The sequence below is a fragment of the Impatiens glandulifera genome, chromosome 4 (genome assembly GCF_907164915.1).
Source record: "Impatiens glandulifera chromosome 4, dImpGla2.1, whole genome shotgun sequence".
Lineage (NCBI taxonomy): Eukaryota > Viridiplantae > Streptophyta > Magnoliopsida > Ericales > Balsaminaceae > Impatiens > Impatiens glandulifera.
In genome coordinates, this window is record NC_061865.1 from 94,104 (window position 1) to 166,192 (window position 72,089).

Below are 72,089 nucleotides of genomic sequence, written 5' to 3' on the forward strand. Positions count from 1 at the left end.
GAGAACTATCGGTTGTAGATGTGGCACCTTCATTTGACCCCCAAATCCCTGGATGTTTCATCTCCTCGTCAAAGTTGCGGAAAGGAACTACTGAATGAGATTCATGTGATGAATATCTCGCTCTTGATCTATTGAGAATGGAAAGGAAACAAAGCACATCTATGAGCAATAATAAATAAGTCAATGATTTGCTGTACTAATTTTTGCAGACGAGATCTTTGTGTTTACTGCAGATTTTAATGAAATTTTCTTTTTCAGAATAAAAATTAAATAGGTCAAGATTGCATGCATTCAGATGCTCCCACAACTTCCATATGAAGATACAACCGTCTCTATAATTGTTCTAGATGTACTCATTTCCACCTAAAAGCAAGACCCAAAAGGATGGAAAAGGTTTTAAAATAGCAAGAAATAAGGAAATCATGAAGTCTTCTACTTAAGCTCTCAGAGAAAACTAGATATCGCCTAATGTTGACAGGATATGCATAAAAATAAGGATGTCATGTAAGTGTAATCGACCTTATTCAATTACATCTCCCATCTGCCTCTAATTCCCTTGCCAATAGCAATAAAAGATATGGTGGCTGATGTAATAGAAAGAAGCTCTTATTACATACTACATATTGATTTCCTAAAGACCAGCCACTAGTATTGGATGACAGAAATTTTTGGCAGATAACACCATCTTGGCATGCCAACAGTACAATTAAAATTATAGCACAAATAATAGACACGAGAAAAAAACAAAAAAAGTGAGTAACAACATGATAAGACAGAACATGCATACCCATGCATATTGTCATAAAGAGCTTCTCTTTTTACAGGTATAGGTGCCCTCACTTCATATTCTCCATCAGGCCTAAAACTTCCATTTCCAAAGTCCTTAGATCCACTGAGACAAAGCATAAAACCATTAGTGTGAAGTTTTAAATTTAGATATCTCCTCCCTCTCTCTCTCCAACATACCCTGAAATTCGATCATTTGGAATATTTCCTAAAGGGGGAGATGATGTAACCATGCCACTCTCGTTTCCAAGATAAAATAGTTGAATAGCTTCATCAAGCTTCCAACTCGTAGCCTGCAACAAAAAGATGGGCAGTCTACTTTTGATGAAAATGAACCCAAGAAGAAATTATAACTTCGAAAAAAAATTATAAATATTTAAGCTTAGTACAAGTGAGAGACATAAGCTGAAAAAATAGATACTATATCACTTCAGAGTAAAGATAACTCCTTCAACTTTAAAGAAAAACAAATAAAAGACCATATACTGAAAGGGCAGACACATCCTGAAGCTATGAAACTCCAGCCACTGCTGTCCATTAAGGAACGTGAATGTATAATCAAATCTTCAGGAACTTCCTAGTATAACTGTGGTCAAGCAGAATGAATGGCATCTCATTGTACTCCGGATAGGTTTGACCACACCTGGCCACCAATCGACCTATGGGCCTTTTTTTCTTATTCTTTATTCCTGGAGTGAATTTATTCAAGTTCTGGCATGTAATTTGAAATGTTAAAGATAATAGGCTGAGGACAATATTTTGAGGATACTGTGGGTCAAATAGATTTTCTTATTAAATTACACTTTTTTCTGAGCCCCTACTTAACATTTTTGGATTTTATACGTCAAGATCAAACTAAAATGTTAAGTCTTGTCTACACAACGGAGTTACTTATATTGTATTAAAATCCACATTCCAGTGGTCTTAAGATGTACTCTAGCTAAATGTTAGGACACTTAGGTTATTATATAGTTGCACCCAAAGACAACCTTTATTCAAAACAGAGAAGCTAGGAAGGAGGGCGCACATCCAACTTCCACTACTTCACACACATCCATACCAGAGTTCCTAGAAAAATTGACATCCGGGATATAGACATATTTAATCTCTATCAGTAAGAAGAAATATGCAGTTGCAGGGACCAAGATCAGATTCTAGAGAAAACTAGTACCACATGTTGGTTACTGCATGTGAAATTATATGAAGAATATATAATATAGTAATGTATCTTGATACTTCTGCATTATGCAGAGTACTTCAATAATCATTAAGCTTGCCAGACACCATGAATTTTATGAGTTGAGATTTCAGAAAGAGTTTATAGAACGAAAAACATGTAAATGAACATATGCGGCTTAACCTTTAAGCCTATTTTACACGTTTGTCATGTTCTTAGAAGTCCAGGACTATGAACCATATACTTCAGTAATACACATGCACTCCGGCAGCCTGAAGTTTTCTTTTATCTATAATGGGAATGGATTGATCTTGGCAATGATTTGATGGTTGCTCAAACACAAATTTGGAGTCATGCAGGAATTTGATTAGTATGCTGATTATGTGCATGATTTGGAAGGAAGATAAGATTGTAATATTCAAGGAGATGGATCTCAATGTAAATTTAATACAAAAAGATAAGATTGGATTTATGATGGCATTTGCTGGTATATTTATTTTTGTTAGCGAAATGGCATTGGTATTATGCTCATATTCCCCATGCTGAAATGGCTCAGACCTTCATGTTTCTACTTTGTATTGGTCTTGTCTATTTTATGTCTATCTTAGCATTTTATTTTTTTTGAACAAATTCATTTCATTAAAAGAATAAAGAATAACAAAAGTTTGTCATCATGCCCAACACAAGAGAGCACCAGCAAAACAAGATCAGTCAATCCGATGATGCCAAAAACGAAAATCCCAAGGGGACAAGCCCCAAACCCTACCCACCCATGGAACATGCTCGTGGCCGACTCTCACGCCAAAAAACAGCAAGTCATCCAGTGAGCCGGAACAAAACCAGCTAGAAACTAAAACAACAAAAACCAAAACTCCGGGACAACCCGGTTAAACACGTGTTTCAAAAGACAGAAGGGGCAGACAAAAGCAACCTCAAAACATTACTTTCTTCCAATCTCGTCAAGATGATCCACGATGCATTCAGCAGAATCGATGGTGTTGCCCATCCTAATCTCCGCGAGAGTGGTCATCTTAGCATCCTTTATATGCTTAATGTGCTTTACAGAGAAAATAAATGATATCACACTAGTTGTTGCATCTCAATTTGTAACATATCTTAGGGTTAGGTATAATAGACTCTAATTCTCTCCCTTAACGATCTTGAATCATAACACAAGCCAATCAAAGGATGGAAAAACAACATATTAATTCGATTTTAAACTAAATAAGCTAAGACTGCCAGAGGAAAGATGGATTTCTTACCAATGTTACTGATTTCACATTCTGACAAGCCTAATCAAACCAAGTAACTCAAATGTATTGCCAAAGAACTGATATGTATACAGATGCAGCAGTTGCAGACATTCAAAGTGTACTTAATCCAACATATACCTACACAGTCTTCCAATTTCAGGAGAGCCATTTGGTTTATGTCAAGCAATTTTTTATTATTCTTTGGTCAACAAACAGTAGTCATAAGGTAAAGATAACCAAATCCAGCATTATATAGGCATCAAACTAACGAATAAGTTGCATATATCTGCAGAAACATGGACTGGAAGCATTTACGTCGAAGGAATAGAGAGAGAGAGGGAGAGGGAGAGAGAGAGAGGAAGAGCAGGAGGGACCTGTAGAAATTGTCTGGCGGTATCGGCAGTCTGGCCAACGGCGATCTCTAGGAATGAAGAAACCAAATTCTGCTTGTCGGCCGTAGTTAGAGCCCCGTCCATCTCCAATGATAGAGGTAAGGAGAGGGCGAGCAAAAGCAGAAGCTGAAAGCGAAAGAGACAACTCTTGAAGCTCAAGATCTTCTCGCTTTCCTAGAGAGGATTAGGAGATTATTTATACCCAGCCACGATTGAATTGGGTATTTACCTAGCTAAACAAGGTATAGATTAGAGAATACAGCAAGGCCTGTACAAGTGCACAGCGGAGAAAAACTCCTTTGCTTCCTTGTAAAATAAACTTAGATCTATATTCTCGACCCAAAGCTTAATTTTAGAAAATATCTCAATTTATTTTTGGTGGTATGTTAACTCTATTAGTTAATCTGTATTTAAAAAATAAAAAGCTAAATAAATTATTAATTTAAGTATTAATTATCATTTAATTAGATAAAAAAAATAATAATAATTTATTATTTAAATATAAAATTATATTAACCATTTATAAAAATAAATTTTTTATTTTATTTGAATTTATAAACTATGAGGTTAAGTAAAAGTAAAAATAAATATGATATAATCAAATAAATATAATTTTAAAATTAAGTTAATAAGATTTTATATTTTAAATTTAACATAAATTTTGATAATATCTAATATTGTTATAAATTTAACCTTTTATAATTTATATAATTATATTATATATATATATATATATATAAATAAAAATAAATTAATCTTTTTAATTATTTGTCTCTTTTTAATATTTGACACGAAAACGATGAGAGCTATAATTGATAGTTTTTAGTATAAAAAATAATTTTAACTTATTAATAAAAAAAATATTATTTATGAACTTTATAAAAAAAATTAAAATATTATTATTCTATTAATTTATCAAATATATATATAAATGAAATTATAAAATAAATTTCAACAATCTCAATTGGTCTAATAGTTAAAGTGATCACATTTCACACTCTATAGTAGAGTTCGAATTTTTACAATTATAAATTTGAGTGAATTATATGTTTGAGGGGATAGTATGACGTTGATATATGTACAAGTTTGAATGAATTATATATGTTTGAAAGATAGTTAAATTATATATGTATGAAAGGATTATGTGATTGTAGTATATATGTGAGTGCAAATTTGAATGAATTATATGAGTTTGAGGGGATAATTTAATGGTGGAATATGTAGGGTGTGGTGCAAATTTGAAGGAGTTTTTTTTTTATAAATATTTTAAATTGGTAGTGAGTTAATGTAAAATTTGAATAAATTATATGTGTAATTTTATAAAATAAATCAAAATTTTGATGTTTATCATGTATACACAAAGTTATAAATAAATCTTAACAATAACAATTGGTCTAATGATTAAAATGATTTCAGTTCACACTCGAGAATTGAGTTAATTATATATTTTTGAGAGGATAGCGTGATGATGATATATGTGGATGAAAAATTGAATGAATTATATGTGAATGAGAAGATAGTGTGATGGTAGTATATGTTAGTGCAAATGTGTGCAAATTTGAATGAATCATGTGTGTTTAAGTGATGTTTCCATTTGATTTTCTCAATTTTTCAACATTATGTAAAATGTCATTGAAAAAATTATTAGATGCGATATGGAAAAGTGTTTGCCCCTAGAAATACTTTTGATCTCGAAAAAAAAGTATATCATCTCATATTCAAAACTAAAAAATATATGTTTTTTTATTTTCTAAGATAGGTGTATAGGTGTATGAATAAGTTTTATACAAAATATAAATATTTTATTATTATTTTTTAAAATTATAACTTTTGTTTTGAAAAATATAATAGAGAAAAAAATGGTAAAATATTTATAAGCTATGAATATTTTTTATATACATAGTTTATTTTATTTAAAATTTAAATTTAATGATAAAATGTTGAAACAATCGAACCTCGAGTCACCCTGGGTTCTCCGTATTGCCACGTGTCTGTTAAGCTACGTAAGTGATTTCTCAGAGTTACAATATTAATAATATTAATCATTTGTGAGCGATTATTAATAAACAATATTAATATTTTCTTAAAGTTATTGTCATCACTTAATATCAAACCCTCTAAAAGATGTTATTAAATAATATCAACCGTTATAAAAAAAATTTAACTTATTCACAACTTTGTAAAAGTTATTGAAATTGTTTATTCCGAATTTATAAAAAAAATAAACATTTCAACTATTTGTAATTAAAAATCATCTCAAATTTTTTAACAAAAAATTTTAAATTACAAGATGAAAATTGGAGGTCCAAATTTAATTCTAAAGTTTGGTACATTTTTTAATATTAAGAATTGGATTGGAATTCAATATAGTGCAATTTATAGTTTTTAATTTCATTTTTTTAGTTTGGAATTATATTTCTAATTTTTTTTTATGTTTTTTTAAACAAAATAATTTATTATTTTATCATTTAAAACACGATTAAAGTTTTTAATTGATATTTTTTTTTGAATTTAGGATTTTAATATATTGAACCGGTGTCATATTTATTATTTATTTATTTAGTAAGTTAATATTTTGAGCAAATATTATATATATATTTTAATTTAAGAAGTTAAAATGTTGAATTAATATTTTGTTTTTAAATTTTGAAAATTAAAATTAAGAAAAGAAATATCTTGTTTTTTAAATATATAAAGTTAACACCAATATCTTATTTAATAAAAATCATATATTTTGTTTTTTAAAATATATAAAGTTAACACCAATATTTTTTTCAATAAAAATTGAAACTTAAAAATTATTTTAACACTTGTTTTATTTTAATTGATTGTGTCAAATCAATATTTTAATGAAATAAATAATATCTATTAAAATTATTTTTATTATATATTTTTTTCAAACTTAAAAATTAAAATTATTTACAATTCTATAATTTTCCAAACATAGGAATTGGATTGTAACGCCAATTCTCATTAAATTGAAATTAGAATTCCTTAATTTTAATTTCACACATCCAAACAAACTCTTATATTTTCTCTCTTTTATTATATTCAACTTTATAAAATTATAATTTAAAATATTAAACTTTATTAGTTAAAAGGATATATAATTAAATAAACGAGAGTCAAACCCTAAAATTTTATAACCATTCATTTAAATTAGGTTATATATATATATATATATATATATATTATAATTGATCATAATATTAATATATATTTATTTGATATTCTTTTATGTTTTTATTGTTTATTCATTTTGTGGTGGGCTAAATTCCAATCAAATAAAATTTTATTTTATTTTTAATAGAATATGGTTAAATTACTGCATAAAATTTTATTTCATTTTTCAATTTAATTCACATGAAATATATACTTAATTTTTTTTATTTTACAAGTCCATCTCAATTTTATTTTTAAGTTCATCAGAATTTTTTAAAGTCTATCCAGATTCCTCAATATAAACTATGAATATTGACATATTATGATTTTATGATTTGATTGAACTTAAAGACTGATTTATATTATATTAAAACTTCATATTCATTATTCAAATTAGGATGCATTTTTTTTATTATTATAAATGATCACCACTCTTTATTTAGTAGTAAAGCAGGTGCATGCAGCCTACTGCTTGTTTTAGAAAATTGAAAAAATATTTTTGAATAACTAATATATAGAATTAATCATTAGAAAAAATATAAACAGAGATTGACTCATTGTAAACAAAATAATAATTTGAGATTGAAAACAAATATATGCAAATTCAATGTTAAATAATATATTTAAATCAAATTTAGAGAAAAGAAGGTGTTCTTGTTGCTTCAGAACAAACAGCTAAGAATGATTCCAAACATAAGAATTAAATTATATTATAATTCTCGTTAAATTGGAATTAGAATTCCCCAATTTTAATTTCAATTTTACACGTCCAAACAAATTTTTATATTTTTTCTCTTTTATTATATTCAACTTTATAAAATTATAATTTAAAATATTAAACTTTATTAGTTAAAAGATATATAATTAAATAAACGTTAGTTAAAATCTAAATGAACCAATTTTATAACCATTCATTTAAATTAGGTTATATATATATTTTTTTTATATATAATTGATCATAATGTTAATATATATTTATTTGATATTCTTTTATATTTTTATTGTTTACTTAAATGACTATGAGGTTCATTTTGTGGTGGACTAAATTCTAATCTAATAAAATTTATTTTATTTTTAATAAAATATGGTTAAATTATTGCATTTCTCATTTTATTTTTCAATTTAATTCACATGAAATATATACTTAATTTTTCTTTTTATTTTCTAAGTCCATCTCAATTTTATTTTTAAGTTCATCATAATTTTTTTTTTGTAAATCTACCCGATTCCTCAATATAAACTATGAATATAGACATATTATGATTTGATTGAACTTAACTCTTTATTTAATAGTAAAGCAGGTGCATGCAACCTCTTAACGGCTTGTTTTAGAAAATTGGAAAAATATTTTTGAATAACTAATATTGAGAATTAATCATTAGAAAAAATATAAATTGAGATTGACTCATTGAAAAAATAATAATTTGAGATTGAAAACAAATATATGTTGAAAAGAAGGTCTTCTTACTCCTTCAGAACAAGCAGTTAAGAATGATATTGTAATCTTCTTCCATTTCCGACTGTTTTTGAATTCCAATTTTGGGTAATTCTCATCCATCATCATATTTGATTTACAAAATATAAGGAGTACCATCGAGCTGTCATGATTATAATATAATATAATGTATTTGTAAGATATTTATCAAAATATTATAAATTGTGATAATATCAATATTATATTATTTAGTTTTCTTATATGTCAATTTTTTTTTTTTTTTGGAAAATGGTTAAAATCATTTCATTAAAATCCTAAAAATGGGAGGGTCAAAAATCAAAGATAGACAAGTTTTAGCTAGGATTGTAAGATGACAATCAAACGACCCTAAAGAACCTGATTAGTAGCAATCAAACATACAAGAAATAAAGATTACAGACAAAGATTACAAACTGTATTAAATCCTATTTATTCCAATCAGGATTTTTATTTCCATACCAACCTGATGTTTCAACATATTGTCTTCCTCTTCCCCTTCCCCTTCCTCTTGCAATGAACGGAGGATGAACTGAAGAGGTTGATGAATACTGCATATTCTCATCTTGATTTCTTTCTTTATATAAACTTGTTCTTATTTGATAGAAAGAATTATTCTTTAGAATTTCTGAGCTCTTCACCTTGTTGTTCTCAACTTGAATTTCGAGATCATTGTCTTTAATTCCTTCTACTTCATCTTTGGAATCCTCAACAACTTTAGATTCCTCTGTATCAACATTGTCATTCTCTTCTTCCTCTTGATTAACTTGAGTATTTTCCTCTTTGTTTTCATCAACAACCACTTCAACTTGATTTGATTGAGAATCATCAACTATCTCTTCAACATGATTAGGTTGAGGATCCACCTCTTTCTTCGTATTGCTTTCTTCTTGTACATAATTTTCTTTATCTTCTGTTTCCTGTTCTTTAACCACATTTTGCTCTTTAAAAATAGACACATTTGTATCGTTTTCCTACATCTTTACTTTCTGACCATTATGAATTTTCTGATCTTCTTCCTTAGCCAAATCAAATTTTGGGCTTGCATGTTGGAAAGTATTGCAGAAAGAGCATGTGTTTGGCCTCCATTCATAAGTGATTTTCATGACAGTAGGTTTTCCTTTTCTATCTACCACTGTCATACTTTTCGGCAGTGTGCTTCTAGGATGCACCTCAATGCTAATTTTAACAAATGTTAGGTGTTCTCCTCCTTCAATAATTGGATACATGTATAATGGTCTACCGAATAAACTTGCAAAATGACTAAGGGCTTCAGAATTGTACATATGTGCAGGTATATTCCAGAGCTTGAACCATATCTGTGTAGTTTCTTTTGGCTTACTCAATAGGTTCAAGTCTTCGGACCATTTTTCTAACTTCATACAATTGGATCCTATATATGTATGCCCATTTTTTAGAATTTCCTTTAGATTAGATCCCTTCTTGAATTTAAGGAAATATAAATCATGGACATTTTCTGAAATCTTCTCCAGCCCTTTCTCTTCCCATTACTTCAACAATGCATCTTTAGTAATTGGGAAGGATACTTTATTTTTTCCTATGTAGTTTCCCACAACTACATTTTCCCATTCCATTATACAGTTTTCATCTATTTTAGTAGGCAATTTAAATTCAAATGGAGAATTCAGTACCTCCACTTTTGTCTGTGTATTGCCCAAGTAGATTTTCCCTTTATAAGAATGATCTTCTGACTTTTTTGCATTGTTGTTCTTCCAGACTTCATTAGTTTTCCATGTCGAGTTGCTCCTGATAGTATATGACTTAGATTTGGGAGCCTTCATTAGTTCCTTCATTGTAGCAACTGACCATTGAACAATTTCTTCATATTCTTCTTTTTTCAACAGATTTTAGTCTTAAAGATAGTGGGTGTTGAGCTGAATTGTAATCTATTGTGCTTTCTCCTTATTGATGATAATTTCTCCCCTTTTGGCATGCATAAAGAGCTTTGTAATGTGATTCTTGAGCCCAAACAGATTAGCTCTTTCATTATAGCGTATCTTCCAAACTCTTTCATTATCCCCTTGTTTTCCTGCATTATTTTTAATAGGAATTTCTCAGCAGTAGTTGGAGCATATTGCTTAATTGTGTTGGTGATAACTTCTTCAGAAATTCTTTCAAATTCTTTGACTGTGTTTCCTTAATTCCTTCCAGCACAAAATCTCTAACTTCTTTTGATTTATTACTTTTGTTCTTCCCTTTCCCCATAATGGAAGATACAAAGTAATAGAACAAATTAATTGCAGAAACCCTAAGAGATGATCAAAATTAAACCGCAATCGAGGGAAAAATCTAACGGCGCTTACAAATGTACAATAAACCCTAGACTAGCAACATTTAATGAACGACGCAAGACAATACCGGGATGCCCGTGTCGATCGTCCTGTACCGCCTGTGTCTATTGTGTCGTCTGTGCCGATCGTGTCGTGCCGCTTGTGCTGATGACGCTTCATTTGATTAATGGTAATTCCGATGTCGATTTGATGACTTACGGTGCAAGAAAATATCGTGTCGTCCGTGCCTTTTTGCCTATGCCTATTGTGTCGTTGTACCAATCGTGCCGACTGTGCCAATCGTGCCGCTTGTGCCGATCGCGAATCAAATCTCCAAAGCTTTTCTTTAATATCCCTGCTTATATGTCAATTATAATATCTATATAATAGACATAATTTATGTAACCATGAATAACAATTCAATACAATCTTTCTTTCTTCATTTGCAAGATCAGAAAACGAAAGCGCGAACAATAAGAAATTACGCATTATTCTTAATCGTCTTCTTTTCCTTCTCTTCTCTCTTCTGCCCAATACATTGACCATCCACCAAAAAACAACTCTTCTTCAATTAACAACCAAATCAAAACTAACCATACCAAGTTTCACAAACTCTTCCAAAAAACAAATTGAAATCAACAACCCACAACAACCAAACCAAACCAAAATTAATCAATCCAAACTTTACAAACTTAGGAAAAACCCAAACCAAATTAAACTCCATATTCTCAACAATAATCAAAACCAAAACCAAACTAAAACCAAAACTAATCAAACAAACTTTCACAACATAGAGAAACACCAAATCAAATTCAACTCCCTATTCTCAACAAAACAACCAAAACCAAAACCAATCAAACAAAGACTAATCAAACCAAACTTCAAAACTCACTTCCGATTTCCTCTTCTCCAAAACTAATAATAAAACCAACATTCTTCTAAACCAGCTAATTCAACCAAATCAACCTTAGATCCGTCCAAGTTATCCTCATCTCTTAAGAACAAAACAACCAAACTCATTTCCATCAAGCTACCGAAATCCCCAATTCAACTAGACGAAAACAAATCCACTCAAATGAAATCCAAAACCCATATAAGCTACTTAAGACCACTAGCAAAAATAATATTAATAATAAATAATTAGAGCCCTCCATCAATGGTTAAAGTAACCATTGATAAAGACAAAAAAAGACTATCACTTGATTGACTCAAGAACAATAACAAGGTTCTGATACCATGTTAAACTATAAAAGAGAAAGATTGTTTTGAATTGTTATTCATGGTTACATAGATTATGTCTATTATATAGACATTATATTTGACAAATAAGGAAACTAAATAATATAATATTGATATTATCACAATTTATAATATTGTGATAATATCTTACAAATATAATATATTATACTCTAACATCCCACACAAACTCACGATGCAAGAACAATAAGCATTGAGAGTTTGACAGTCAGAAAATGAAAGCGCGAATAATAAGAAGTTACGCATCATTCTTAATCTTCTTCTCTTCTCTCTTATTGACCATCCACCAAAAAAACAGCTTTTCTTCGATTCAGACCAACCAAAGTTAACAACCAAACCAAAACCAATCAAACCAACTTTCACAATCTCTTAAAAATAACTAAAATCAAAAGCCCACAACAACCAAACCAAATAAAACCAAACCAAAACCAATCAAACCAAACTTTACAAACTTAGGGAAAACTCAAACCAAATTTAACTCTCTATACTCAACAAACAACCAAAACCAATCAAACAAAGACCATCAAACCAAACTTCAAAACTTTCTCATGGTTAGAATGAACACTGTCTACCTTGGTTCGGAAGTGATCTTCTTTATCATTCTCTGTTCCTATAGAAAAACTTTGATTTGTCGGATTATCTTTCTCATCATCTCGTCAGTAATTCTGAACTCCAGAGATGGCGGGATGGTGATGACGTCCTTGGATATGACATCTTTCGCCCTCAAGGAAGACTCTAATTGGTGGGACCTTATTAACGAATCCCGACTCTAGCAAGATCGTATATTCCATATCTTATCGGCTCTTTACGACATTGTTGTCGTGGTCGCTTTGGTAGCTATTCTGACTTTTATCCTGAAGGGTCTTCTAGTTTCTCTTTTGCAATATAATTTGGTGGCCAGTTGTTGTTAGCTCGTTGGAACAAATTACATATGCATGATTTATTTGCATCTTTAGGGTTTTGATTGAATTTATTGCACTTCGTTGTCGAGAGGAAGTTTAAAAAGGAATATAAAGTTGGTTGTTTCATGTTTTCATTCTTTTCGACTCGATCTATACCTCTTCCTCCCCCCCTTAGCTGTAATGGAGTGTAACTAGCTTTTAGAAACTATACAGTGTTTCTATTGAAGTGGTTATTAGTCATTTTAATCTAGTATATCCTTTTTAGAATTAGTTATATTTAATTAGTTTTTTTTATATAAACACCACTAGGTTAGTGTTAGTAGTGGTTCCTAATTTTTTTCTTTGGTAAGTAACACCACTAAGTTAGTGTTAGTAGTTTTCCTATTTTCTTGCTTTTGTAAGGCTATAAATAGCCATATGTTTTCAGTTATTATTTATTAAAGGAATTCAGGCATTCCTTATATACTATTGTCTCTAGATTTGGTATCAAAGCCAACTAGAACTGAACTTTGTGAGTGATTTGAGTGAAGAATGGTAATAGAAAGCAGTTTTGTTCAACCATCAATTCCAAAGTTTGATGGATTCTATGATCATTGGTCCATGTTGATGGAGAATTTTCTTAGAGCAAAAGAGTATTGGGGAGTTGTAGAAGAAGAAATTCCAGCTGAACCAAAAGAGAAAACTGTTGAAGCTAAAGTGAAGGCATACAACAATGCAAAATTAAAGAATTTGAAGGCAAAAAACTATATATTTCAGGTTATTGATAGAACAGTTCTTCAAACTATTCTAGATACTAGATCAGCAAAAAAAATTTGGGATTCCATGAAGAAGAAGCATCAAGGAACGAATCGTGTTCAACGATCACAATTGCAAGCTCTCAAAAATGATTTTGAGGTGTTACAGATGAAGACAAGAAAGTCTGTGAATGCATACTTTTCGCGTACCTTAACCATTGTCAACAAGATGAGGCAGCACAAGGGCAATGTAAGTGATGAAGATGTGGTTGAAAAGATACTAAGATCGATGACCCCCTAATTTTGCATATGTAGTCTGTTCAACTAAAGAGTTAAAAGATCCCAGTAGAGTTTCAATTGATAAACTGCAAAGTAATTTATTAGTTCATGAGTAACGGATGACTGCACATGTTGACGAGGAGCAGGCTTTGATGGTTACATATGAGGAGTCTTCTAGAGGACGGAGACATGGTAACTTTCGAAGTAGAGGCAGAAGTAGTGAGAGACATAACTATGACAAATCAAGTATTGAATGTTTTGGCTGTCATAAGCTTGGGCATTTTCAGTATGAATGTCCAAGAAAATCACAAGAGAGGGCACACTATGTGGAAACAGAAGAAGAAATGTTGCTGATGTCGTATACAAATGAAAGAAAGAGAAATCAAGATGAAATATGTATGTGGTACCTTGATTCAGGCTGCAACAACCACATAAGTGGAAAGAAAGAATTGTTTTCAGCTTTTGATGAAAATTTTAGAGAAAAAATAAAACTAGGCAACAACTCAAGGGTAAAAGTGATGGGAAAATGAACTGTTGTGATGATTGTGAATGAAATTACTCAGGTTATCACTAGTGTGTTCTATGTTCCAGATTTAACAAACAATCTACTAAGCATTGGGCAGCTAGCTAATAAGGGTCTGAAAATTGTCATTAAACAAGGGAAGTGTACAATTTATCATGCTCATAGGAGACTTATTGTAGAAATTATAATGTCTTCAAATCGAATGTTCAAGCTCTTTGCAAATATAAAGAAGAAAGAGGAGATGTGTTTCTCTGTTGCTGAAGATGTGGTTCAATTGTGGCATCATCGATATGGTCACTTGAATCACAAAGGACGAAGACTTCTTCAGCAAAAGGAAATGGTAAATGGCTTACCTTCACTTGGAGTAATGTCTAAAATATGTGAAGTGTGTTTACAAGGCAATCAACACAGACTTCCTTTCCCACAGGAGACTACATGGAGAGTTACTCAAGTTCTTCAACTGGTGCATGCTGACATATGTGGACCTATCAAGCCTATGTCCAATAGTGGAAAGAGGTACATAATCACTTTCATTGATGATTATAGTTGCAAAATATGGATATATTTACTTGCACAAAAATCAGAAGCTTTTAATACTTTTAAATTGTTTAAAAGTCGTGTTGAGAAGGAGAATGGTGTATTTATCAAAGTTCTTCGTACTGATCGTGGAGGGGAGTTCACCCTAAATGAGTTTAACAACTTTTGCAGCGACAATGGTATAAAAAGACAACTGATATCTTCGTATACTCCACAACAAAATGGAGTTATAGAGAGGAAAAATTGAACTCTCATTAATATGGCAACAACCTCGGTTTTCATCTATCTTAACCTTTGTTTAACGGGTTTGGCCTCTAGATAAAGGAGAATTTGATGTCGAACGATAATAGTATCCACTTCGGGCATATCTTTGTAAGACTAGGCAAATACATCTTTGTTGGTCTTTAGCAACTCAATCATCTCATGACATTCGTCGTCACTTAGACTTTGTCCAATCAAGACGATTTGAGGATCGTCTTGAGTATTGAGGTTTACTTCGATCGTTGTTTCAGCTGTGGAAACGATTTTGTCCTTGTGTTCCAAGAAGTTTTTAATTTTAAAATTAAATTCATACTAGAATGAAACATCATTATTGTTACATCCCTAACTCATATTTCCTAGACCGAGTGAGTGATGTTTGAAACGTGAACATACTTAACAAAAAACAGTAACATACACGGAAGCGTTTTATCATTTATAAATTCGGTCTTTTAAAAACAAGATACGATCCTTTACTACAAAAATACGGACTACAAAAATACGGTCTTTAGTAGTGGTCCCTCCTTTCACACACATTCCCTACACCTTGCCCCACTTCAAGCCTCCCTTCATTTGTCATATAAAGACTATTGATGTGTATCTACACTACACAAGCATAATGAGTCTAAAGACCCAACAAGTATTTAATAAGATGATAAAAAAATATTTAAAAGTTTCTTTGTATCGATATGTTGGTTTATAAGACAGTTTATCATAGTGATAGTACAATTACATCTCGAGCACATATTTTGACCATTGACCTTGAGAGATGATCCTCAAGGTGAGGAATCCTTATGAGCACATATTTAGAAGGGCACTCTTCGGAGTCTATCTCTAAAGTTCACAACCTGGTTAGACCATTCTGTGTGGGTAGATATTCTGATAGCTCATGTTCAAAAGTCAATCCCATAATATGCAGCCAGTATTTTAGAATCGGACTACCAAAGCTCATGTTGGTTAGCCTTCCTCCCACATCCGTCAATCCTTTATCGGTATTCACTTTGATTCCATAAAAACATTTCATACTTTGGAAAACAGATTATTCTTTAGAAAATAGACCATTCTTTAAAAAACATATCCTTCTTTAGAAAATAGATCATCCTTTAGAAAACAGATCATACTTTGTTCATCATTAAAATATGGATATGCAATGAAATCATGCTTTAAAATAGTATGCACCATTTATATAATATACATGAATTATATAGACTTGTGTGGGTTTCTAAAGAGTATTATAGAAATGTTTACTTGCCTTATACTTTGAAGTTGCTAAAGATAGTTGTTCTTCAATGGCTTCTAAAGGTTGGTTGTTCTTCAAGGGCTTTGAGAGTGTAGACACTCATTTTTCACACCTAATTTTATAGTTTATACTTTTCATAAATCTGAGTCTATAAAATTTTCTCGAATTCATTCACGGACTCATTACACGATTTATATTAAAGACGATTATTTTTAGAACAATTGAGTTTTTGAAAATAATTGATTTTGGATTCTTAATAAAGTTAAGGTAGTAATTTGTCTATGTTACAACACTTAGAGAAGTTATTATATTTAGAATATTCAAGGTTTTATTTAATTAATTACCTTGGGTATTTATAAAAAAAATTAAAAATTAAAAAAATATATATATATATTTTACAAAATATATATTAGCGTTTTTATAAAATTTCGTTAGTTATATTTTGTTTGTTAGATTAGTTAGATTAAACTTTGAAATTTGATTTCTTGAATTGAATAAGTTAGTTTGCATTTTATTTATTTAATTAGAATTGTTCCTTATAAATAGGAATAATTAAAAATAAAATTGTTTATTTTTGTTTTTAACAAAATCTTTTTTTTGTAGGATGAAGGGTGTGTAAAGGGATAACGTGCAAAAATAAAAAGATAACGGTGTCTACACAATAATGAGAAGCATCCTAGGTCAAAGAAGGAAAAAAGAGATTGCTAAAATAAAGGAAGAAGTTGTCAAAGGAAGAATAATTCAGTCGTTGTAGAAACATGAAAGCTTGGTCATTTTTAATTAAAAATTAAAATGACCAAGTATTACATCATTTATTAAATAAAGATTAAATCCCATTGGATTGAAAACTTGATTTAGTGACATGTCAAGTGGAGATTGCTCCATTATTTTAAACATTTGTAAATGTTTAAAATAGTTTTCTTTCCAACGGTCAAGTTTGTTAAATGGGCCTTTGGGCCCTAGGGTTTCATAGCTTGGCCTATAAATACCCCTCTTAACACCTAGCAAAAGGGACTTCAACTTTCGACCTTCAATCTTCACCTTCTTCTCTCTCTTTACACATTAGGCTGCCGAATTAGACCCTACTTTTCTAAGAAACCTAAGCAAGAGCACCAACTAGATTTGTTGAGTCACAAGTCTCTTGATTAGGGTTTTCATTTTTTTGCAAGGATATAAAGAGTAACCCTTTGTCAAAGCTCTTTTTCCTTTCTTTTGTTTATTTAAATTTGAATTTGAATTTTACTTTCATTTGATTTTTATTTTCTTTATACTTTATATTATGCATGATTTCCTTTAAATTTATTGTTTTGATAGGCGTGTAGGTTTTATTTATGTACCTTAATCATGTAAATAAGTAGAATAGAAATAACATGTAAATAAATAAATAAAAAAGCAGAAAAAGTTTTCAAAAACACTACCAAAAAAAAAAAATGTAAAATTTGCCTTATTTTGTATAGTTGATTTTTTTATTCTTTTAAGTAACTAGATCTAAGGTTTTTTTTTATTTATATAAATGTTTAATTGTATTATTATAATTTTTCTGCAAAGTTTCATGTTAATTGGGATCCATTTGGATCACCAAATATTTTTTTTAGCTAGGATTAGGTGGAAAAACCAAAAAAACAGCAAGTTATTCTACAAGGAGACGCATGTTCTTCAGCCTTCCAGCACTTCTCCCAGGGTCTCGGCGCTTTCCAGACGACGCTTGCTCTGCCCCAGCTGCTGCTGAATCAGGCTTCTGACGCTTCCCAGGCGACGCTTGCTGCAGTCTTCAACTTTTTTATTATTATTTTATTTGTTTATTTGTTTATTTTTTTTTATTTCTGCATTTTAGATTTAGGTTTATTTTTTGTTGACATTTTTTTATTAGTTAAGAGTTTGTGGCTTGTTTGATCATAGGTTAGAAAAAAAAAATTAAAATTAAATCCTAACTAAAATTGAACTTAGCCCAAACTTAGACTTAGAATTTTCTTCAGACATATAGACTTTTTTGTTTTATTTTATTTTATTTATTATTATTTTATTATTTTATTATTATTTTTTATTATTTTCATTATTATTTTTATTTAAATAAAAAACCCCAATAAAATTTTAGACCTTTAAATAATTCACTAAAGTTTCTTAAAAATTAATCTAGACTTAGGCCAATTAATTTTTGATTAATAACTTGCCTAGTTTTGATTTTTAGGATAACTTTATGTGTGAATTATTTGCTCTCGTTTTCTTTTATCTTTGCTTATTTGTTTATCTCATGCAAACTCATTAAATGCTTAAAATGGAAAATCCTAAAATGTAAAGCGTAAGAATGTTTTAAAGAAAGGCCAAAATTAATTAGTAGAGACCTTAGGGGCGTTGTGGGACATAGCGTCTAAGAAACCCTTTTCCACACGTAACCAAACGCCGAACTCACATCTCTTAAATTCCTAATTTTTGAAATTAGGTGGCGACTCTCTAGTCGTGAGGTTAATTAATACTGAAAAAAGTTAAAAAAAGGCCTATGACATACTTCCCATTAAAAAACTCTCAATCTTCCCAGATTCGACGGGAAGGTAAGATATGGAGTTGTCTATAAAGCCTCGTTTTTAAAACTTAAATTTTTTCAACATTAAAATTAATTCCCCTCACGTTTTCAAAAAATAAATTTTTTAAAGAGTGCCCAGAATTTTCAAACTAGTTGATCAAAAGTCTTTTTTTTAAAAAAATCGATCACAGTTTTCTGGCAACTCTGCTGGGGACAATCGACGTTTGACTTGAAAGTAATTTTGGCCAAGTATTTAAACTTTCTTACGCTTTAATTCATACTCCATTTTCACATTAATTGATTATTTGCATGAGACTTGGAGCTCCAACGTGGAGGTGTGTGGGTATACATCATTGGATGAAGCTCACACATCTATATTTTATGTGCTAAGGGTAGTCAATGTGAATGACACCCTCAACCCTTGCCTTGAAGGCTTTTGTGTGATTTGAGAGTTGAGAAAAACAATAGGAAAAAACCCGGATTAACCCTCTCTTCTTTTCAAATATCCCCTACTATTGAAAATGAGGGATTTTGAAATAGAGGTGAGGGGGATGTCCAATTGAGAGCTCCCCTTACATCGAGAGATCCCTTTTGGGATAGTATCCTTGTCGGTGGAACAACTCTCTCTTAAGCCATTTCCAACTTTAGAACAAAAATCCAAAAAGCCAATTCTACCAAGCCGTTGCCTCGTCTCGTCCTGTCGAGCAACAAAGCCACGTCACGAAGCCCTTTACTTGACTACTATATATGATAAATACATGTATGCATATAGATATTTCTAGGCGCTCAGTTTATCCATTCAAAGTTTTAAAATGTCATGAAATATGTGAACAATTTCGAAATTTTGAGGCTAAACTTAATAGTTTTAAAGGAGTAAAATCGAGGAAACCTAGAAAAGCTAAAAGAAGAATCTAATGTAACTAGTTTTCTTTCTTTGTGTCTTTACTACTCAGATTCTAAGCGCAAGATCTAATCAAGAAAGACGCGTGAAACACAAAGACGATCAAGAGAGACGCATGAGGCGCAAAGACGATCAAGAAAGATGAAAAGACTTGAAGTTAGAAGACTTAGACTAGATTTCTTTATGCTTGAAATGTAAATCTCCTTATGAAGATACATGAGCGACATTGTAACGAAAGGATGAGGGGTGCTTGCTTTCTATTCTTATTTTATTTTATGACTTGAGTTTGTGATTTTATCCACGACACTTAGGATTTTAATAAAATAACTCATTCTTATTTTACTCATCCTTTTCTACATGTTTTACAATGTGAATGGGTAAATTGAGCGTCTATCGCGTGTTAGGGATTATGTGCATACGAGCAACGCATTGCTTGTTTTACTTGATAAAGGGGTTCGAACTGACTTTGTTCTCTTGAATACAACACACTCATATTCACCATAATTTACAATGACTAACCCACCAAGAAGGTTCAATGAGTCAGTTCATCTAAAGATAGACGATCTTCGTGATATACTGATACAATTGCGGCAACAGCTTGAAGACATCACTGTAGAAATCGAAACTTATGCGACAATCGAACCCCTTAATCCGAAGATCATGCGACAAGAAAGAGAAAGGGTAAGCAAGACATTCATGGACGGTTGGAAAGCTGCAGAAAGGTCTATTCAAAACAAGAGCCATGCAAGTACGTCAAACTCGAGGACAAAATACTCATCAAAAGAACCCATTTCGCCTAAACAAAGTCAACAATCATCACAAGCAAGGAGTGCCACTACTGCTCCACCTTGTAGAAAATTTGACGGCTTGGGGATGTCATTGTCGAAGGCCTTAAGGAACTTGTTGCAGAAGAACTTGATTCAAACGTTAACATCAGAACTTGGGAGAGAAGTAATGGGAAAGTTCGCAAATGAGTGGTGCGGATATCACTAGACTAGAGGGAATTCCACTAATTGTTGTTTCCCTCTCAAACAAAAGATTCAAGATTTGATCGACGCTAAGATCATCCCAAAGCTCCGAAGAAGGAAGGCAGACATCGTGTACAAGATCAAGGAGGAAGTTCAGAAACAGTTCGACGCAGGATTTCTCGAAGTGGTAGATTACCCAGAATGGATCGTCAATGTAGTCCTAGTCGCGACGAAAGTGGAAAGATTCGAGTGTGTGTAGACTATCGAAATATCAACAAAGCAAGCCCTACAGAAATCTTTCCACTACCACACATCGACGTGCTAGTGGATCATGCAACAGACCATCAACTTCTATCATTCATGGACAGATTCTTAGGCTACAACCAAGTGTTGATGGCTCTAGAAGACAAGGAGAAGACAACGTTCATCACGGAAGTCGGAACATTTTGTTATCGAGTCATGCCTTTCGGACTGAAGAACGCAGGAGCAACGTATCAACGAGCTGTCACGATGATTCTTCACGATATGATCCACAAGGAGGTAGAAGTCTATGTCGACAATATGATTGTCAAATCAAAAGATCTAGAAGGGCACATCCAAAATCTTGACAAATTCTTACAACGCATCAGGAAGTTCCAACTTAGGCTCAACCCAAAGAAGTGAACATTTGGAGTGACAGCAGGAAAGATGTTAGGCTTCTTAATCACGCAAAGAGGAATTGAGGTTGATCCGAGCAAGATAGAAGCGATCACGGCAATGCCACCTCCACAAAGCGAGAAAGAAGTGCGAGGCTTTCTAGGAAAGATCCAGTATATAAGTCGATTCATAAACAAGTTGACTATGACATGTGATCCTTTGTTTAAACTTTTAAGGAAAATGAAAGATTCGTTTGGGATGACACTTGTCAGAACACATTCGAGAAGATAAAGGGATACCTCAAGAATCCTCCCATTCTGATGCCGCCAAGACCGGGCATACCGATAATCCTATACTTAACAGTCACGGAAAACGCAATGGGTAGTCTACAAGCCCAAGAAAACGAGGAAAAGATGGAAGTCACAGTCTACTACATAAGCAAGCGCATGACGGGCTACGAACTTAATTACTCGCCAGTAGAAAAGGTGTGTTGGGCTCTAGCTTGGGTCACTAAGAGGCTAAGGCATTACATGTAAGCCCACACAGTCAAGTTAGTATCAAGACTCGATCCAATTCGTCATTTATTCCAGAAAACGCTTTTGTCTCCGAGGTTAGCTAAGTGGATGATGATGATATCAGAGTACGACATCGTATACACAATTCAGAAATCTATCAAGGGGAGCGTTGTAGCAGATTTTCTCGCAGACCAACCAATCGAAGTTGAAGACGAAGAGGAGTTAGCATTCCCAGACGACGAAGTGATGACTATTAACCCTATAACATGGAAGCTATTATTCGATGGAGCTTCAGGAAAACAAGGTTATGGCATCGGGATACTACTCATCGATCATATGGGAACATACAACCCAATCTCAGTCAAGCTCGAATATCAAGTGACTAACAATGAGGCAGAGTATGAAGCGTGCATCTCTGGCTTGAAGATTGCTCATGAAAAAGGAGCGAGACGTCTAGAAGTAGTAGGAGACTCAAACTTAGTCATTTCACAAGCTAATGGTGAATGGCAAGTCAAAGGAGACAACCTCAAACCCTACCATCAACACTTATCGACTCTAATAGAAAAGTTTGAACATGTAACATTCACACATGCTCCGAGAAGTCAAAATCGATTCGCAGACGCTTTGGCCACGTTAGCAGCCATGACGCAAATTCCAGAAGGAATCAAAATCAAGCTTCGTCAGAAACGAGACTTCGAGAAGAGGACGATTGCCAACACCGAAGTGGCGCCCAAACCTTGGTTCGAACCTCTACAGAAGTACGTTGAGCATGGAGAGTATCCTTCACACTTCCAAAAGAAAGAGAGGAGAGCTCTACGCCAATACGCAACCAACTACGTGCTAGGAAAGCTATATCGATGCTCCTTTGACGGTCAGAACATGTTATGCATCGACCAACCTCAAGCATCACAGATCATGGAGGAAGTACATGCAGGAACATGTGGCCCACACATGAACGGATCAGCACTCGCTAAGAAGATCCTTCGCTTTGGCTATTATTGGCAGAATATGGAACAAGAATGTGTAGAATATGTTAAGAAGTGTCATCAATGTCAAGTTTACGCGAACTTGAAGCACACCCCAGCATCTCTACTTTACAACATGACTTCACCATGGCCATTCTCGACATGGGGAATAGATATCATCGGGAAAATTTATCCTCACGCTTCAAACGGACACGAATTCATCCTGGTGGCTATCGATTATTTCACCAAGTGGGTCGAAGCTCAATCATATAAGGTTCTCAAGCCATCACATATTGCCAAGTTCATACGAAACAACATCATTGCACGTTATGGAGTTCCTCATGCTTTGATCTCAGACAATGGTAGACACTTCCGGGGAGAAGTACTCAAAGTACTAGATGAATACATGATTGAACACCACAAATCCTCACCTTATCGTCCTCAAACGAACGGAGCAGTAGAGGCAGCGAACAAGAACATCATCACTATCATCAAGAAGATGACTCAGACATACAAGGATTGGCACGAGAAGCTTCCATACGCCTTATGGGGATATAGAACAACCATTCGAACGTCAACGGAAGAAACGCCATTTGCATTGGTCTACGGAATGGATGTAGTGCAACCTATCGAAATCGAAGTTCCTACTTTAAGAGTTTTACTCGAGACACAAGTAGTGGAGGAAGATTGGTGTAAGTCACGGTACAATCAGCTAGCCCTTATGGAAGACAAGAGGTTAGACGCATTATGTCACACGCAAGCATACCAAAGAAGAATGACCAGAGCTTTCAACAAGAAGGTGAAACCTAGGAACATTCAAGAAGGCGATTTAGTTCTAAAGAAGAACTTACGGATACTAGACCCTAGAGGGAAATTCCAAACACCATGGGAAGGACCCTACCTCGTCAAGAAGGTCTTTTCAGGTGGCGCCACGAGATTGACCACCTTGGACGGAGAAGAACTCTCGGCACCCTTCAATGTCGACATGCTCAAAAGATACTTCGTCTAAAGTATGCGTGTCGAATCACATACACCAAAGTTCATAACTTCACAAGTTGTGAACTACGTTAGACCTGATCTCTCTCGAGAGTACGTAGGCAACCCATCCAGGGTGCGGTCACCACTATCAATTATCGAAAGAAGTTGATAGACATTTCATTTCACATAACATACATTCATTGCTCATTACATACATCAAAGTTCATAACTTCACAAGTTGTGAACTACGTGAGACCTGATCTCTCTCGAGAGTACGTAGGCAACCCATCCAGGGTGCGGTCACCACTGTCAATTATCGAAAGAAGTTGATAGACATTTCATTTCACAACACATCGCATACATTAATTGCATATACATTAAAAAGGGAGTTAATCACACTCTAAGTTGACTCCTAAACCAAAAACTCTTAGTCAATACTAGGGGCATTTTTATTAAAATAAAAATGACTACAAGATCCTCACAGAGTCCCACTTGAGAAAATATAATGCCCAAAGCTAAAGTATTTTTCTCTTCGACTTATGATCTCAAAAGATTTTCAAAACATTCACACATACACAAACATTTTTCACAAGCATGTGCATGGAACTACGTTGGACCTGAATTCCCCTAGCTATGGGATACGTAGGCAGCTTGTATGAGCCCGGTCCTAAACATTTTCAAAAATCAAACCCTGTATCGACACTAGGGGCATTTTATGAAAATGAAATGATTGAAAGATCCCCAAAGAGTTAAAGCCAACGAGAAATTGGGATCACAAATCTATCCAAAACAATCAAACCTCTTGTGTCGAAACTAGGGGCATTTGTGGAAGATAAAAAAAAAGATAGACCCCTGATTTTTTTCTAATGCCAAACGAACTGATGAGTGAGTGCAAGAAATAAGTAGGGATGCGGGAAAATACGTTTCTCCCCAATGGATGTCTCTTGACGAACTAATGTAACTTGTGGAATCCGAGTAAAGCGCTTCGCAAATGGATCTACCTCGAGCTTAGACGAAAGCTTAAACTACTTATGTTTAAGAGAGAGCTCATAAAAAGATGAATGCCCAAACTCGGAACCATATCATCAACAAAGGCGATGTCTCGTCTCAATTGGAGGTCAAGTGCCAAAGATCTAAGACCTCAAGAAAAGTAAAATCAATTAAACAAAGACTGTGTTGGTTGAGATATGAAATACAATACTGTTGTTCATTTAGATTCTATCTAATTGCTAAGCAAGAACAAAGTGTTTGAATCTATCAGATACACCCCGGTCATAAAGAAAAGAGGCCGAATAAAATAGAAAAATACTCGTAGAGGTTGAGATATTAAAATCACCATTTGTTGTTCATCTAGACTCTTGTCTAAATTGCCAATGTAAGAACAAGAATGTACCGATTCTATTAAATATACCCTGAGTATAAAAGAGCCCAAGGCCATAGAATCTTAAGCACACTGACTTCCGAATTTGAGAAGCGAGGCTCAACCTCATGACGCGTGGTTGAAAGATTAAGCATTCGAGCGAACAAATCCCTCGAAAAACTCAGGGCAAAACGTCTTGGCGAAAGACAAGTCCCCAAAAGTGACAGCATGAATCTCGAAGAACATCGATTACATGTGGTTTCCTCTCGACACACTCTAAGGAAGAAAGTATGGAACCGATTCTTGAAAGTATTTCAAAACCGTTGAAGAAGACGCTAGTGTTTTGAAAATTAAGGAAGTCTAACTTCGAACTTAAATCACTAAACAAAGTTGTGATTAAAAAGTATTTCGCTAAACTGACCAACGATACTCAAATCCATATAATCACTAAGAAGAATTGTGATTAAAAAGTGTTTCGCTAAACTGACCAGCGGCACTTAAATCTATATAATCACTAAGCAGAATTGTGATTAAATAGTATTTCGCTAAACTGACCAGCGATACTCAAATCCATATAATCACTAAGCAGAATTGTGATTAAATAGTATTCGCTAAACTGACCAGCAATACTTAAATCTATATAATCACTAAGCAGAATTGTGATTAAATAGTATTTCGCTAAACTGACCAGCGATACTCAAATCCATATAATCACTAAGTAGAATTGTGATTAAAAAGTGTTTCGCTAAACTGACCAGCGACACTTAAATCTATATAATCACTAAGTAGAATTGTGATTAAATAGTATTTCGCTAAACTGACCAGCGATACTCAAATCCATATAATCACTAAGCAGAATTGTGATTAAAAAGTGTTTCGCTAAACTGACCAGCGGCACTTAAATCTATATAATCACTAAGCAGAATTGTGATTAAATAGTATTCGCTAAACTGACCAGCAATACTTAAATCTATATAATCACTAAGCAAAATTGTGATTAAATAGTATTTCGCTAAATTGACCAGCGATACTTAGATTCTATATAATCACTAAGCAGAAATGTGATTAAAAAGTGTTTTGCTAAACTGACCAGCGGCACTTAAATCTATATAATCACTAAGCAGAATTGTGATTAAATAGTATTCGCTAAACTGACCAGCGATACTTAAATCTATATAATCACTAAACAGAATTGTGATTAAATAGTATTTCGCTAAATTGACCAGCGATACTTAGATTCATAATAATCACTAAGTAGAATTGTGATTAAAAAGTATTTCGCTAAACTGACCAGCGATACTTAAATAACCACTAATCAGAATTGTGATTAAAAAGTATTTCGCTAAACTGACCAGCGACACTCAAATCTATATAATCACTAAGTAGAATTGTGATTAAATAGTATTTCGCTAAAAAAAAATATATACAATCAGCAAACTAAGTCAAGATGTGTACTCATGTACAATCCAAAGACTAGGCGAGGTGTGTAGAAATATGGTCGAAACCACCAGGCTCGATCTACATGATCGATAAACCAGGAGCGATGCATATTCTAAACAAAGGTGAATCGTCAACGAGTGGATGATAAACCGACTTTGAAGAATGAAGGGTAAATTACACGGGTCTCCCGAGAGACTCGTCAGGTTTGTTCTCTTTTCATTCAAGGAAGCCAAAAATAAACTATAAATTGGGTGTTTTCAAAACGCAGTGCCTATTTTCAAGCTTGGACATGCATTTTTCTAAACCAAGTGTTTTCTACAAATTTTGTCCAAGAGGGGCATTCTGTAGACACTCATTTTTCACACCTAATTTTATAGTTTATACTTTTCATAAATCTGAGTCTATAAAATTTTCTCGAATTCTTTCACGGACTCATTGCACGATTTATATTAAAGACGATTATTTTTAGAACAATTGAGTTTTTGAAAATAATTGATTTTGGATTCTTAATAAAGTTAAGGTAGTAATTTGTCTATGTTACAACACTTAGAGAAGTTATTATACTTAGAATATTCAAGGTTTTATTTAATTAATTACCTTGGGTATTTATAAAAAAAATTAAAAATTAAAAAAAAATATATATATATTTTACAAAATATATATTAGCGTTTTTATTAAATAAAGATTAAATCCCATTGGATTGAAAACTTGATTTAGTGACATGTCAAGTGGAGATTGCTCCATTATTTTAAACATTTGTAAATGTTTAAAATAGTTTTCTTTCCAACGGTCAAGTTTGTTAAATGGGCCTTTGGGCCCTAGGGTTTCATAGCTTGGCCTATAAATACCCATCTTAACACCCTAGCAAAAGGGACTTCAACTTTCGACCTTCAATCTTCACCTTCTTCTCTCTCTTTACACATTAGGCTGCCGAATTAGACCCTATTTTTCTAAGAAACCTAAGCAAGAGCACCAACTAGATTTGTTGAGTCATAAGTCTCTTGATTAGGGTTTTCATTTTTTTTGCAAGGATATAAAGAGTAACCCTTTGTAAGCTCTTTTTCCTTTCTTTTGTTTATTTAAATTTGAATTTGAATTTTACTTTCATTTGATTTTTTTTTTCTTTATACTTTATATTATGCATGATTTCCTTTAAATTTATTGTTTTGATAGGCGTGTAGGTTTTATTTATGTACCTTAATCATGTAAATAAGTAGAATAGAAATAACATGTAAATAAATAAATAAAAAAGCAGAAAAAGTTTTCAAAAACACTACCAAAAAAAAAATGTAAAATTTGCCTTATTTTGTATAGTTGATTTTTTTATTCTTTTAAGTAACTAGATCTAAGGTTTTTTTTTATTTATATAAATGTTTAATTGTATTATTATAATTTTTCTGCAAAGTTTCATGTTAATTGGGATCCATTTGGATCACCAAATAATTTTTTTTAGCTAGGATTAGGTGGAAAAACCAAAAAAACAGCAAGTTATTCTACAAGGAGACGCATGTTCTTCAGCCTTCCAGCACTTCTCCCAGGGTCTCGGCGCTTTCCAGACGACGCTTGCTCTGCCCCAGCTGCTGCTGAATCAGGCTTCTGACGCTTCCCAGGCGACGCTTGCTGCAGTCTTCAACTTTTTTATTCTTTTTTATTTGTTTATTTGTTTATTTTTTTTTTATTTCTGCATTTTAGATTTAGGTTTATTTTTTGTTGACATTTTTTTATTAGTTAAGAGTTTGTGGCTTGTTTGATCATAGGTTAGAAAAAAAAATTAAAATTAAATCCTAACTAAAATTGAACTTAGCCCAAACTTAGACTTAGAATTTTCTTCAGACATAGGACTTTTTTATTTTATTTTATTTTATTTATTATTATTTTATTATTTTATTATTATTTTTTATTATTTTCATTATTATTTTTATTTAAATAAAAAACCCCAAAATAGTAAAATTTTAGACCTTTAAATAATTCACTAAAGTTTCTTAAAAATTAATCTAGACTTAGGCCAATTAATTTTTGATTAATAACTTGCCTAGTTTTGATTTTTAGGATAACTTTATGTGTGAATTATTTGCTCTCGTTTTCTTTTATCTTTGCTTATTTGTTTATCTCATGCAAACTCATTAAATGCTTAAAATGGAAAATCCTAAAATGTAAAGCGTAAGAATGTTTTAAAGAAAGGCCAAAATTAATTAGTAGAGACCTTAGGGGCGTTGTGGGACATAACGTCTAAGAAACCCTTTCCCACACGTAACCAAACGCCGAACTCACATCTTTTAAATTCCTAATTTTTGAAATTAGGTGGCGACTCTCTAGTCGTGAGGTTAATTAATACTGAAAAAAGTTAAAAAAAGGCCTATGACATACTTCCCATTAAAAAACTCTCAATCTTCCCAGATTCGACGGGAAGGTAAGATATTGAGTTGTCTATAAAGCCTCGTTTTTAAAACTTAAATTTTTTCAACATTAAAATTAATTCCCCTCACGTTTTCAAAAAATAATTTTTTTAAAGAGTGCCCAGAATTTTCAAACTAGTTGATCAAAAGTCTTTTTTAAAAAAAAATCGATCACAGAGAGGGTTTCTTAGTAAAGAGGGAAATGGATTGATATCATTTAATGAATCTATGGTGTGAAGTATATATATAAATAGTCAAGGTCGGTTGAGGCATCATGAGGTGGATAACTTGCTCATTATGAGTGTTGGTCATAGCCTGGTCATAGCATGAAGTGGAAAACTTACTAATTAAGAGTGTCGGTCATAGCCTGGTCATAGTATGGGGTGGATGAAGCACGAGGTGGTAAGAAGCATGATGTGAATATATTTAACACTTAAGATAATAAAGCATGTGAATATCCTAGCATGATGTGGGTTAAGCATGAGGTGTATTTAAGTATGAGGTGTGTTAAGCATGAGGTGTGTTAAACATGAGGTGTGTTAAGCATGATGTGTATTAAGCATGAGGTGTATTAAGCATGAGGTGTATTAAGCATGAGGTGTGTTAAACATGAGGTGTATTAAGAATGAGGTGTATTAAGAATGATGTGGTTAAGCATGTGGCGGCTAAGCATGAGGCGGCTAAACATGTGGCGGCTAAACATGTGGCGGCTAAGATTATGGCGGCTAAGATTGTGGTGGATAAGCATGTGGTGGCTAAGCATGTGGTGACTAAGCATGTGATGGCTAAGCATGTGGTGGTAAAACAAAGCATGACAGAAATCTCGACAAGACATATTATCCTTAAACGGACCTCTCGGTCCTAACTAAGAATCTCAGTCGGGTCTCTCGGTCCTAACTCATAAATATCAGTCGGACCCCTCAGTCCTAACTCATAAATATCAGTCGGACCCCTTAGTCCTAACAAAATTTACTCGGTCCTAAGTCTCAGATTTCCTCGGTCCTAAATTCCAATCTCTTGGATCCTTGGTCTTGGCCAAGACCAGAGATATTCGGTAAATAAATTGTAGGGTGTGACAATTATCATCTGACATATATTCAAAACTGTACTATGTAGTTTTATTGAATGCTTTATTATAAAGAGGAGAAAACATCTCATCAGGATTGTCATTACAAACTTCTTTATTTATTATAATATCAGACATTATTTCACAGTCCAAAAGGGGTGTGATGTTGTTATCAACACTCAAGTTGATTAGGGGAACATTAATCAGCTGCTGGTAGGTTTGTGGATCAACATCCACGTCCTCATCTGTTAGAGAAAGATCACTGACCATCTTTTCTATAATTTCATGCCAACAAGTAGTAATTTTCCTAATCATATTAAGGGATGAATTAGGATCAAAAGAACAATCTAAAAAGATTTTGAAACTTGGAGAGCAAGTTTGTAAAACTTTGTTGTGGAAAGACTTAGGGAAATCAAAACAGCGTGGTCTCCCCTTCTCGCACAAACTGTCCATTTAGGGTTAGAGGAATAAGTATATATTGTTTAGAAATTTTACCTTTCTTAGATTCCTCACCCACTGTCGGAGTATAACCTACACCGAAGTTGTCTAAGTCGTAACAAGACTAGGGGAAAGAAGTCATGCTAGTAGCATTTGGCCTTAGACCCATTTTTGGGAAATATCTCATTTTCTACATGAGACGCATGGAGATCACGTTGTAGGAAGTGAAGTTAGGAGTGGAAGATGAGTCTTGACCTTGCATAAATATTGGACAAATATCGAATCCACTTAAGTCAATCTCTGGGTTGATGGAGTGAGTTGAATCGACAATGGTTGTGACATATTTCTCACCCTCTATGGTGACGAGTTTGTCGTTAACCATGAAACCGATTTTCTGATGTAAGGTGAAGGCAAGAGCCTTTGGCTACTACAACCAGGGTCATCCCAAGATTAGGTTGTACGATGGTCGCATGTTGATTACGCATAACCCTACATTAAAAGGTATATAAGCTACGTAGATCGTTGTTCGGAAACTACCCATAATCTCTCGACGAGAATTATCAAACACTAGTAGAAAAAGGGGTATTAGTAAGGGCGAAAACCGTTACTGAAAGTATCGAACGCCGTTACTGAAACATAATTGTAACGGCAAATAAAACCGTTACCAATCGTTACTAAAAATTACCGTTACTGATATCCAACACAAAGAACTTTAATTGACACCTTATCTGTAACGGTTATAAGGAAAACCGTTACAGATACTAGTAAAGATATTAGGAAGACATTTCACTATCTGTAATGGTTTGTGAATAACCGTTACAGAAACTCTATTAGTAACGGTTTTCTATTAAAACCGTTACTGATATCAAGTTGTATATGTAACGGTGTATATAGCCGTTACTGATATACTCATATCAGTAACGGTGTAATATAGCCGTTACTGATAAAAAAATATTAGTAAGGGCGTTCGAGCGCCGTTACTACCAGTCGTTACAGAAGATTTATTTTCTACTAGTGAAAGCCACAGACGCACATGTCTAAGGGAAAAAAATTATCAGTAGAAATGTCAATTTCTTGGAGAGTCTTCCAAGGACATATGTTCAATGCTTAATCATTGTCGATCAGAGTCATATGAATGACTTTATTAACCATCTCTACAGAAATATAAAGAGCATTAACATGAGGTTCATCGAGAGCAGGTAGGTCTTTGTCCTCGAAACCTATCATGTTGATCTGAGGAGTTGCTGAGATGATATCAACCAACTCTTCAGGAGTCATGTTGATTGGTATACTAGCCTGTCTTAGTTCATTCAGAATATCCTGCTTGTATTCGGTAGAATACATCAGGATTTCCTAGATGGAAATGTTGACATTTGTCTTCTTAATCTGAGCAAGAAGACTATCGTCGGGATTTAGAGCTTTGGGCTCATTTTCCCTTCTTGGATCATTAGATTGTCCAGGGAGATTAACAACAATGGTTGTTTTCATAAAACTAGGTTGGAAGTCGGTTCCACTCTGGGTTGCTAAGACTTCTCGTTGCACTATTTTTGGTGCGCTCAAAGTGGGTTTTTAATAATCCACAAATTTTGAGGTATTGTTGGCAGATGTGAAATTCGTCGATCCTCCTTTTTGGGCCATGGGTTGACATGGGGTTAATTTTATCGGTCCAAATTTCGAACCCAGGGTTTGTTTTCTCGGTCCTAGGCTAAACCTTAGGACCGAGTGTTCTTATTTTGGTCCAAATTTTCAGATGTCCATAACTTTTGATTGGGATCATGAAATTATAATTCGTAAGATACAGTAAGTTCATATGATCATGAAGAACAAAAGCCCTAACATAAATCACGATTTTGAAGCCCTTACAATGATCAATTTAAAATACCATTTCTAGGTCAAATTTTGGGATCTTTCAAATTGGGCCATTTCAAGGCCAAATTTTTGTTCCGTTAGCTTTAAAAAGATGAATATAGTTGATCTAAACCTAAACAAGAACATCATAGCATCAATAAGACAATTTTTGAAGATTGAATTAAAATTCAAAATTTTTCAAAAATAAGATTTGATCAAACATAATCAAAGTGATGAAACAGTTACTTGAAATTCATCTCAACATGTTAATAAACATGTATAACAACTAATTGGATCAAAAAATATTGATTAAAAATAAGAACATAAAATTTCAAAATTTCAATTTTTTAAACTTGAATTTCAAATTTTCAATTTGATCAAACATGATCAAAATGTGATTACAATTGTTTGAGATTCATTCTAACATGTTAAGAAACATGTATAACAACTAATTAAACCAAACAAATTGGATTAAACTCAAGAACATGAGATTTAAAAAAAAAAAATCAATTTTCAAAATTTTGATTCAAGTTGATTTGATCCGATTTCTTTCAACAGAAAGCTCAAATATGATATATAGGATGATTGTAAACAAAGAAATTCTATAATCAAGGCTTAGAACATATCAAATCCGATCAAACAAGAAAATTGGAAAAAATTCAAAGTTTTGATTTCAAACTGAAATTCAAAGTTTTTGAATTCATACCAGCAGCTGGAGAACACTCCTTGAATGTGCTGGAGGCTATCCAGAAGCTTAGATCGAAACTTAGATCGTTGAAAGAGGTTTTGACAAAAACCAGACTTGGCCGGAATCTTCAAATCTTCTTTCAGTGGGCGTTGGTGTGTAATTGTTTGATGGTTTGGTAGTGGAAGGGTAATTGGCTAATTATAGTACCCTAAGGTCGGTCATGGAGGGATAATTCGAGACAAATTTGATCTCCGACGATCTTATCTGCAAAATTTTATTCGATAGCTAGTAGTTTTATCCAATGCAGGATAAGGCTTCTAGATAGAGGACTATCGTAGGCGCTGACAAGAGTAACACGTGGCCGAAAAAATCAAAGGATTTGATCGCTTGTGGAGGAAGCTAAAGCTTCTAGAAGAATCGCGCCGACGAGGTCGCGATTTCGGCGAGTCCTGCATCCTAACGAAGAAGACGAAAGAAACGATACCGTTTCGAGTGACGGAATGCCGAGTTCTGTTTGGTTCCATCCGCGGTCAGCCTAGTTGACTAACGGGGTTAGTCTTTCCTATTAGTTGATCGGGTGCGGACGCGCGCGCTGGATCCTTTGTAGCGGGAGTCTGACGCATTATGGGCTGTTGGATGAGATCTGGGCGCTCATCTGATGGTCCAGAATCCTGTTGCAAAGATTTAACAAAATTTCTGCTACACTGGATTATCCAATTTTATTCTTATTTAAAATGTTTATTAAAATCGATTTTTAATTCCTTTTAAATTCATTTCTTCACAACAAATTTCAAAAAAAATATTTTTAGAATCATAATAACAATTCGAACCCAGATGAAGTTCTGACCATCTGTCAAAGAAAAAAAACGAATGGATCTTGGAGGATTCCCAAGAAATTCTTTGATTTCTTCCGGAAGCGGATGATTAATCACCCGCTTCTCACGTTCCGTGAATAGCGGGGACATTGAGGAATATCCAGAAAGGCATTTCAGGATTATGTCTGATTCTATTTCTATCTCTGTTCGTTCCGTTTGAAGAAAGGAAGGATCCCAAAGAATCAATATTTCTTTTAGTTGTTGAATCTCTCTTTGATTGATCAATGTGTTTTCTTATTGAAAAGATCAAATCAAATAACAAACCTTTCTGTTGTGGTATTGGATTAGTATAGATCTCTAGTAGCTTCAGTGGCATTGACGGCTTTCAGGTATGCCTTAACTGAATTCCAATTGATACGATTTTCATCATTCATGTCATAGATGACATATCACGCAAAGTATGATACTCTTCGATGGTATGGCCTGCGTATCGGTGAAATAGACAGAAGAATAGTCGAGACCAGAAGGCCGAGGAAGTGGTTTATCTCTGGACAGAAAAATGGATTTCCGAATGGAAAATAGGTAGGAATGGATAGGGGTAATGGCAGGTAGTGAGCTATATTAGGTCCCCCAGGTTGTTTGGGAGAACCTTGTTGGAGGAGCACCGGTTCACTCTAACAATATGTTTGCGTTGAGGGTCTTATATCCGGTGGTAGAGGATTGACAATTGAATCACTAATCTTGCTGGATTAGCACTTCAATTAGCTGTGGTAGTATCCGTTGGTGCGAGTGAGCGTTCCCACTGCATCGATCATAGTAAAGTGTTCAATTAACCGATGTCAACCTATCCACCCACTCTTAGTGTTCGGGTTTCCGGTGTGCTAGAATCAATAGTAGAGAATGCGCTGTGAAAGAATCTGACTCGGACAAATGATCTGACGCGGCGGCACCTGGAACCACACACACTGTTGTCGTTGCCCTTCGTTATCGCCTCTTACATACGCTTACCACTCACCCACACTAGGTAGGGCTAAGACTAAGAATAAAAGTTGCTCTTCTGATTTATCCTGTCTTTCAAGGAGAGGAGTTGTTGGAGCTAGTATAGGTTCGCGAAGAGTTGCGGAGCTAGTATAGGTTCGCGAAGAGTTGCGGCAAGTAACTGAACTAACTTTTTTTTTGTGCAACTTGGCACTAGGATGAGAATTAGCCCTTACTTCTTGCTCTTCAGGCGAGCCGTTCGGCGGGTATTTTTGAATATTTTATTTAATTGTTTTTAATCATAAATTAAAAATAATTCATGATTAATTCACAATTAAATATTTTTATCCAGTTCTTTGGTCTAATTTGGATAAAATAAATACAATATTATATTCTCAAATCAATTTTTTTTTGGAGAGTGAAGGTACTCGGGCGGGTACTGGGTCGGGGATGAGGAGTGTGTAAAACTCAAACCAGATGCCCAACTATATTTATTTATTTTTAATAAAGTTTATTGTGTGACTTTTCAAATATTTTATCATTACAAATATATCATAAATATATCATTTTAATTTGGTTTTATTCACACTTCCCTCCAAACATGATCATAAGTACACTACAACTTTAAATTTTTTATATTCCCAAAAAAATTATTTCTCTACATAAATCTTCAAATTCAACTTTTTTTTAATAATAAAATATTACTCTCTTATCATTCTTCATATTTAATCTTTATTTTTTTTTTTCAATTTTCATTATAGTTTTTCTCTACTCTAGTTTATCTTTTTTTAAATCTACAAAAATAAGTATGTAGGTAAAAAATATTTTTATTTGTATTTTTTATATTTTGATATTACTAATGTTAAAATTATTTATTAAAGATGTTTTTTTTTTCTTTAATCCTCATAATTTTATAAGTTTTTTAATTGGGTAATGGAGTATCTATTGTGATTGAATATCCGACGAATCGAGAACGAGTACTTTACTACTGGTCGGGTAGGGTACCCGTTTTCATCCCTACTCAACCGAACAAATTCAAATTATATATATATATATATATATATATATATATATATATATATATATATATATATATATATATATTTGACTTCGTCAAATTTATTTTCTTATTTAAATTAATTAATTTATTTAATGAAAAAAAAGAGAACCTTATTATTCAACTTTTTTTTTTCTTCTAGGACTCTTTTATATTGTTTTTCGTAAGATTTTTATTTTATTTTTAAATCTTATTTGATAAAATAAATAATATTGTTTTTCGTAAGATTTTTATTTTATTTTTAAATCTTATTTGATAAAATAAATATTACTTAAGTTTTTGTTAGGTTAAATTATTATAATAATTTTTAATTAAAATTAAAATTTTAAAAAAGTAGAGTAAAAATATTTAAATATTTTATTGAATGAATTTGAATAATTTATATTTAATGTTAGAAAAACAAAATATAGAATATATGATTTTCGGATAAAAATCCCAGTATAAAGCACGTCTAGGAACCCTTAATATCATAAATCATAATGGAGTCGCCTTTAACAAAAAGATAAATTTTACTGGTTCAAGACCTCTCCTCCATCCTCATGGAACTTCAAGCTTCTTCCATAGTACTCCGTGCGTTTTACAATCCTTCATTCTTCCATTGTTGTCAGACCTCTCACAACGTCCCTTTACATTCTCACTTATTTCACTGCTTGAGGTTCCGCAACATAATAACAAGGTGCAATGTAAAGCATCACCGTGCAGATTTCTGTTTAGAGGCGTCTCTGAAGAATGAGACTTCAGATGGGAAGAATCAAGGTAAGGAGAATAAATCGAATGATCTGTGGGAGGGTTCTGAGTTCGTTGAAGTGATTGGTATTGGCAGTAGGAAAGATGCTATTATCGACTTTTGCTTGAATTCTCCTCTCCGTTCCAACTCCTTGCGGTTCTGGTACTTCCCCCATTCTTATTCATATTTTTCTGGTATTAAGGTCGCTTCTGATTATCGTTTTAACCGGAATTGCTGAAATTCAATCCCTATTTGTGTCTGCCTTAACTGTTTGTTACCTATATATGGATAATTATAAGCTTCCCTTTGTTTATGGAAGAAATTCTCTGAGGAAAATTACATCCCACCCAGGATTATGCCAGATCTTATCATTTCTTACTTTGCATCTAGTTTTATTTTCCTTCTTTTCGATCAAGCTTGATATTCAGTTAGTTACGATTTATAGCATTGCTTCACTGGATATGTTATTGCATTTTTCTATATATTATATGTTCTTTACCAAAAAAATTTGATTATTTGTCTGTCGTTCTTTATTGCGTTTCTTTAAAATCGCTCACTATGGTGAGACTTACACCCCCACCACATTCCTTTTGTCACTATACGAAAGAACATACACTTTGATGTCATGTCTGAGGACAGAAAAGGAGAGGACTAATCTTCTTTTTTATTGTCTGCTTCCTTTAATCTGTTGTTTGTATTCATTCCTATGTGTGTGTGGAGATGACAGACTTCCTAATTAGATCCACTGTCTTTGTGCCAAAACTTGGTTTGCCGTTCTTGTTTGATATTTAAGCCAAAGTTGAAGCTTGCTGGGGAATGTTTTCTTCTTGTTGTGTTTCTTTATCTCTTTGTTAAGATTGACCAAACAGTGGAAATTTCCATTATCTGAAACGATAAGGATGTTGTGATATCTAGGTGATGCCTTATGCTGGGGAATGTTTTCTTCTTCTTGTGTCTCTTCATCTCTTTGTTAAGATTGACCAAACATTTTTTTTCTTCTTTAGCTGTTTCACTAAGAAATATCCTATGGATTGCCAAACGTATCCGCGTTCTTACTTGAACATTGTATCACAGGGATATTCTCTATAAGGACTCAGAGAATTTGCAACTACAGGAAAAACTTGCTAAAAAAGGTTAGTTGACAACGATTTTATTAATATGCTCAGTGAATTAATAATTTTGTAAACATACAACTTTTTTCATTATTCATAGTCATCGCTAAGGTCGCATTTACTATGGTGAAACATCCAAAGGTCAATGCATTATTTGTTTGCTGAATTGGATAGGCTTATGGGTTGTGACATTTATCATAATAAGAAAGAAACAAAACAACCAATTGGCCATGTATTATGAAACTGTGTTTGCAACGTTCCATGTTTAGCTTGAGTGGCATAGTCTAGAGTACCAAATATTATATATATATATATATATATACTAAAAAGGTAATGTTTGTCAATTCAAGATTTCAATCAACAAAGAAAACAAACATCTTCAAAAATAAAAGAGAACGCGTCCAAAGTGATCAAGTTTCACAACTTGATCCCATAGAAGCCAAAAAGCAAAGAAAAATTACAAAGGAAAGCTCTCAAGTATAAGTATTAAAGTTCAAACCGTAAAGATGAGCTTTCTATTTAATCATCCCCTTGGAACTTCTCCAAACACAATGAAAGTCATTACTATTGTTATTGAAGATCCTTTGATTCCTTGCTAATTAAATACACCAAAGGATGCAAGCAAACAAAGCAACCCAAACTCTTGCTTCTTGCTTTAAAATGCCATGAGACCTCTTTCTATAATAAACAATTGATCATTCAGGATGAAATTGATGCAAACCCTCAATTGGGTCTTAGAATCTTGAAAGAAAGGGAAAGTGAGATAATTTCTTGATAGAGTGACTTAGAACTACTATTTTTATTAAAACTAAAGTTGATCTCTTTATAGTAGGGTCTCCCCTTATTTTTAGATGCTATTATATGTATTCAGACATTATATCTAATTATCTAGTTCCATGTGCCAATCATGTTTTTCTTAATTGACTCTACAATGGCTTCCTACCTCGTCCTTTAGATCATAATGCGTGGGGCGTATCTCAGTCCTTCATTCTTAGGGTTTCATTTAGAGAACCCTAATTCGTATTAGAGACAAGTCGTATCAGTTCGATTTTGAACAGTTTTTTGTTTGGTACTATGTACCCTTTGATGTTACCTTTTTTGAGTAATTCATTACAAACTATGTTGTGACTTGTATCTAATTGGTATCATTCCCCATGAAAATGTATCTACTTGCCCAAGTGTCTTCTTTCCGATAATTTAATAAATGTAGTTATGGACTTCACTTATTTAAAAAAAACGAGTTAACAACCATTAATCTCTCTCCCTTTAGACTTCCCCCAGCTTCCCTTCAACTGATCTCCAATTGACCAAAAAGACACAGTAACCTCCAACGCAACATATTAGCCTTCAACGGCGATACATCCCTAGCTTTCAAGGGGGATGTAGTAGTACTAGCCACTTTAGATGTAATCTAACTTTTTTTTATTTCATGGCAGGGCCTTTAGTGACCATAATACAATCGGAATAGAATATCGCTGTAAATCAGAGATGTATAATTTGTATATTATTTCCTTTTCTTTACATAAATTTTACGAAATAACATTTACTAGAACAAATATATAAATTAGCACATTCAGGTGCCAAATTGATTTAAACACGGAAAATTGCTTTTCATTTGTTTTCTTGATGCATTTATGTCTCTTGCTTCCTTTGTGCACATACTCTAATCTTTTTCTTATGCTTTTTTTGCAGAAATCACCCCAAGAATTGTGGAAGTTCCTTTGACGTTGCATTCATGTTCCAAAGCCGTTATTCTTGTTTGTAGATTCCATACCTCTCACTACTTGATTTTAATGTTTGTTTCCTTTATTGTTGTGGTGCATGTGCTACAGCACATTGCTGACATGATGTTTTCATATATGGGAATAATTGCTCAGGTGGCTAGTGCAGCTTATGGTTCTCACATTACTAAAGTTATTGATATTCTGAAGAGAGTTAAAATGGCAAATGGATTAGCTGTTGGTATCGTTTTAAAGCCCTTCAGTTTTGAAGGAAGAAGGCGCCAAGATGAGGTAGGAAGCTCAAGCCTCATCTTCTCCCTCTGTGAATGGATGCTAGAGAAACATTAACTTAGCATGTCTTTCTCTATGACCTTGTATCTTTGCTTGGATTTATGATACTGAGTTGATCAATGCATATTCAATAGATTCTTAGTAGTTAACCTCATGTCTGGACTCTTAGTGATGTAAATATGGACAACATGGTAGGACTAAACTATTTCATAGGAGAGGCTAGTAAAAATGATGTCCTTATATTCCGTCAATTATGGGCATGATTAAATGCAATATTAGGGCTTATGAATATTTAACTTCACTCTGCTAAATAGAGTGTTTTATCCTTCTTCTGCCTTCCTTTTATTTACTATATCATTTCTCCAAAGGCTTTAATAATGATGGTTGATTATTTCCATTGCAGGTGAAAGATTTGGAAAATGAACTTCAGGACCATACCAATTTGTGTGTTAGTGAGTTATATATTTCCTAAGAAGTGTAATGGCATCAATATGAAATATGATTGATTAGGCAATGCAGTTTATGTTTCTTATACATATGTTTTTCTCAACCCAACTTTATCTGTAAAAGCAAAGAAGTTTTATTATTGAAAATGACAAGTCTATTATAGGATACAACAATACTACTAACATAAGATAGTAATATCCTAATGAAATTTAATTATTCTAAAATCATATATAATATTATAGAATGATATTTTAATATTAAAAAATATATATTTTTCAACACTTCCCATAAATCCAAGTTAGTATGTTATTTTCTTGAAAAAGGTCATCTTTTTATAAAATTGATGAAATAACGTGTTCATGGGTTACACAAGCAAAAGAACAAAAACAGAAAAGAGACAACAAATAAGGTTAGATTCCTATGAGAAATAATTCCATCCTATGTAAACCCCCCTCTTTATTGATGCGAACGCTTGGAAGAGGAAGCCTTTGATCTTTTCTATCCCATAGCTCTTTCCATCAAAGATTCTTCTGTTACGTTCCTTCCAAATCGTCCACCACATAACGAGGGTGATGGGCTTCCAATCGTTGTTGATGGATTTCGTGTTGCTCTAACCAACCCATTGCTCCCAGAAGTCAGCGACCCAAGTTAGTAAGTCCTATGACTAACTTGCATTTACAGCATAGTTTTAGGCTTTAATAGTAACAACATTCTTGTCTCCCCCTCTCATGCCTCGTTTACTCCCGCTCTCCCAACTTTGGCTATTAAGACTTCATCTTCGACTCAACTACAACCTGCCTTATTACCAGTGACTTCTGTATCAATAGCTTACTTTGTTTCTAACAACTTCATCTCCAACTCATTTTATCTCCTTTTCTTTTCCAATAGTTGAAGATAGAATTTTGGAAATAGAAAAACAACGTGATGTTACGCTTACCAATAGTCGTACCATAAGAAAAACAAACTAACTGGACCATTGGATCCCTCCACCAATAGTTACGCCAACCATTGACGGAGGTAGAGAAAGACTGTCAAATTGTAACATAATGTTGTGATACCATGTAGAAAAATAAAGAAGTTACATTAGTGAGAATACCATGTCTTACATAATGATACAAGACGTGTATCATAGCTAGTAGTATCCTAATCAAAGTTAATTTTTCCCATTCATATTAATATTATATGCTGATCTTATAACTTAATAACTATCTAATATTTCAACATTATCATTCCATCTTGAGTACAGGCGAGAATTTATAACTCCTGTTTGTACCTAATAATAGTTGTATTAGGTAGTCTCTCAATTATTTCTTGGAAATCTCTGACAACTTTGTTGATTGTCTTATTTTGTGTGTATATTTTTGGACTGATAGGAGAAAGTAACAGAGCAAGGCATCTGCATGATATTGGCTTATTTTTGTTCTAGTTTCCAGTTTGTGGTAAATAGGATATAAGCTGTTTTACATAGTAAGTTACTCCATCCTCACTAATACTAGTTAGCAGAGAGTTCCTTTAAAATGTATCCTTGAGATGCATTGAGACCCGCCCACATGTTGTTCAACTCTTTTTTACAATGTGTTCCAATGTTTAATCTCAAACCAAAAGTAAACTAAATAAGCAGTGGTGTTATTCTCTTCAACCAAGCCTGTCCATCAAATAAACTTAAATGAGAAAACAGATAAGCAAATACCTTTAGGTTACATAATGATCTAGAGCATGATAATGAAGGTCAAGATGTGGGTTAATTTCTTCCTTTTTTATTTTTATTTTCTATTTGAATTATTTCTGCAAGCCTGTTGAAACATTATTTCCTATCTATCTATATTTGTCAATATTTAAGTTCTATTACCTTTGCAAAGTATTATCTCTCCCGTTTTTCTTTGGCACAGCGGTCAATACTAATGCACTTCTAGAGAAAGATTTAGTGACCCTTGATGAAGCATTAAATACTGCTAATGATGCTGTCTTAATGGCTATATATGCCGTATCAATTCTCATATCTGTAAGTTTATCCACATTCTGAGATCTGTGGCTTACATGGTTTGAGTTTCTCCAGCATTTCCTATTGATCATGACAGGGGAATAATAAGAAGCTTCTACATTCAGTTGCAAATGGGATGAAAGAACTCAATGTTTCAGATGTCACAAAGGTAAGCTATTTGATACAAATTATCAATCTAACTTCTAACCTGGCAGATGGATCTTTCTGATTGCACCTTCTCAAAAAAAGAAAAAGAAATTGTAACCATATTTAATGTGCATATCAAAACATATCATTTATGTCATAAACTTAAACTTCATGGATTAAAAACTAATGCATGTACAGATTCTGGAGAGCTACAAAGATGCGAAAATTGGATTTGGAGCTGGTTATAACATGAAGACATCTATCATGAGAGCTGTATATGACTGTCCTTTCCTTGGCATAAGCTTGAAGGTACAAATAATTTGGGATAAAAATGTGTTTGCATTTGAATTGTAAGTTTGTTATAGATTGGTCAGAGATCTCATTTTTTTTTTGTGTAACTGAGGATTTATTTTATCCATTTCTTATTATACAGGTTCCTTTTTATCATTCTAATGTTATTAACCTTTCTTTTACTATATTAGAACCATGGTGGCACTGTTATATGCATTGTAGCATCTCCAGTCATTGACAAAAACGATGTTGTGTCCTTTCTGGATACCTTTCGTCAAGTAACTGATTTCTCTGGTGAAATCGCGTTAGCTGTAGTTGAAGAACATAATGTAGTGCCCAACCAGATTATATCTACGGTTATTGCTTTAGGGTAAGATCCTTTCTCATCTTAGTAAAGGTAGCTAAAATTTGTGGTTTTGTTCTGTTATTATTATTTCTTCTGGGTGACAGATATTTGTTGTTCAAGGATTAAATACTTTAAATTAAGTGATGGAGGCAAAAACTGTAAGCCCGGGTTTTTGAGATTCGTTAAAGCCAGTGGATACGGTCGGGGAGCCCTTCTTGAGGATCTATGAGCTCGATAATCTGTTGGGCGACGTGCTTGTGTTTTTGTTCTTTTTTTAATAAAGGGTAAACTTTTCATTAATGAGAAAATTGTTGTGAATGTGATAAGCATTCAAAAGAAACAAAAAGAATTGGAAAAGAAAATGGAACACAATTACAGAAAATTAGATTCCAATAAGCTCAAAGAAGTCCCATCCGTTGCATATTCCTTTCTTCTTGATAGTATCGAGAGTAAGAAGAATGAAGCCTTTGATCTTAGCAATGCCATGCTTATTCCCTTGAAAGATTCTACGAATTCTTTCTTTCCAAATAGACCACAACATAATTCTTATTTTTATGTTTTGCGATTTATTTTTTATTTTTTATTCTCTCATATCATGTTCTTGTCGTTGTGTGCTTAAAAGACTCTCGTCAATTTTCATTATACATGGACCATTTAAAAAATAAAATTCCTGTTATATCTATAATTATGAATTTTCGTATATATGCTCATGCGCTTCTTCGTTTGATCCTTGTGTAAATTTTGTACAATATCAGGGGCACCAGCTCAAAGGCTCACGAGGAAACTGGGATATTTTCCAGAATTGCCAAAAGTTTTCCTTTCTTTTTCAATATATTTAATAGGAATAGTCTCCTTTTGCCATTGGAGGAGATGTCAAACTCAAGGTTTTCAGATGAAACACCTGAAGATTTAGAACAGGAACTCCAGATGTTATTGAGCAACAGTAGCAACCAAAAAAGTTCTTTCAGGTTCTACTCGGTTCATCTCTTGGTCTCATATGTTCTCTCTGAGATGCCTAATATCTTACACTCATGTTGATAGTCCCTCTGAAAGAAGCAGAGCTGAACTGGAGTTAGCTGTTGAGCCCTTATCTGATGACCAATACATAGAAGGTAGAATTACCATTCTCTCGTTTGCATAAGCATGATGGATTGGTGCTTACACATTTTTTTTTCTTTTGTTCCTGTTGAGAATATTTGAATTAATTAGAGAATATCTTGTAATAGTTAGATTGATAATTATCCCTTTTAATTATGTCCTAATGTTCAGGAAGATAATTATCTCTAGTTAGTTAGGATATCTATCCCATGATTATAGGAACCAGAGTGATCCTAGAAAATGCTATGTACATTTGTATCTAAAAGGTACTATCCTATGGAATAAAATACACACTTTCATTCTTCAAATTCACATTTTTGGGTAAAAGTTAACCCACTGAACAATTAATGTTGATAAATTCTTATTTTCCAGGGGAAAACATGTTCAACAGGGATAAGCTCTTGAGAGGTGATATAGGACCAGATTACCAGATTCTAGACGATAATGGGGCAATTAGTTCTAGAGCCTCACCCATGACAGATAATTTTTGCATCTTGAGGCTTCCTGCTGGTGTCAAAACACTTATAGATATGAAAAAGTCTCTCACTATCTCGAGTCCTTCTCAGCCTGAGATGAAAAATAAGGATGATAAGAGAAATCAAACTCACGGTGTCCAAGTTATAGACTGGGATGCATTGTCCGGTGCAGGTGCTGAAGCAGTAAATGATCTTAATGATGGCAGGCATCCAGTTATGGAGGGAAATAACAGCAGTATTAATAAACGAAAAGGAGGCATTCTTACTGTTCGTGCCGCGTCCATGCTAGTAAGTCACATGTCTTCAAGGACCCATGAGTTTTTTGAGAAGTGATAAAACTGAATAGAATAATTCTTTTCTTGTTGGTTATACCTTGTTTTTTTGAATGAGCAGTCAATCACATGCTTTATGTATTGTCTTGCATGGTGATGCTCAAATGCTGTGAATAGGTATCGTTGTGGGAAGAAAGTAGTTGGAAGTGTATCTAGCTAGCAAATGATGTGAGTAGTCAGTCACATGCTTTATTTATTGTCTTGCATGATGATGCTCAAATGCTGTGACTATGTATCGCAGTGGGAAGAAATTAGTTGGAAGTGTATCTAGCTAGCTAGCATAGCTGTTAGGGGAACCGTATTTTTTTTGTTTTGTTGGATAGTTAAAAACTGTGTAGGATCTTGGTCTCGATAGAATATCCTTCCTATTATAAGTCTTAGTCATGATGCATGCAGGAATCTGAGAGAGATTCAAGGAAGAAGTGGAACCCCATGGTGGTGATGAAATACAGAGGAGGAAAATATGAGGGGCGTTGCCAAGGAGGTCTTCCGGAAGGGAAGGTACAATATTGCTAACTGCAAATAAGGATGTAGTTATTTAAGAACTCAGTTTCTCATATATTTAAGGTACTAGTGGATCCTTGTTTGTATGGGTAGACAATAAACTAAAAAATGGCTCGGAAAATACAGGGCCACTTGTCCCTTGATGATGGGAGCAGTTATGATGGCATGTGGCGATATGGTAAGAGATCAGGTCTGGGTACATTCTACTTTAGTAATGGAGATGTCTTTCAAGGATCTTGGAGGGATGATGTCATGCATGGAAAGGTACGTACATAAAAATGTTTCTTCTTTACTTAATTAGAAGACGACAAGTCTTCAGTCCCAATAATGTATATTGCATTCCTTGACTTGATAGTAGGTACTTTTGAGGGGGAGTTAGAAAATAATCATGATGACTTGTAGTAGCATGTTTTCCTGTATTTCCCTTCTTTCATTAGCAATAGTAATACCAAGAGAAAGAATTGGACAGACGAGGCTAATTAGAATGTGATTCACCTGATGTTTTATTGGGGCAGGGCTGGTTATACTATCACACTGGGGATAGATTGTTTGTTAATTTTTGGAAGGGAAAGCCGAATGGTGAAGGACGCTTCTACTCCCAGCAAGGAGAGATATTTTTTGGCCAATTTAAAGATGGTTGGAGACATGGGCCCTTTCTTTGCATCAACGTTGATGGTTCCAGGTGCATGTCCGTTCTCTTTAATTTGTACTACATACAGTTATCACATGACTAATTGGGTATATAATCTGTATTAATTCTTCAAAAGTATATTACTAGTACTACTAGTTGTCTCGTGTCTTTCAAAAAGTATATCCTCCTTTTTGTCTCATTCTTATAGATTACCCTCCTTTTGACCGGTGATTTCATTTTGTGCAGGCGTATTGAAGTTTGGGAAGAAGGAGTTCTTGTAAGTCATAAGCATTTGGAAGAAGGAGTTCCACCTCCTCAACTAAGTAAATACTAGGAATCACGGCTTCTACAAACAGTATTGTCTTTCTGTTTCTCTATATCTTGTTTCCTCCTAATATTCTTGTGTGAGCATTAAGATGTTACTGATACACGGAAAAGGATATTAGGGCTAATATACTATGATTACTAGTAGTAGTTAATTTAATAAAGACGAAAAGTACCGACAGAAACTGATTCTGGCGGAAAAAAAGTTAAGGCTAATTACTCAAATATGAGCCATAAAGGAAAGAAAACTATTGATCAATTTGTTAAACTCTTCGGTTAATTCATATTCTCTCATCCCGTTGTATTGACCTAACAGTTAGGATTCTATCTCCATCCATTAATTCTTCGCTACTCATCTTGATATAATTCTTTTATTTTTGTATCAATATATTTTTTTTATCCATGATTTATACTTAATTCTAGTTCAATGTATAATAGTGGTATCAGAACTCGTTCTTAGCAAAATATTGTGTACAAATTGAAGTTTATAGTTGAAGCGATTTGTATTTGAGCTATCTGTCTGAAATTACCTATGTAATTTCTGTTTAGAAACCGTTCACAAGAATCTTAATTGAATTACTCGAGAAGAAGAAGTGTTGCATAGGATAAAGATCGTCGCAGACCTGTGTATTATTTTGGCGCGATCGCGAATCTGAGTTCGCGATATTCACACGATTGCGATCTTTTATGTGATTATAATCAGCCTTGTTAAACCTAGCGATTGCCAACATTGTCTATATTTTTCGATTCGTCCCTCGTCTGAGGACAGGGAAAGTGGATAAAATATAGTTGGAACTGTATCTCCCCATTCCATCAGTTTTGGTTGCTCACTGGTTGGATATACTTTTGGTCTAACTAAATATTTTCTTATGGAAAGAGAGTCTCTTTTGAAGTTTAAATTGCCAGAGAACTCAATTAGTCGGAAATGATGGAACTCGAAATGAAAAACGAGCTAAAATAGATGTGTTTGAAGTTTAAAGAAAGTGATAAAAAAATTAGATTGAAATGATAAACGACTCGACTGAATGAAAAAAACGATGACTGCAATGCAGAAGGTGATTATGCTATTAGAGGAAAATGTTAAGAACGAAACAGAACACAAGTCTGGTTCCTCAAGTGGCCCTACAAACCAGTATTGATGAAGTAAAAGTGAAGACTCAAGAGGTATAAGAGACAAAAACGCGACAATTTTGGGTTTGGAGAAGAGATATGCAGTGCTGCGAAATTATCGGTTATTTCCTTATAAATTTCAAAATTAGTCTTAAGAAACGAGATGCCACTAATGGTGATTAACGAACAGAAAGTGCAATCGACATTCAATTCATATGGTTGCATGAGCCACAAGATGCTTTTGAGTTACAATTGAATCTTCAACTATTGTTGTTAGCGGACGAACAAATTGAAGGAGTGGGTAATGATACACATAGAAATGATATTAGGATTAATGCACTATGTTGGATGTTACCATTACTAGTAGTAGTTAATTGAATAAAGATGGAAAGTTTGACCACAATTATTAGTAACAAAATAAAGCAGAAACAATTGAGCCTAATAAAAATTGATTATAGTGGGAAAAAGTTAAGGGCTACTTACTCAAATATCAGCCAAACAGGAAGGAAAACTATTAATCAATTTGTTAAACTCTTTGATTCATTCATATTCTCTCATCTCCTTGATTGTGTTCGCCTTACCGTTAAAATTTTATCTCTCTATTAATTCTTCACTACTCATCTTCATATAATTTATTTATCCTTGTATTATTTATACTTTTTTTTATTCAAGATTTATACATAATACTAGTTTAAGGTATAAAAGTTTCATTCTTTATATTTGTTATGGATCACTACTTTTTTTTAAATGACAAAGTGATTTTTAAGATATCAAGATCACGTATCAATTCTAGTTTAGAATTCTTTAAACAAGAGTGAAAGTTATCGGAGTCATGCAATCACAAGGCTAAGGAGGAGCTAATTCTTATATGTTAATTCCCAAGCAAGAGAGATCTTCAATTTTTTAAAAATGAAGGGTCATTATTATTTAAGTATTTAGAATTAAAAATAGTCATGATAGGTTGAATAACTAGAATTTTTCATTGGGAGTATAGAGTTTGAACTATATCTAAAATAAAATAATTCAAATTGAACCTAGTATAAATTGTGATCGGAGAAAATTGAACGCATAACAAAATATACGGTATTGTAATTTTATGGTTCAAATGATTTTTTTAACCTCAAAATTGTCGACGTACTTTAAAGTTCAAATGATTTTGACGTCTTTAAAATTGTAGAAATGAAATTTTAAAATTAATTGATTTTGACAACTTTAAAATTATATAAATTGAATTCTTGATTTCAAATGATTTCAAATGGTAGAAAATACCCTTCTAAAATTCAAGTGTTTTTTTTCAATTTTAAAAGAGTATAAATGGTATTTTGGAGTCAAATTGGTGTATGTCAACTTTAAAATTGGATAGTTACTGAGAAGTTTGGATGAGTCGGCTAATATGATCTACATATTTTGGTTACCATCTCGATAATTTTCTGGTGGACTATTTGATTGGAGAAAATCGTCGAGCTTTCAATGATCGTAATCGTATGATGCATATTATTCATAATGCTATTATTACAACGTTTTTTATATTTGTTTTAGAAAGTCGGTGGAGTCGGTTGAGATTTAATCACCCTTCTCGAAAACCTACGAGCTCGGTATTATATTGAGGGACGTGTTTGTATTATTTTCATATTTTGTGACTTTTATTTTTCTCATGTCATAATTCTTATCGTTTATAATATACATGGACAATTTATAAAATAAATTTGTGGTGAACAAATGGTCCCAAATAAATTATAAATAAAACCCTATAATGGTTTTACACGTACAAAGGCGATCATGTAAGCAATTTATCACATAAATGCAAGAATAACGTAAATGAGCAAAAATTGTTATTGGTCTGAATTTATTGTCAGCCACATTGTCGACGTGGCCCAATGTCACCTCATGGGTTTAAACGTGAAGTTTACTCTAATTGGTAAGATGGAAACAATATGAATACGGTGTCATTCCCGAATTAAAGTTAAAATGTGACTAATAGGGTCCTAAATACTAATTGCAAAAATTAAAATACAAAGTATGAACGTTTCATACAATTTCAATACAGATTTTCTTCAAAACTTTTAAACCAATCAAATAGGGTGTGAGAAGTGGCATCCTTTACCTCATGTCGTTTTTATTCATCATGTCCAATAGATTTTTTAAAGGGCTTACATGATTACATCCCACTGTCATTAGTGTTATTTGCACACTTTTTAAATAATCACAAGTGTAACCCCGATACGTGGCAATATGAGCTCGGGGTGGCTCGAAGTTCGATGATTTCAACATTGGTTTGCGTGCTAGACATCTTTTAAAATGAAACATTATTTTGAAAAGATTTTGATATTACCGGATAGCTTTTAAAATTAATTATGTAAAAATAATTCATTTTATTCAAATTTTAATAATACGAGGATTTGCTATAATCAAATGACGATTTGATTTTTTTATGAAATCTGATTTAAATTAATTAAACATAATTAATTTAAGAAGATATTATTTATTTGAAGATAAAGTCGCCAAATGATTTTAGAAAAATCAATAAAAAAGTGTACCTGTACAAACGTATTTTGCACTAAATTTCATTTGGTTCGAAGTTTGATGATACTCGAGAAAAAGATTTCGCGCTTCATTCTCCGTACCCGTTTTAAAAATGGGTTCAACTTATAAAGTTAGTTTTTGAAAATCGGTTGTATAGCGTTTGAGTTTTAACCAATTATTTTTCGGGTCATAGTCATGCTTATAGGTTTAGCGTTATTAAAACATCAATATTTAAATGATGGTACATGTTGCGTATGATAACTAGGGTGAAAATACATGAAGAATATCAGTCTTTTTTAAAGGTATTAAGGTTTAGATATAAACACAAACAAGCCTTATTAAAATATTTTTGTGAAAATATCGCAAAAATATTTAAAATACATTTTCTAATTTTTCGGAATTTTTAGAAAATGGCTAGGAGTCCCAAAATTATAAAAATAATTTTGGATTTTGAAAAGTGGAACAAAATAGGCCTTAGGATCAGAGTCTTGAGGCTTGGGTCTGATTTTATAGGTCAGGGTCCGGAGACCCTCGGTCTAGGCTCGGGAGCTCTCGGCCTGAGTATCAAAGTCTCTCAGTCGTGGTGTTAAGGACTCTCAGTTCTTAGTTAATTTTACCGGTCTATGTGTAAAACTAAAAACCTATCGGTCCTGGACTAGCCTGGGCTAGGTTTCTTGGTCGAGGTGTATAAACCTCTTAGTATGGGACTAGCTCTAGGCTAAGTTCCTCGGTCCTAGACTTGGGAGCTCTCGGTCCCAAGCTTGGGATTCTCGGTCCCAAGGTTAGACCTCTCGGTCTTAGGTCTTGGGAGTCTCGGTCTCAAGTTTGGATTTCTCAGTCGTGAGTCCTAGGAGTCTTGGTCCCAAGTTAGACCTCTCAGTCCTGGGTCCGAATTTTATCGGTCCTAGGTGAGGATCATTAGTCGGATTTCTCAGTTCTAGCTCAAGAACATCGATCCTAAGTCTCGGTCCTACCTCAAGAACATCGGTTCTAGGTCATGGTCCTGGCTTATTTTTATCGGTCCTTAGTCTTGGTCCGGACCGAGGATCCTCAGTCCTAGGCTAACAAGCCTCAGTCATCAAGAACACAAGGATTCAATTTTTTTAAATTCATTTTTTAGCTCTGATTTTTTGATCTAAGAGCTTAATTAAGTAGCTTCACAAAACTCTCAGGAACATGTTGATCATCGTCTCAAGGTATGGATCGACCTGAATGATGATCAATTCGTTCAAAACAGTTTGTGATAAAAAAATCAGGTTTTTAATTTTAAAGTTGTTTTAAAGTGAAATGAGCTATCCAATTGCTTTCTTATTCTACATATACTTGATTGGTGCCAAAATAAGAACATTGACGGTTTGTTTTGACCAAATCAAGAACTCAAAATTTTCATTAATTTTAAATTTTTTAATTTTGATCAAACATTGTCCAAATAGGTTCCCAACATGTTTTAAATAATGTTGGGAAGCTTTTTGGGCTGTGCTTCGATCGAATTAACCCAAGAACAGAAAACCCGTTTTTTTTTTTATTTTTGAAATTCTAATTTGAGTTTTTGTTATTTAGATCGATTGATCGGTTCTATCATATTCAGATAGTTTATAAATCATCTATGAATGAATTCTCAACCATAAAATACCACAAACAACAAGCATACAAGCTTATGAAATTTGAAATATATAGATTTCAAATTTAAATTGTAAGTATGAATTAGAGGTTGATTGGAACATTATCAAGGATTGAAGAATACTTCTTGATCCTTAGGAAAACTTTCTAGATGCACAAATCCAAGCTTTAATGCCTTAAACATAAAATTCGAAAAATCCGAAGCTTTGAAACTTTAATGTCGGATTTTGATTTCCTTCGATTTAAGGGTTCTGTGTTGGTAGGTTGACTTCAGAATGAATTGAACGAATATTTATACACATCCTATGTCAGTTGGGAAAGCATAGTGGCCTGAATTGGCCAAAAGCCATTAATGACTTTTGGTTGTTCTTGGCTGAAGTCGCTGGAATAAGGGTGACTCATCCCTACTTTGATAAGGAGAAATGATCACCATCGTAGCGTGATAATTTCAGGATTTAAATGAGCCGAAATGGTGAAATATATGTGGAGGAGTTTCAAAAAGGAGAAATCATCAACGACTGTTCAAGATTATCTAGACAGCGGTCGCGTTGGAGACGAAGGTGATGCTCAAAACGACGTTGTTTTGAGCGCTTTCCAGCGTTCCGTTGGCATTCTTATGGCGTTCTGTCATACGCTAGCGTTCCGTTAGCATCCTGGCTAATGAGGCGTTAGCCGTTTCGTTGTGGCCCGGGCGCGCATTGCTTTGGCTATAATCGGCTACGCGACCACTTTCTAGGCGCTGAATGAAAATCCAGCGATGATCCGGTGGTCCTGTTGTGCGCTGTTATCGTTTTTTTTGTTTCGACTACATAGGATCACAATTTTATTTTTATTTAAAAACCTTAAGAGTTTATTTGAAATTGACTTTTCTTTCACCATTTTGACTTTAATTTTGATATTTTTAAATACACAAAATATTAAAATAAATATAACAAATATTTTGCCAATTTTTTTTATTTTTATTTATTTATAGGATTTAAATAAATAATTCTCTTTAGATGAAATAGATACAACAATTCATCAAAATTATTTATTTTTGTCTTTTAATTTTTTTAAAATTTTTTTGAGACATTATTTGTTCAACATTTATCCCAAATATATATATTTTTTTTATTTTGGCCTTTAACTCTTAATTAATTAGCACAGTAATTAATCATAATTAATTTTTTTAAATAAGTTTTTGGTTATATGGTTAATTATTTTGATCTTAATGATTTAAAAATAATTTAAAAAAATTATTTTAATATTATAAATTGAAGTATAGATTTTGTGTGATTACAACAAAGTTAAAATTCAATCGATTATTCTTTGAGCATAATTGTAACATCCCTAACACCTACATTACTTGGAACGAGTGAGGGATGTTTTAAAATGTTAACATACATAAACGAAAAATAGAAACATATACGGAAAAGTTGTATATTTATATAAGTGGTGCTACAAAAATTCAGTCTTTTAAAACCAGACACGGTCTTTTACATCAAAAACATTTAAGATATGGTCCATTGTTACAAAAACTGCGGTCTTTAAGTGCTAGACCCTAAAAGTACTTGGTCTTCATTCTTTTTTCCTCTCTTCACACACAATCCATGCACCTTGCCCCACTCCAAGCATCGCTTCTTCATGGCTAATAAAATCTATTGTTGTGTACCTACACCACACAAGCATAGTGAGTCTAAAGACCCAACAAACATTTAAAAGATTATAGAAAGACATTTAAAATCTTCTTGGTATTGATATGCTGGTTTATAAAATCATTTCTCATAGTGATGGAACAATAACATCTCGAGCACATATTTGGACCCTTGACCTTGAGAGCTGATCCTCAAGGTGATGTATCTGTTTTGAGCACATATTTGGAGGGAACTCTTCGAAGTCTATCCCTAAAGTCCACAACCTGGTTAGACACATTTTGTGTGGGTAAATATTCTAATAGCTCATGTTCAGAAATTAGTCCCGTAATAAGCAACCATAATTTTGGAATCGAACTACTAGAGCTCATGTTGGCTAGCCTTCATCCCATATTCATCAAAAACAAATATCATTATTCACTATGGTTTCCATAAAAACATATCATACTTTGGAAAATAGATTATACCTTGGAGAAATAGATTATACTTTGAAGAACAAATTATACTTTGAAGAACAAATTATACTTTGAAGAACAGATCATATAAAGCTGGTGTGGGTTTCTAAAGATGGGTTGAGAAAAGAGTTTGCCTTAGATGATCTTGCTAAAGTGAAGAAAGTTCTTATAATATGCCTTCTTGTTTCTTAGTGAGAGGAAGATATGATAAAATGAATGAATAAGAATTGTATATTAGACTCAATAAGCTTATTGAGTCTAATATACAATTCTTATTCATTCATTTTATCATATCTTCCTCTCACTAAGAAACAAGAAGGCATATTATAAGAACTTTCTTCACTTTAGCAAGATCATCTAAGGCAAACTCTTTTCTCAACCCATCTTAAGGGCTGGTCATTGGTTGGTCATAGCATGGGTTAAACAATTGTTTAATGAAAAAGGTTGGTCATGACCTTGTCATAGGCATGGGTTGGATAAGTTGATAATAAAAAGGGCTTGTCATAGCCTTGTCATAGGCATGGGTTGGACAAGTTGCTAATGAAAAGGGTTTGTCATGGCTTTGTCATAGCATGGGTTAAATAATTGTTTAATGAAAAGGGCTTGTCATCAGTTGGTCATAGCATGAGTTGTATATTTTAATATAAAGGGCTTGTCATCAGCTGGTCATAGCATTGGTTGTATATTTTAATATAAATGACTTGTCATCAGCTGGTCATAGCATGAGTTGTATATATTAATATAAAGGGTTTGTCATCAACTGTTCATAGCATGGGTTATATATTTTAATATAACGGGCTTGTCATGACATGGGGTGGCATATGTATGAGGAGGTAGAAGTATGGGTTTGCATAAGAATAACGTGGCATAAGTATGAGTTGGTTGAATTATGAGTAAGGCAAAAATATCCTCGGTCGGACCCCTCGGTCTTGACACATATTTTCCTCGGTCTTGACACAGATTTTTCATGGGTCCTTGGTTTTGGCCAGGACCGAAGATACTCGATCGAAAGTGAATTTTTGGGTGTGACAATAATAATATGTAAAAATCTATGTAAATTCTTGAAATTCTATTTAGATCATGATATTTATTTTTTAAATTTTTTTAAAAATTGAATTTATTTAAATCAAGTGCAATTTTGGGCCAATTTGTCCATAAATTAGAATTTAAAATTAAAATCAACTCAACACAGGCTATTTGTTTTTTGGTTTCTTATGAAAATAACTAATCTCAATTATAATAAAATGAAATGAATGAAAAAAATTCAATATATTATGATTATTTTCCCTCATTTTTTTTATTCTTCTTTTATTTTCTCACTCTTTTTTTTCTTACAAGAAATAAAGAAAATGAAAATAAAAAATATATATGAAAAGAAAATACAAATTTATCTAAGGTAGGATATCGGTTGTCTTTGTCCATCTGCCCCTTTGCGTTTCATTGTGTGTTGACCCTTTTTCTTGACGAGTTCGGCCAAGTAGTTTATGCTCTCTCAAAATCTTGATCCTTTGAACATTGTTCCAACTCTCCAAATATGGGGAAATATTTTAAAAGTGATGGGCATGTCTGTAGCCAAGAGACCTTATACGAATGTGTGCATCAAAATCCTCATGAAATGCTTAAATATTGGTTCAGTAGGATAAAATGTGGTTTTGTCTAACCCTAAGAGGGCAATTCTAGGATTTGAGTTCATCTAGTAGATCATCTTTGATATCTTGTACTAAGGTATCAGATATCGGACCGGTGCATCATCTAAATTCGGCATTTGGCTTGGGCAGCTTAAAAGAGGCTCAATGGGTACCTGATACCTGTGGACAATCAATGGTCGGGTTGGAGTATTTTAAATCGGATTTAGTGTCGGGGTTGAGTAGTTAAATGGATTACCCATTCGGGTTCGGAGTTAGGGATGAGAAGTGTGCAAAACCCAAATCCAAAACCGATCCCTAAAATATTAATATTAATATATATATATATATATATATATATATATTTATTAAAATTTAAAATAACTTTTCAATTTCCACATTATTATAAATTTACAATAGATATATTATTTATGTTACCCATACTCATACTCCACTCCTACATCATTTTAATTTATCTTCCCCATAAATCTTCACTTTTTCAATAATAAAATATTTTATTTCTATCTATTCACTCTTCATATTTTATTTTCAAGTTCAACAATTTTTAACTTTCTTCACATTCTCCCTAATTTTTGTTGGAACTCCAATGTGTAATAACAACAAAATTGTTATATTTTTCAACTTTTATAACATAACTATACAATACAAGTAAGTAATAATTTCATTTGTTTTTAATATTTAGTATATTTAGAAATAATAAATATAAATTCATATTTTAATCGTGTAATAGGATACTCGTCGGGGATTGGGTACCCGACGAATCGGGAATGAAATATAAATAGAGATATACAACTGTTGAGTTCGGATAGTAAAATAAAAATCGAGTTTGGGGATGAGTATTTCACTACCCGGCGGGTAGAGTACCCGTTGTCATCCCTAGTCCTAACATTCACTTTGGGAAGGCAGTGGTATCACTAATTAAAAAATGACAATACCAACAGGATTTTCCGTTGATATTGAGTAGTTGGCATTGAGAAAATGCAACCACTCAAAAGGCGGTTGACATTCGTTGATAGAGCCTCCGCAGGCATTGCTCAAAAAAGAAATAAACATCGTTTTATGAGCGGTTGTTATTATTTATTAAGCAATATTAACCGTTTTAAAGAGGATTGTTATTACTTAATATGAACCGTCATAAGGTCTGTTGTTATTAACCAATAATAATCACTCTAAGTCATGTTGTTATTAGAAAATATATATCGCTCTAAAGGCTATTGTTAGACATACAACTACATTAAAAAAAGAACATGACTCTCCTTCTAGATGATGGTGATGTTGTATTTGAGTAAAACTTGGTCTCCAAATTTCAAACCTGAACCTATATACATACAAGTTTTAAACATAAAAATTATACACGTTCCTTTTAAGTATCACTGTACTTTATTATTACAACATATCATACAGACAAAATCATCTGAAGAAGTTGCGATATTTCACACTTTAAAATCACTACTACCAAGAAAAAACAACACTACTGTAGCTTGTAAAGGGAAACCAAATAACCTCTACATCATGACCTTTGAGAATCATAGGATATTCTTCACTTTTGTTCAACTAAATTTGTAGGTGACAATCAATGTCAACAACAATAGTCATTCATCAAGATCTTTTATAGTTTTGTTTGCTCTTGTGTTATTACCTACCATATGTAGGCATTTCCATCGCTTGAACCAGCAAGTATACGTTAATGAGTTTTTTAAACAAAAATTATTCCTACAATAATATTATTAAATGGATAGTCGTTTAAGCAAAACGACAAAAACATTACATTTATGAAGAAAATCACACAAATAATACAAAACTAACGTGCACGAGATTTTCTAAAAGGGCAATGAGTTTCTCTAAGAACAAAAGATATAGTATCAATGGAATCCCCTTACAGCCTGTCATCGACAAATATGACCACACATATTCAGCATTTTTCTAGTTTTCAATTCAATTGGCTTTGTAAACCTTAAAACGGTTTCTTATAGTTCAAATAGGAGAATTTTCTTAAGGACATTTCTATATGCAATCATGAGATCTATCTAGTGTTCAATTTTTAGATCAATTCGACCTCTACACATTAAACAGTTGATCAACAAAGTTCGTACAAATTTCATTTTTAAAATTTCTAAAAAAATTCTTAACTAATTTGGTTTTTATTTTTTCAAGAAGAGATGACCTAATTGTGTCTCAATACACCCTAAAAACATCAAACTATATCAAAAAGTCATAATCTAACTATGTTTATTTTAAAACACATAAATTATTTTAAAATTTTGATTTAAAATCTCAAAGTTAAAATTAAGGTATTGAATTGCCTCTAACTATTCTAGAATAATTCTACAACATGTAATGATCAATTGTAAACAACATAAGAAGATTTCATAATTTCAAATAATTTTAAAAAATTCAAATTTAGTCGTGTCTGTTTATCTCATTTCAATCTATTTTAAAACTATAAAATAATGCATTAGCAAATATTTGATTACATTTTATTAATTCTAAAAAATAAAACGAAAATTCAAAATTGAGCTAGCTAACCTTTGATTGATCACTTTCCTATCCACTCACTGGACTCTTAGAAAAACAGCATAAAATCAATCACACACCATCAATCAAGCAAAAATATCAAACTCAAAATTCTCAAAGCTTAGAACTCTAACAATGGTGGAATTCTTTTCACTCGATCTCTATAATAACTACTACTCTCTTCCGTTCTAAATGATATATACAATCAGTCAATATATATTAACCCCAAACTTCTTGACTCTCCAATTGTCCCATTTTTTTTTTTTAGTTTAAGGAAGGCAACCTCCACTAGTAGAATTAGGGTTATTAGCGACGACAAAATTACGCAGTGGTTAATAAATATTATTAGCGATGGTGACTAAAACACTGTGGTTAATAAAAATTAGTAGCGACGACGGAGTTACACTGACGTTGATAAAAATTAGCAGCGACGGTTATCGTTGTCAATGTCGTCGTTAATAGTCTGGCTTTCCCAACCTTTCCCCACCATTTTTAAAAAAAGATTATCATCCACGCCATTATACTATCACCGTGGCTGATATTATAAGGAGTATTAGAGACAACGATAGTATAATGTTGTGGCTGATAATCTATAATATTAGCCACGACACCGACAAATGACGTGGCTGATATTATAAAAACTATCAGCTACGGTAGTATGCTATAGTCGTCGCTGATAGTCTATAATATCAACAACGTGTTGACAAATGTCATTGCTGCATTCTTTTTTAAATAAGTTTCATGACCTTTAAATAGAACGCTCCTCTCTCGATTCACCTTAAGGAATTTAAAATTTCTTTAGTGGTGAAAAGTGAAACTACTGATTTTCTTACAACCAATAGCCAATCGGGGTCTTTTTAATGATCATCAATCGATCTCTTTTGAGATATCTCCATCTTTAATTGGTTAAAAGAAAATTAAAGATGAAGATTTCTCATAAAAACTTGATTGTTTATTGGTTAGAAACACATTGGTTGAAGATCACAAGGAGAAATCAATTCCTACAGTCACTTCAGTATCTTGGTTTATTGATTTCAAGTTGTTCATCAATATGGTTTATTTAATTATTTGATTATATATTATCGACATATAAAGTTCTTCCTTTACTACTTAGATCACCACCATTCTTTTGACCCTTCTTTTTCACTACATTCAGGAATTGAAAGAGTTTCTAATGACTCTTCATAAGTCATCACATTCTTGTTCGTGGTTATAAAAAATTTATCAAATAACATGAAATTATGTTGCGAAATGAGATGGAGCAGATGCGCGAAGGAAATTGGTTATGTTTTGAGGAAAGTTGTTGAAGAAGGTGGTGTTACACGTTTGGAGTTTGATTATTTTGTTAAGCACATAACAAGATAGATAAATAATCTTAAGATATGATTTGGTGTAGGATTGTGTAACCATTTTCAAATAATAAAAATGATATGATGTGAGTTGCAATATTTTAATTATGATTCCAAAACAAATAATTGAGGATTGTGAAGTGTGATAGTGATATTAGATCTTGAAATATTCATCAAAACTTTATATTAAATTTGAAGTATCTAGTTTAACTTATTCACATTTTTCATTAATCTTTCACAAATTTCAATCTTCAAAACAATCAATCAATTTTATTTTTATTAACTTATCATTAGACTATATGGGTATATAAAAAATATTAGTAGCGTTTAAAGGGGAGTTTTTATCAAATTTGGTGAAAAATGTGTGAGAACGCCACTAAATGAACTGATTTTTCAAATAAAGTAAAACGAATTTACTGGTATAAACATATTTATTTTGTTTCAGTTGTATAAAAAATGGTAATTGTGAAGAGGTGGGGATATTGACGGTACTAATATTTGTTTGTAAAGAATATAGGTTGAAAACATTTTGGCACGAAAACTAGAAGGTGTTGGTAACTAGTTCAGATTTTAGAACTAACAGTTGATCAACTTCATACTCTCAACTTATACGGTAAATATGAAGCAACTTGAAAAAAACTACTATTAGAAAAAATCTAATTGATCATAGTAAAATCTCTTCAAATAAACTCCAATCTGTTCTTGAGGATTCTCTAGCCCAAATTGGTAACTAATATAATTTTAGATCACTAAGTTGTCATACATTTCCCACCAAAACACCATTGATTGATTGTTTTCACACATTTCTCACCAAAACACCATTAATAATATAACATAGCGTTGACATCACCACAGGAGGGTGGCTAGGATCGAGAATATGTCCAACGCACTTTAGAGCAGATCAACAGAGAAGTTCTTCCTCGAGCGTCAATAGCACATGTGTGTCACAACATCAACAAACGGAAGCAATGATTGAGGAGAACAATAACATGGAAGAGATGCGTGCACAATATGGACGTGAAATGGAAGAGATGCGCGCACATCAGAGACATGAAATGGAAGAGATGCGTGCGATGATGCGTGCACAACAAGAGGCTATACAGACGTTTATGTCTAGGATGCCTCATCCTCCCCCCGATCGGTACGATTTGAGATTTTTATATTAATACGATTTCAATTTTTTATTGAAACATGAAATTGATTTGTATTTATGAATGATCTTTTTTTGCTAATAGTAGTACAACAACATATGAAACAAGTTTAATAAAATTTAAAAATTTTCCAAACACCCGAGAGAAAGCATTATCAATATCGGCGTTAGGGGAATGCCGACGTTGATAAAGAACAATATTAACGTCGGTATTAGGGGAGCGCCGACATTAATAAAGAACAATATTAACGTCGGCATTAAGGAGCGCCGACATTGATAAATAACAACATCAACGTTGGCGTTAGGAAGTGTCAACGTTGGCGTTAGGGGAATGCCGACATTAATAAGAGAGTAAAAAATGTTCCAAAAACCCGAGAACAATGATTATCAATGTCGACGTTAAGGGAATATCGTCGTCGATAAAAATAATTATCTTTTAACGACTAACTTTTTAGCGACGACGGGCGACGATTATGTTTGTCGACGCTAATAATTATTAGAGATGATATTATGCCTTTTAGCGACGGTTTATGTCGTCGTTAATGGTGTATTTTCCACTAGTGCTTAAAATAGTGTCATTTTGAGGGGTTAGTCTTTCCCGCCTTGGCTTCGGCATTGGCCCTCAGCTGTCACATGTGCATCGACTCGGCTTTTGCGTCCTAGATCAGAGGCTGCCGTGCGGAGCTGTCTTCCATTGCTCTGTTGGGTTTTTGTTTGGGCTCTCAACTATGAAAAATGCCTAATAGTGGTTCAAGTTCACTTTTGATTCATTAAGGGTATTATAATATTTAAAAGAGCAGCAACCGTCATTAAGAAGCAGAAGTCAAAAATTAAAAGAGAGGAAGAAAGAGAAAATCTTGTAGCAGATTTTTGCCTACAGCCGCGCAGGTTCATCAAACTCACGATCGGATTATTCAAACGGAGTTTTTCTGGGCTTAAAGGTTCTTCCTAATTTGAGTTTTTTATTTGACTTGTTTGGGACCAAAAAGTTGTATCTTTTTGGTTATGCCCTTTTATCTTTCTACGGTATTAAAAGGTTGTTATACCTTGTTTGTATTCCCAACTCTAATTATAGTGAAGCTTGAATTGGATGTAAAGTCCCGTGGTTTTTACTCCTTGATTTGAGGAGGTTTTCCACGTAAAAACATCGTGTGTGCATTGTGTTATTTATTTCCGCTTTTACTTGTGCTTTATCTGCTCCTAAGTTTTTCAATCAAGTAGGGAATAAAATATACGTTTTCCCAACAAGTGGTATCAGAGCTTGGTTAGCTGTTTAAGACTTGATTGAATTATGGAGATAAAGACAAGTAAGATGATTTTTCTCAATGGTTCAAATTATTAAATTTGGAAAGGAAAGATGAAAGATTTGTTATTTGTTATTTGTTAATGCTTTACACTTACCTGTTTTTGGTAGTGAGAAACTTGCATCCAAATCTAACGAGGAATGGTATTTCGAGCATGAACAGGTATGTGGTTTTATTCGCCAGTTTGTTGAAGAGAATGTTTACAACCACATCCAACATGAGACAAATGCACAATCTTTATGGAATAAACTTGAAAATTTATATGCTTCAAAGACTGGAAGTAATAAATTATTCTTGCTTCAGAAATTAATTCATTTGAGATATAATGATATCGCTTCTATGCCTGATCATTTAAATGAGTTTTAGGGTGTTCTTGATCAGATGTCAGGCATGGGAATTAAGTTTGAAGATGATGTTCAAGGACTTTGGTTATTGACTACTCTACCCGATTCGTGGGAAACGTTTAAGGTTTCTCTTTGTAATTTTGTTGCTAATGGTGTAGTAACTCTACAGATGGCTAAAGGTGGCGTCATGAATGAAGAATTGAGAAGAAAATCTCAAGGGTCTTCGATAAATTCAAATGTGTTGGTTACTGAAAATAGGGGCAGACAGATGAACAAGGATGAAAAAGACAATGCGAGACACAAGAGTCGAAGTAAGTCCAAATCAAAGTACAAGTCATCTGAATGTTATCATTGCGGTAAAAAAGGGCACTTTAAGAAAGATGCTTTAAGCTGAAACGCGAAATGAGCGGATCTAATCAAAATAAAGATGCTGGAGAAGAACGCGTGTCAATAGCAACTTCAAATAATCTCGTCACTGTCCACGACGAGAATACAATTGACCTTGTATGTAATGAGTCGAGTTGGGTGTTTGACACCGGAGCTTCCTTGCATGTTACGCCAAAGAAAGATTATTTTACGTCTTATACTTCAGGTGATTTTGGAGTATTGAAGATGGGTAACGACGACTTAAGTAAGGTTATTGGTATTGGTGACGTTTATTTGGATTCTGGTAATGGGTCGAAAATATTACTTAAGAATGTTCGACATGCTCCAGATATTAGGCTGAATTTGATATCAAATGGAAAACTTGATGATGATGGTTTCACGAGTAGTTTTGGTTCTGGAAAATTGAAACTTTCTAAAGGTAACTTGATTATAGCTCGAGAAGAAAAATATTATAATGTATATTTGATGCAAACTTTGATATGAAAGGATAGTGTGAATGTTGTACGGAGTAAAGATGCTTCCAAATTATGGCACAGAAGACTTGGTCACATCAGTGAAAAAGGATTGAATCTGTTGGTTAAGAAATATTCTATTTTTGGTTTGAGTGAGACCGATTTGGAGAAATGTTCTCATTGTGTTGCTGGAAAACAAACTAGAGTATCGTTCAAGCATAATCTTACTTCAAGAAAGTCAAAAGTCTTAGAACTGGTGCATTCAGACGTTTGTGGTCCTTTAAAGGTACGAACTATTAGTGGTGCTCTTTATTTTGTAACGTTTATTGATGATCATTCCAGGAAACTTTGGGTATATGTTTTGAAGTCTAAAGATGAGGTCTTAGACAAGTTTTAAGAGTTTCATGCTCTTGTTGAAAGAGAGACCGGGAAGAAGATCAATTGCATTCGTAATGATAATGGTGGTGAATATTGTGGTCCATTTGATGCATACTGCAGACAACAAGGGATTAGACATCAGAAAATACCTCCAAAGACTCCTCAGTTGAATGGCCTTGTAGAAAGGATGAACAGAACAATTGTCGAGAGGATTAGATGTTTGCTTTCAGAAGCAAAGTTATCTCAAATGTTTTGGGGTGAAACATTACTCACAATAGTACATGTTATTAATTTGAGTCCTACAGTAGCTTTGGACGATGAAATTCTAAATAAGGTATGGACTCGTAAAAATATTTTGTATGATCATTTACGAGTATATAGATGCAGGTGCTCTGTTCATATTCCAAAGGATGAAAGATCAAAGTTGGATGTGAAGAGTCGATAATGTATTTTCTTGGGTTGTGGCCAAGATGAATTTGGTTACAGATTATATGATCCTTTTACAAAGAAGCTTGTCATAAGTCGTGATGTCATCTTTTATGAAGATGAGACTATTGAAAACATTGATAAAACTAAAAAATAGTGAGTTTAAGGGAAAATGTGAGTGAATAGATTCAGATCCAGTTCAATTATCTGAATCAACTAGTTCAATAGAAAAACAGCTACAACAGGATGATTCTCAAGATGAACACGACGTTCAAGTGGAGAATACTAGTAACGAGCTAAAGGAATTATCTACAATTCCATCTAGAAGATCGACAAGAGATAGACAACCTTCTACGAAATATTCTATTAATGAATATGTTTTAGTAACTGATGGGGAGAGCCAGAGTCATATGAAGAAGCTATGGATAATGAATCCAAGCATAAATGGGTTGATGCTATGAAAGATGAGATGCAATCTCTACATGATAATCATACTTATGAGTTAGTAGAATTACCAAAAGGAAAGAAAGCTTTGAAGAACAGGTGGGTATACAAACTGAAGCAAGATGATCATACTTCAGCTCCACGATACAAAGCTCGTTTGGTTGTCAAAGGGTTTAGTCAAAGAAAGGGAATTGACTTTGACAAAATTTTCTCTCATGTTGTTAAGATGACTTCAATCAGAACTATATTGAGTTTGAAAACTAGTCTTGATTTAGAAGTTGAACAAATGGACGTGAAAACGACTTTTCTTCACGGTGATTTAGAGGAAGAGATTTATATGGATCAATCTGATGGTTTTGAGGTCAAGGGTAGAGAGAATTGTGTTTGCAAGTTGTATAAGAGTTTGTATGGTTTGAAGCAGGATCCACGACAATGGTACAAGAAGTTTGAGTTATTTATGAAGCAACGCGGATATAAAAAGACTACTTTCGACCATTGTGTGTTTGTGCAAAAATTCTCTCCTGATGATTTTGTTATTCTATTACTTTATGTTGATGATATGATTATTGTTGATTAAAGTGCTGCGAGAATTGATAGGTTGAAACAAGACCTAGGGAAGTCCTTTGCAATGAAGGATCTTGGACTAGCAAAGCAGATTCTTGGAATTAGAATCAGTCGTGACAAAAAGATGAAAAAGTTATGGTTGTCTCAAAAAAATATATATTAAAGTATTACAAAGATTCAATATGGAGAATGCTAAAAGTGTCGGCACACTTTTAGCGGCTCATTTTAAATTGAGCTCCAAATATAGTCCTTCAAATGATGATGAGAAGGAATATATGAAGAATGTTTCCTACAGTTCAACTATTGGTAGTCTTATGTATGCTATGGTTAACACGAGACCATATTTAGCTTATGTTGTTGGTACTGTCAGTCTGGGAAGCGGTGAAGTGGATATTGAGATATCTTAGAGGCACATCAAGTATGAGACTTTGCCTTGGAAATGAGAATCTGAATTTAGTTGGTTATACCGACTCAGATATGACAGGTGATGCTGATTCAAGAAAATACACTTCATGCTATTTGATTAATTTTGGAGGGGGAGCTATTTCTTGGAAATCGAGACTACAAAAGTGTGTTGCGTTGTCAACCGTAGAGGCTGAACTTATTGCAGCAACGAAAGCTTGTAAGGAGCTGATTTGGGTTAAGAAGTTATTATTTGAACTTGATATTGTGCAAGAAAGGTATGTGCTTCTGTGTGATAGTCAAAGCGCTATTTATTTAGCGAAAAATTCAACATTTCATTCTAGATCCAAACGCATTGATGTAAGGTATCATTGGATACGGGATGCGTTAGATGAAAAGTTGCTAATTTTAGAAAAAGGTGCATATAGACGATAATGGCGCTGATATGATGACTAAGACACTACCACAAAGCAAGTTCAAGTTTTGTTGTTCAACCACTGGGTTGACAACATCTTTTCCATAGTTGTGAGGGGGGAGTTTGTTGGGTTTTTGTTTGGGCTCCCAACTATGAAAAAGGGTCAATAGTGGTTCAAGTTCACTTTTAATTCATTAAGGGTATTATAGTATTTAAAGGGTTATGTTATAACCTAATTGCTCTAGTATTTAAAAAAGCGGCAGTCGTCATTAAGAAGCAGAAGTCAAAAATTAAACGAGAGGAAGAAAGAGAAGATTTTGTAGCAGATTTTCGCCTATAGCCGCGCAAGTTCATCAAACTCACGATCAGAGATTCAAACGGAATTTTTCTGGGGCTTATAGGTTTTTCCTAATTTGAGTTTTTTATTTAACTTGTTTGAAACCAAAAATTTGTATCTTTTTGGTTATGCCCTGTTATCTTTCTGCGGTATTAAAATGTTGGTATACCTTGTTTGTATTCCCGGCTCTAATTATAGTGAAGCTTGAACTGGACGTAAAGTCTCATGGTTTTACTCCTTGATTTGAGGAGGTTTTCCACGTAAAAATATCGTGTGTACATTGTGTTATTTATTTCTGCTTTTACTTGTGTTTTATCTGCTCTTAAGTTTTTCAATCAAGTAGGGAATAGAATATACGTTTTTTCCAACATGCTCGGGTGGGGTTGAGTTGCTCGGCTAGGCCGTGGTTTGGTAGGGCTACTTTGTTTGCCTTTTTTTGTTTCGATTTTTTTTTTTTAACTTGTAAAAAATATAAACAATTAATTCCGAGATTAGTTTTATTTAATTATTTATAAACCATTTAGGTTTTTATTTTAAATTGTCCGTATTTAATAATTATTTTTGAATTGGGATGGATTGTACTTCTAATCATATTAGTTCTTTGCTTTAAACTCATAAACTCATACAATGACATTCTAAAAGTAGTTTTTCAAAAGTAAATTGTTGGTTCAGGATTGAAAAATTAAAAATTACAGAATAATAGATGAATGTTTACTATTTATCCGTTTAACTTAAGCAAGTCAAGAAAACAAGTTTATTAAATAAAAAATTTAGTTATAATATTTGCTATTAATAATATGTTTTTTAAACAAATGTTTATAAAATAATATAATAATACTAAAATAAAAGTCTTTTTAAAAATTTATAAGTATATAATATTTTAATTTTGCATTTTATAACTATATTATCTATTAGCCTGTTACTTAAAAATTATTACTTTTATTATTTTTATATAAAAAAATTGTTATGATTTTTTTTAATTATATATATTTTAACAAATTTAATAACCTAATTAATTGTTTAAATTCAGTTCCACGTACCCATAGTAAGTGTTTAAAAAAATGGTTTAGATTTTTTTTAAAAGAATGAGTCATATTTTTTCGATTATTTAATATATGTTACCGACCGGACATTGATCCAAAAATTTAGGCTAGGGCGACCGGCTACCTGACCTGAATGATAACATTGCCTGATTAGTAGTTGGAGTGCTCAGCGTCCACATAAATATCATATATATATTGTCTCTCACCTTGAACACATTAATTCAGTTCTCCCCATACTTTGAACAAACTTTCTCTCATCCTACTCAACTATTTATTCCTTTTCTCAATAATTAATCCCTTAATTTATTAATTAACCTTCTCAATTGACACTCACAACTACTAACTAACTCATTAGGATCTGGAGAACGTTCGAATAAAATACCTTACATAAATAGAATACATCGTATGTCCTTCTTGTCTGAATCGTCTACAAACACATTGGATGTTTAACCCAATTGGTTGACAAATAAAATACATCATTTTAAATACTTTGTGAAATTTGAAAATACGAATTTAACTCAATTCAATTCTTTATCAAGCATGTTAGACGTTTCCACTCGCAAACAATTGAGAAATGTATGGTATTCTCATTACTAATGAAGACATGAAGAAGAAAAAAATATTGATAGGAGGGGTCAAAGTTCGCGTATTTGAGCTGAATAGACAACCCTCGAAAAGTGAGAGTTTGTGAATGATGCGGACAAAAAGGACATACAAAACGAAGTTCGCGATGTAATCGACGTGATTAATATTTATTATGTATTTTATTTTATTGTAATGTTTATGTTATGTATTGTATTTTATTTTAATGTTTATGTAATGGATTCTATTTTAGTGTATAATATTTTATTTTAATTTATAATAGTTATTTAGTATATTTAATTTTAATTATATATATATATATATTTATGAATTTAAGTAAAAATAAAATAATGTGTTATTTTATTTTAATATTTATATAATATATTTTAATTAGTTGATTGAGGAATTGAGTTAAATTAATGAGTTAATTAGAGAGGACTTAGTTAATAGTTTAGAGAGAAAAAAATAATTAATTAATAGTTCAGAGAAGAAAAGTAAATAATTTGAGAAAATGAAAAAAAAGACAGATAGTATTGAAAAAAAAATTCAAATGAGGGTGGTTCCTCACCTTAGTCCGATACATATTATTGTCTCCTATATATACTCATTTTTTTAATTGAAGAATGAGTACGTAATTGAGTTGAAGAAGAAATTATAAAAATTCTAAAATGTAAGTAATAATTACTAATTATTAATAATTACTAATTATTAATAATTAATTAAAGCATTTGAAAAAATATATTTAGCGTATGATTTAAACCGAACGTACAATGATCAGATGAGTTTAAGGTAGGTAGTTTCCGTTGTATTTACATATATTAATTACTGCATGTATTTATGTTGTATTATATAGCCTCGTTTGATTCAGTATTTACGAGTTTTTGTAATAAGTTGTTATATTAAACATTTTTTTTTTTGTTTAAATTCAATTTTCTCTCTAACTCTCTCCCCTCAACTTTTAAACTTATAATATAATCAGTATTTTTCTCTTTCATCACTTTTAAATATTTTTTTATTCATTTTCTTTCATTTATTTCATTTATTTCTAATTATTTTATTCATTCTATGTCATTTATTTAATTTTTTTCTAATCATTTTATCCTTCTATCTAATCGTTTATTTATAATATTTTTATATATTTATATAAATTATTATAATAATAAAATATACATTTAAATAATTTTTATTTATTATTTATAATATATATATCTTAATATATATCTTAATATATAAAATAATTAAATAAAATATGAAAAATAAATAACTGTAATTTTTTAAATTTATAATTATAGTTTTTGAAATCAATTCAGACTTAAATAATTATTAAAAGTACCGATTACAATTAATATGAATCAAACATTACTTAAATGAATAATGATAGGAAATGAGTGAGAGAGTCCGAAAATAAATTTGACAATTGAAATATTAGATGAGAGGAGAGAGAGGAGTGTGTAAAGGTGAAAAGATATAATAATAAATGACTTTTTTTATTAAATAAATCATCTAAATATTTTAAAAATAAAATGGAAATAGAGACAAAATGTGAATCAAACATGGCTTAAATGATAATGATAGGTAAAATGTGAGAGAACCTGAAAATGAATTTGAGAATTGAAAAATTAGATCAAAGACAGGGGTGAAAACGTAAGAAAATATATTATAATAATAATAAATTACTTTATTTTATAAAATAAATCTTCTAAATATTTTAAAAATAAAATGGAAATAGAAATAAAAATAAAGACAAAATGTGATTTTCAAAATAGGAGAGAAGAGATTGAGAATTTTAAAATATTATTATTTATATCCCTATATTTTTTTATATCATATTTATATTAAATATATTTAAAATTATATATTTATAAAAATTAATATATTAATATGTTTTCAAATATAGTATTTTTTTAATTTAAATCATTTATTAATATTTAAAATTTAATTAATATATATTAATATAATATTATAAATATAAAAAATAAATAAACTTAACAATTAAATTAAATAGGGTGAGATGGAATAAGCTGAATCAAACCAGTCCAAGTCTAACCAGCTCCTCCTTATAAAATTATATATAGAATCTCCCCTTCTCACTCTCCATACACATATACATACATAACTTTCAAGTTTTATATATGTTTCTCTCTCTGTGAAAGCAAATTATAATTAAGTGCAGATCGATCCAGGGTTGGAATCAATGGCTTGCCAGAGTGCAGTTGGTGTGCCTTATAATAATAATAATAATAATATTAATATTAATGAAGAGAGCGCCTTGCAAAAGCATGTTGCCTTCTTCGATCGCAATCATGATGGAGTTATTTATCCATGGGAAACATTCCAAGGTTCTTCATGCATGCATGCATTATGCATATATATATATATATATATATATATGTTGCTTTTAATTTCATTATCATTATATATTATTTTTATGAAGAACAACACGTATATATGCAAAGAGAACTCCTCATCATCCTCTAGCTAGCTAGCGTATTAGAATTTAGATTGAGTTATTTAAATCTCAAGTTAAGCTAAGGTATATTATTATTATTATTATTATTATTATTATAATTATTTGGAAAATGTATGTGTTAATATTATTATGATCATGATCATCATCAGGATTCAGAGCGATTGGGTCCGGCATTCTTTTATCCTTTTTCGCTTCTATTTTCATCCATCTTTTCCTCAGCCAGAAAACCCGTCCTGTAATATTTCTCTCTCTCTTTTGTATAGCATGTTCCATCCATCGTACTATTAATTACGTACGTGGGTAGTAATTAATTAATAAATAAATTAATTAATTAATTAATTATACGTACATTACTGTGAATGTGATTGTAAAGGGGAAGTTTCCATCACTTTTATTTCCGATAGAGATAAATAATATCCACAGAGGGAAGCATGGGAGTGACAGCGGTGCATATGACAGTGAAGGAAGGTACGTTAATTAGTTTCAATTAATATATATATATATATATATTATATTATAAATTACAGGGTTTTAATTTATAAATTAATGAAATATAATTAAGGTTTGTGGAAGCCAAGTTTGAAGAGATATTTGAAAAGTATGGGCAAACACATGGAGATGCCCTAACATACCAAGAATTGAAGGCAATGGTCAAGGGGATCAGGATACCCAAGAATTATGGTGGATGGTTAGTACTCATCAATATCCAAACATGCATGCATGCATGCATGTATATATGTTCTTCTTAATTAATTAATTAATTAAATATATATATATATATATATATATATATATATATATATATATATATATATATATATATATATATATATATATATATATATATATATATATATATATATATATATATATATATACTTATATGTATATGTATACGTTGGGTGCAGGGTTGGAGCGTTTGTAGAATGGAATATATTGTACATATTGTTCAAAGACGAAAATGGTTTGTTGCAGAAACCCACTGTTAGGGCTGCTTTTGATGGAACACTCTTCCACCAGAAGCAGAAACAGTTAGACATGATGGAGATGATCAACAAGGCCAACCAATAATATATTACTAATTAATTATTAACAACACATCGATCGCTTTACTTACGTACTAATTTCTTTCATAATTTCATTTTATATATAATATACATGTCTTCTATGCATGATGTACGTTCCTTTTATAAAGATTATCTATCACAAACAATCAAATACATTTTCCATATCCATAATAATAATAAATTACTAACCTTAATTAACCCACGTACACGGGTAAAAAAAGGACCTTTACCGACGGTTATCCCCGAAGGTTTTGTAAACCTCTCCTAAATACTCCTGAGAGGAACAAATCCTTCGGGATTAAAAATAGATTCCGAGTGGGGTGTAAAACCTTCGGGTTTATTCATTATTACCGAAAGTTCTACAAAGAACTTTCAGTTTTTACCTTCCCAAAAAACCCAAAAAAATTCTAAGTATTGGATGTGAGTTAATTGCGAAGGTTTTTGTAAAAACATTCGGTTTTGAAATCCCTTGGTTTTTTAATTACGAAGGTTATTCGAAAAACCTTCGGTTTTGCCTTTTTTGAAAATTTCATTTCCGAAAGTTTTACAAAGAACCTTCGGTTTTGCTCATTAAAAAAAATTCTAAATTTGGTATTGGTTTTTTCCGAAGGGTTTTTAATAAACCCTCGGTTTTGACTAATATCAAAACCGAAAGTTTTATGAAAACCTTCGGCATCAACCTCTATAAATACAAACCCTAACTCTTCTCTTTTTCATTCCACTCATCTCTCATTTCTCTCTCTTCCGCCGCCTCCGCCGCTTGCCTCCTCCAAGCCGGTTCTTCTCCTCTCTCGTTCAGGTAATTTGTTTCATTTGGTTTTTTTTGTTTTCTTTATTATAAGATTTAGATTTCTTAAGTTTATATATATATATTATAGATCTAGATTTATGCTAGTTTACGAAATAATTGTTTGATTAATATATATATACATATATCTGAAATGCATTTAGGATATGGTGATGATTCGACATGGAAGAGACTTCGGCGTACACCAGAGAAACTGCATCCGTGTTACCAGAATCTGATAGCACAATCAGAAATTGCGGCACGTGAGGAAGAGGTTAGACAAATGACGCTGGAAATGGAACAAATCCGATTAAGGGATGCGGAAAGAGGTCGTTTGCTCAGTGAAATTAAAGCGGACCGGGCCGAAATGTCCCAGAGATTAGAGAATCTCGAACAGGAACTTGTATTGTTGAGGAGTCGACTGAATCA

At 32.6% G+C, this 72,089-nt stretch overlaps 3 protein-coding genes across 3 annotated transcripts in view; 2 read left to right on the plus strand and 1 right to left on the minus strand.

Moving 5' to 3' along the window:
• Positions 1 to 3,806, minus strand: part of LOC124934078 (plant UBX domain-containing protein 7) — a 9,975-nt gene extending 6,169 nt beyond the window's left edge. Inside the window, exons 1-4 of the mRNA XM_047474549.1 lie at positions 3,591 to 3,806; positions 967 to 1,079; positions 788 to 892; positions 1 to 128 (exon numbers count right to left, since the gene is read on the minus strand). The exon at positions 1 to 128 is cut by the window's left edge and continues 65 nt beyond it. Coding sequence (XP_047330505.1) covers positions 1 to 128; positions 788 to 892; positions 967 to 1,079; positions 3,591 to 3,692 — 448 coding nt within the window. The 5' untranslated portion in view covers positions 3,693 to 3,806. The remainder of the gene's footprint in view (positions 129 to 787; positions 893 to 966; positions 1,080 to 3,590) is intronic.
• A 32,509-nt stretch (positions 3,807 to 36,315) lies between these two features.
• On the plus strand, positions 36,316 to 46,519 carry LOC124933973 (protein ACCUMULATION AND REPLICATION OF CHLOROPLASTS 3, chloroplastic). The gene is made up of 16 exons (XM_047474426.1): positions 36,316 to 36,721; positions 37,634 to 37,692; positions 39,364 to 39,428; positions 39,549 to 39,683; positions 40,087 to 40,135; positions 42,020 to 42,132; positions 42,209 to 42,280; positions 42,457 to 42,567; positions 42,741 to 42,919; positions 43,651 to 43,863; positions 43,937 to 44,007; positions 44,366 to 44,757; positions 45,198 to 45,302; positions 45,432 to 45,569; positions 45,821 to 45,987; positions 46,183 to 46,519. The coding sequence occupies exons 1-16, from the start codon at positions 36,372 to 36,374 to the stop codon at positions 46,268 to 46,270; spliced, it is 2,307 nt and encodes a 768-aa protein (XP_047330382.1). The 5' UTR covers positions 36,316 to 36,371; the 3' UTR covers positions 46,271 to 46,519.
• A 22,946-nt stretch (positions 46,520 to 69,465) lies between these two features.
• Positions 69,466 to 71,002, plus strand: LOC124936868 (probable peroxygenase 4). Its single transcript, XM_047477399.1, has 5 exons — positions 69,466 to 69,675; positions 69,956 to 70,041; positions 70,180 to 70,274; positions 70,369 to 70,494; positions 70,715 to 71,002. Exons 1-5 carry the CDS (start codon positions 69,531 to 69,533, stop codon positions 70,875 to 70,877), a joined length of 615 nt encoding a protein of 204 aa, XP_047333355.1. The 5' UTR covers positions 69,466 to 69,530; the 3' UTR covers positions 70,878 to 71,002.
• Positions 71,003 to 72,089: the final 1,087 nt, after the last annotated feature.

Excerpts from the sequence above, each read along its gene's own strand:
- LOC124933973 (XM_047474426.1), top strand. The coding sequence starts at position 36,372 with ATGGAACTTCAAGCTTCTTCCATAGTACTCCGTGCGTTTTACAATCCT. Across the intron at positions 39,429-39,548 it reads GTTCCAAAGCCGTTATTCTT|GTGGCTAGTGCAGCTTATGG; the intron begins GTTTGTAGATTC and ends ATAATTGCTCAG. Across the intron at positions 42,281-42,456 it reads ATGTTTCAGATGTCACAAAG|ATTCTGGAGAGCTACAAAGA; the intron begins GTAAGCTATTTG and ends ATGCATGTACAG.
- LOC124936868 (XM_047477399.1), top strand. The coding sequence starts at position 69,531 with ATGGCTTGCCAGAGTGCAGTTGGTGTGCCTTATAATAATAATAATAAT. Across the intron at positions 70,275-70,368 it reads GCATATGACAGTGAAGGAAG|GTTTGTGGAAGCCAAGTTTG; the intron begins GTACGTTAATTA and ends AATATAATTAAG. Across the intron at positions 70,495-70,714 it reads CCCAAGAATTATGGTGGATG|GGTTGGAGCGTTTGTAGAAT; the intron begins GTTAGTACTCAT and ends CGTTGGGTGCAG.